Source organism: Hermetia illucens, chromosome 2 (assembly GCF_905115235.1).
Source record: "Hermetia illucens chromosome 2, iHerIll2.2.curated.20191125, whole genome shotgun sequence".
NCBI classification, from domain to species: domain Eukaryota; kingdom Metazoa; phylum Arthropoda; class Insecta; order Diptera; family Stratiomyidae; genus Hermetia; species Hermetia illucens.
This window is the reverse complement of record NC_051850.1, coordinates 69,796,515-69,849,102: the sequence shown is the minus strand read 5'-3', so window position 1 is coordinate 69,849,102 and position 52,588 is coordinate 69,796,515. Positions and strand designations below refer to the sequence as shown.

Sequence of the window (52,588 nt, the reverse complement as noted above, 5' to 3'; positions counted from 1 at the left end):
TGATGTCCAAAATCGAGCAACATGTGGATAGATCCAGTACGAACCAACGAAGAAGAAACAACAAGTTCTTATTATTTCAGATAATTAATCGTTGGAAACACCGCATAATTTCACTCAGGTATATTGAATACCGCTTGTTTAATGTACAGATATGTGTACCTATCTGAATTAGGCACTACCCCAAAGCTTCATTGACATATCCATATGTATAAATACATATCTGTCACGAGTAAACTAAAACGAAATGTTTCCCTGCGACCCCTATTCATATGAGCTCACTTTGTTGTGGTGTTGACAAATTGATATGTAATGATGACCTCACACACGTTTTAGAATGTATGAAGTTCACATAAAATATAAAAGTTTCACCTTCTATAACTTTGGAGCGCGATTCGAGCCCCAAGCGTAACACAGCCATTCTGACCGACAGCCAAGCGGCCATCAAGGCCTTGTGCTCAACGACGACATCTTCCCGGTTGGTGGGGCAGTGCAGAGACACGCTCAACCATCTGGGCGGCACGCTCAAGATCACTCTCCTCTGGGTTCCCGGGCATAGGAACATAGAGGGGAATGAGCGGGCTGACGGATTGGCCAGGCAAGGCTCTGCTCTTGGCAGTCCCTCGGCGAATACAGTCGGTGTTCCGCTGGCGGCTGTCGGGGACCGAGTCTACTCGCACTACCTAGCAGCCACGGGCCTGAGATGGCGAAGGCTTACAAGCTGTGCCAAATCAAGGAGAATTTGGCCCGCTTATAACATAGCCCGATCACGAGAGCTCCTGTGCCAGACGCGTGCAAATGCATTCAAGATTACGGCGGTCTGCACGGGGCACTGGCCCATAGGGGACCATGCCGCTAGGCTCGGCTTACCCTACAACTCGCATTGCCGAAGCTGCAGAGAAGGAAGGGAAACCCTCATGCACTTTCTCTGCGATTGCCCGGCTCTGGCTCGAGTCAGGCTGTGGACACTGGGTAAACCATTTTTTGGGGACCTTAGTGAGATTTCTAACTGCAGGGTCGGAGAGCTGCTTTCCGTCGTGAATGCTACGGGCTGGCTGTGAAGATTCGAGCCAGCCGGACTCTGTTTCCCTGTTCCTATAACAACAGTCACGGTCTTAGGAGTTTGTGGCATCAAAACGGCGCACCAAAGCGCTAATTGGGCTCCTCGGAGCGGCCACTGATACCTACCTACCTACCATAACTTTGGTAATAATAGTTGGATTTCCTTCAAACTTCCTTGGATTTCCTTCAAACCCAAAGTTATGCCTTATGTTATCCCCTATACCACTGCCAAATTTTGGACTTCTAGCATGAACTTAAGGGGGTTTCCGGCTAAATTTCTAAAATATGCTAATATACTATTTTTATTTATTTGTGCAGATATCGCAACGGGAGGTATTTGGAGGCCTAGATCTTAGATACACCACTGTGATTTTTGGATAGGTTCTGAAAACGAAACCTGTTACACTTTTTAAGGGTCATATTTTGAGCCCTCACTCCCCTACGTTTCACCCTGCGACTATCGCTTGCGAATCTGTGCAATCAAGTTTATTTTTCTTTCGTATTATTGATAAATTCACAAACGCCCCACATGCCTCATTCTGTGAAAAAAGTTTTGCACCCTCCTTTCGCATGTATGGAAAGCTCCCCTTAAACTTAACACAAAATGGGGTCACTTGTTGCATGTAAAGGGATCCACAGACCACAATCGGTTCAGCTATTTCCGAATAAATCGAGTGTGGCAGGCAGACAAACATCGATCCGATTCTAATAAGATTTTGTTTCACATAAAAACCTTAAAAAACGGCTCGATGAAACGCAATTATCCTAGACTGCGAACGGTAGAAATATGTTCTAAATAAGCCGTGAAAAATTCCAAGATTTTCGTTGAATAGGTTTTGAGCTATGGTAACACTCGATCTTCTCCAACATGCAGTTCCGAGAAAAACACATTTAATGATTAGAATGTAATTGTTAACCATAAAATCTTAACAGTCCATTAACCTCCTAGTCCATAAACCTTCGGTTTCGCTCCTTAAGCGAAGTCATTCGAACGTCATTTGGACTGGTAAATTTGCGTTTCAGCATGGCAATGGACATAAACCTGACGTACGACACTTTACCTGTTTAAGACTTCAATTTCTAAATGACTCCGAATATCGAAAAATCACTTTACCCAAATGTTGTAGAAACAATTGATGCCGAATAGTTAAATTCCGTCCAATGCCCGCAGCTCGCTCGCGCGGTATAAAGATTTTGTGTTCATCTTATGCAAGAAACTTCATCGCACATTTTTCTATCCCTATATAGATACAAATCCAACATATTCCTTCATATAGCCATAGATATTATCCTCACCCTAAACAAACAAACAAACAGCCTATATTCGAATACTGTACATATATATGCACGTATATAAATTGATCGTACCCATATTTCCGACTTACTATGTGCACAAAATAATAGATATGTGTATGTGTTTAATGTACAAATATATCTGTCTGAATTAGACACTACAAAAATATCTGTCTGAATTAGACACTACCCGTAAACTCCATAGCATCCATATGCTATATACCTACATACACACACGTCTGTTTGCAGTAATTGATATTCATATACAAATGACTAATAAACTAAAACAAAATAATTCATTCCGACCCCATTCATAAGAACTTATTTCGTTATGGTATTGATGAATTGAAATGTGGTGATGACGTCATACAGGTTGTAGAATGTACGAAATTCACAAAAAATGGCAAGGTTTCATCCCTATAACTTTGTTAGTAATAGTTGGATTTTCTTCAAACTGGACCAACTTGTGTATTATGTTCTTCGTTATACCTATGCCAAATTGTATACTTCTGGGATGAACTTAAGGGGGTTGCCGGGTAAATTTCTAAAATGTAAAAATATACTACTATTAATTTTATTTGTGCAGATATCGGAACCGGAAGTATTTTAAAGCCTACATTGAGTAGAGATGCACCACTGTGAATTTTTCAGATTTTTCGATTGGGTCAGTTCTGAAACGAGACCTGTTACACTTTTCGGGCGTTATATTTGGAGCCCTCACTCCCCGGTGTTTCACTCAATATCAAATATGGAACCCGTTTCGAAAAGTACTAATTGAACACCCCTTAAACTTAACACAAAATGGCGGCAGTTGCTGCACGTAAAGGGAACAACAGATCACATACTCTTACCAATTTTCGTGACAATCGGTCCTGCCGTTTCCGAATAAATTGGCTGTGACCGACAGACAGACGGACAGACAGACATCGACTCGATTCTAATAAGGTTTTGTTTCACACAAAACCTTAACAAGTTGGGAAACCGGAAGCTGGGCGCTTCAGGTATGAAAGGTTTTGTTTGCTTCTTCTGTAAGTATATTTGAGTGTAGAACTATCCCATTTGTACGTAGTCCGTTATGTATATGCATTTAGCATGTCAGAATTAGTACTTCGGGTTGTAAATTTACACGGTAAAGACAACTTTGAGCTACTGTAACTTTGCTACTAATAGTATGATTTTGATCGAACTTGAGGATAATATGCTTCATATTATATTTTATACTACTACCAAGTTCTACAACTCTGGGATAAACCTAAGGAGGGTTTTACTCAATTTTTCCAAAAATATGGTAATATACTATTAATAACTTAATTTGAACAGATATCGATATGGAGAGTATTTTGAGGCCTGGGCACCATATAGAGGCAGCTTCATGAATTTTTTCAGATATTTTGGTTCGGTAGTTTTTGAGAATGGGTCCGTTAAAGAAATCATCACTTTCCACCCCTCCCACTCCCGCTTTTCTAGCAAATTTCAAAACTAAGACCGGCTTCAAAAAGTACTAATCGAGACCTTTCATTTGATGACCACATGACTTCATTCGGTGAAAAAAAATTTTACACCCCCTTTTAACATGTATGGGGACCCTCCCCCCTAAATTCAACCTAGAAGGATATCACTCACTGCATGTCTGCGGGTCCACACTTCCCTCCTTCTCACCAAATTTCGTGTCAATCGGTATAACCGTTTCTGAGAAAAGTGCTTGTGACAGACAGACAGACAGACAGATATTGAACCAATTCTAATAAGGTTTTGTTTTGCAAATAAAACCTTAAAATGAAGAAAACGGCATACATCTCTTATCTCTGAATTTTCATCGTGGCCCCATCTAAGATTAATACTAACAAACGTTTAATCTCCGTGATCTCACGAAATCCAATTTATTCACCAAGCTAATCCTCATTTTAAGTGGGTTGAGTACATAATAATCATAGGCGGTGTGTGTATGAGATTGGTAACCATCTTTTTAAGGTTTTGTGTAAACACAAAACCTTATTAAAATCGGTTTACTGTCTGTCTGTCTGTCTGTCTGTCCGTCACACGCATTTTTCTCGGAGACGGTTATAGCGATTGACACCAAATTTGGTAAAAAGGTGGGAACTGTGAACGCTCACACATACAGTGAATTACATCCTTTTACGTCGAATTTAAGGGGGGGTCCCCATACATGCAAAAGGGGGGTGTAACATTTTTTTTCATCAAATATAGTCATGTGGAGTATCAAATTAAAGGTCTCGATTAGTACTTTTCAAAGCCGATCTTAGTTTTGACATTCGTTGGAAAGGTGGGGAGCGCGGGGGGTTGAAACTGATCACTTCTTTAAGGGGGCCATTCTCAGAAACTACCAAACCGAAAAATCTGAAAAAAATCAGGAGGCTGCCACTATATGGTGCCTGGGCTCCGAAATACCTTCCATGCCGATATCTGTTTAAATAAAGTTAATAATAGTATATTACTACAATTTTTTGTAATTGGTTAGAAACCCCCCTTAAGTTCATTCTAGTACCATGCAATTTTGCAGTGATATATGCTAAAATATAGAGCATGATCTTACCAAGTTTGGTGGAAATCGCACTATTACTAACAAAGTTATAATACCTCAAATTTGTTGCTTCTTTGAAAATTGAAGACTATGAATGTCAATATCACCCGAAAGTGGATACTCTCACATAATGTATGGATATATTACGTGCTACGTACCAGGAAATACACAAAACCTTTCGTACCTGAAGCGTCCAGCTTCCGGTTTCCCGACTTGTTCTTCTTCTTTAGCCTCTGCTATAATGTATTTCCGACTATTGGATCCAATGTGGTGCTGGTACTTCCTAATATTTTTGGGATGCAGTAAATTCAGACGAAGAAGACGAATTTGACGCCGTAACTTTGCTAATACTAGCAAAATTCATATCAAACTTGATGGTAGTATATGTTTTCTTATGAATTAATTTTACAATTGAGCGAAAAGCAAGAAAATGCAAATATAAATACCATATGGCCCGCTTCAAAATGTTGTAACCCGTAGTGCTTAACCCGACGGCACGTCTTACACACTAAGCCTTCGACGAAATACGTATTTACTAACTATTAAAATATATTGTAGTAGGAGAAATTTTATTTTTATTTAGAAGAACTACAAGCATCGGAACGATAACTATTTTACTAATTGAGAATTTTTATTTGTGTGGGGTACACGGGTATATTAGGCGAAAAGAATTTGAACGTCCCCCCTTTGCATGTATGGATAGCCCCCTTTAAACTCCAACTAAATTTATGTCACTCACCATATGCATGGAGAGTATGACAATTACATAGGTCTCGACGCGAGAAAAGCAAATTCATCGAAATCATAAAACTGCTTAAATCGTCGCTGATGGAAGATCAAGAGTGTGATATAAAACAGTATTTCGGCGTTCCTTTCAGCAGTGTTACAAAAATTATTTAAATCGCCGAGTCTTTCTAATCGCCACACATTATTTTCGGAAGAAGATAGCAGACATGGGCCACAAAAGAATTTGTTTTGAATATCGCAGCCACTACATCATACAATTTAGTAGAAAACCAGTTTCCTTTCTGTTTTAATATTTAAATATTAATATTGTTTTAATATTTAAGTATTAATACCGTCATTTAATAATATTTCATACCGACATTTATCACTAATTTCCTCCTTACTAGCGATCCAAAAGACTTCGATAACAAATCATCAATCAGACAAAAATGAATACCTTTACCATCCATTAATTCAATAAAGGGACCACTTTCAACTGAACAACCATTCAACATTATTTTTAACTTTAAATCACCTCCACTTGCATACTTACACCGTGCAAAAAATTATAATATTCAATTTTACTCTAAACAAATCGCATACAACTGAAAATCAAACTGGAAACTTAACATTTATTTATTGTCCATTTTGATCGCAATCAAATGGGAAAATCAAGTTAATTCGATCGGATCAATACAGCACACAATTCATCCGAAACCGATTGTGCTGCTTCGGAGGCAAATCTAAAACCACATCCGCTTGCCTCCATATAATTTATGAATTGGCGATGAACGCTCGACAACGAAATGAATTTTTCAATCGACCGTCATAATAGGTAGATGCTAAAATCCCTTTCAAGGAATGTGCATCTCGGCGAGGGCATTATCTGCTGGTGGTCTGCTTATCGAGTGTCAAATTGTTGTTAAGGAGCAACATTTGGAACTGTGTTATAATTTTACAGTAGCTTCATCTGTTATATTTCTGTCATTGTATTTTCTTTAATAATGTAATGGAAGCAATGCTTTTCTTGCTTCCAATGACGGCATGGCACTGGTTGAGAACCCGCATTTCTCGACTGGGCATGTGGTGTTTAGTTATAAGGCTTAGGCTTAATTATCGAAAATTTAGGAATATTACTCAGAGAAAATGTAGCCTTCGTATGGAGCAAATTCACTTAAATATGGTATATCTAGCGTTTTGGTTTCCATTGTTCGCATTTAAAGTGAACTGTGGCCTCGTTGGCCCCCGGGAAGTGTCCTGTTAGACTTTTGCGGCTAATCGCGTTTTCTATCACACTTCGCATTGTTACTTCAAAACATTAAGACGAAACGTCAAATCAAGTGAGAAACAAAGAGAATATTCCATTAAACCACATTGCATAAAGTATTTCCTGAATAACTATCTCCTTAAAATTCAATCTTGACAATGAAACGCTCACAAGTCTATACTCGTCGTTATGGGCTTTATGAGACTCGACAGCGTCATCTTCACGCGTAGGGCTGAATTAAAACATATCTCAACTCACTTTATTCTCTATTGTTTGAAATAAACTCCGAATTCGCTTTGTAGGGAAAATTTGTAGGCGAGAGTCACAAATGTCAGATGTAGTAGAGGTTATAAGTGGTACATAAGTGGAAGGGTACGTGATGTTGGTGAGCCGGCTAGGACCCTTAGTATTTAGAGCTCCTCGGACGTGTTTCCGACGGGTGCTAGATAGGAATAGTACTAAAGTAAAGTTTTATTCCACGGGAAACACCAAGCCAGCAGCTAGTATATTGAAGCTTGGAGCAATTGGTGTTGCTGTAGGAGCTGCTGTGGGCACAGCGTATTCACTTTACTCTGCAAGTGGAGGAAAAACAGATCATAAGAAACATGAGCGAAAATTGCCTGCCGTAATAGGCAAGCGGCCTGACATCAAAATTGCGAAACGGATCATCAGTCCAACTGACAAAAGCGGCCTTGACCTTGTCCTTTTCCAGTTCCAGACATGTCCATTCTGCTGCAAAGTTCGAGCTTTTCTTGATTACCATGGGTTATCCTACTCGATCGTCGAAGTGGACGCAGTCTTGCGTCAAGACCTAAGGTGGTCTGATTACAGGAAAGTGCCGATTTTGCTTGCAAAAAGGAAGGACGGCAAATATGTCCAGCTAACTGACTCCAGCGCTATCGTATCCGTTTTAGCAAGTTATTTACACGACCCCTCGCAAGACATCGGCGAGCTAGCTAATTTTTACCCAACTATATCGTTTTTCGATGACAGTGGAGCGAAAAAGGAAGAGGTTATGAACAAGTACTTCATAATGTACCAGGAAAAAGTTCCAGAAAATTTCACCGGCAAAACAACGAGGTAAGTTTACTTATAAACGTTGGGCATGCTGAGACAAGAACAGGTCCTTCATCAGTTTATTTATTCATAAAGCTTTGTTATTCTTCCGGATTTTCTGTTGGCTAGATCTAAAATAAGTACTTACTTCCCCTCACTGGGTTTGGAAGAAAATAGTACGGAACCAATGGAGACCACCAGGATAAATAATATATAATAACAACAATTTCTTTGATACAAATTTCTAATCACACACACACATCAATCAAGAAGAAGAATTGGATAAACGTTTCTTCTCTTACCTGGCATGAAGTGAGCAATGGTCAAATTCGCTTTGTACATCCAACAATTTCACAGCACTGTATCATGCAGCGAGCCTTTCTTTATTCAAGGATCTGTAAATTAACTAGTAGATGAAGGTACTCGAAAAAGTACAAAATAGAAAAAGAAAAATAGAGCCGTCTTGTAAACGACCTATACGATACGGTTAAGGAGAAGTTAAACATTACTATTTCACGTCAATGTTATTGAAAATTAATATATTTCTTAAGGAAAACAATCATGTAATTTGGAAATTCACAGTTCGAGTATAGTTTTGCTTAAGAGGGTCATCCCGTGTGTCGGATCCGAAGAATCAAATTTTTTTTATCATCAATTGTATCTAGATATAGTGTAGAATATATGAGCAAAGTGATTTTTTGATATTCGGAGTCATTCGGAAATTACAGTGTTAAACACGTGATAAGTCACACGCCAGATTTATTCGATCGCCGTAATAAAGCTCGTATTTACCCGTCCGAATGACTTCGCTAAAAGGACAAAAATTGAAGCCAAGGCCGTATATGTGTTTCTTGAAGAAACCTAAGGTTTATGGACTAGGTATAGCAGATTAATGGTCAGTTAAAGTTTTATGGCTAAAATCGCATTCTACTGTTTAAATGCGGTTTTCTCGAAACCGCATGTTGAAAATCGGCTGCCACCATAACCCAAAATCTATCCAACCAAATTTTTCAAAATTTTCACGATTTATTCAGAACATATTTCTACGGTCCGCAAACTAGGATAATTGCGATTCATTCAGTAGTTTTTTTTTATTCATTGAAGCTGAGCTGTAAAAAAACGCCAAAATTTAAAAAAAAAGTTTAACACGGCACCAAAAATTTTATTTTTAATATAGTTTAAAAGTTTGCGGACTGTAGTTAAGTCTGTATGTTAAAATGCCGTTTACTTTTTTCTCTAAGATGATCGCAGCACCCTCTAGCGTGGCAGCAGAAAACCACCTTTTTTGGAGATGGGTGTATAAATTGCTCTGTATTTCAATAACAAACTATGTGATCGGGCTGGAAATTACTATGCACATTCAAGATATTAATAAATCTATGGTGAAAAATTCGTATTTGCATCTTTCTCCAGTTCTTCACAAACAATTTCTAAACAAGTCGGAATTCCGGAAGCTCGCGCTTCGGAGATAAAGGTTTTGTGTTCATCTTATGTAAGAAATTTCAACGCACATTTTTCTATCCGTATATAGCTACAAATCCAACATAATCCTTTATATTTTTCCAAACTACGAGACATACGTACATACGTACGTACAGCCATAGATATTACGCTCACCCTAAACAAACAAACAGCCTATTTCCGAATACTGTACACATATATTGACGTATATAAATTAATCGTGCCCATATTTCCGATTTACTTCTTATATCTATTTGAATTAGGCACTACCCGCAAAGTTCATTAGCACGCATATATTGTATTATATACCTACATACACACATGTCTGGTTGACAAATGACTAAAAAGCTAAAACAAAATAATTCTCTGCGACCCCATTCATAAGGACTCACTTCGTTGGGGTATTGACGAATTGATATGATGATGAGGTCATGTAGGTTGTAGAGTGCACGAAATTCCCAAAAAATTGTAAAGTTTCACCCCCTATAACTTTGTTAATAATTGTTGGATTTCTTCTTCATTATATGCAAATTTTGTACTTCTGGGATGAACATAAGGGGAGTGCCGGATACATTTCTGAAATGTGGAAATATACTATTATTAACTTTATTTGTGCAGGTATCGGAGCCGGATATATTTTGAGGCCTAGATTTCGTAGAGATGCACCACTGTGAATTTTTTCAGATTTTTCGGTTGGATAGGTTCTGAGAACGAGACTTGTTACACTTTTTGGGGGTCATATTTTGAGCCCTCGCTCTCCTATGTTTCACACAATATCAAATATTGAACCAGTTTCGAAAAGTACTAATTGAGACCTTTCATTTGATACCCCACATGGCTACATTCTGTGGAAAAAAAATGTGCACCCTCCATTCACATGTATGGCGAGCCCCCCTTAAACTTAACACAAGATGGCGCCACTTACTGCATGTAAATGGAACATCAGATTACATACTCACCAATTTTCGTAACAATCGGTCTAGCCGTTTCCGAATAAATCGGGCGTGACAGACAGACAGACAGACACCGTCTCAATTCTAATAAGGTTTTGTTTCACACAAAACCTTAAAAAAGCCAAAAAAAACGGCCTTCACACGGGATGACCCCCTTAAGTGGCTATATCATAAAGAAGACCGAAAATGAGGTGTACTTTGGTTTGTATTTCTTCGTTTTCTTCAGCCTTTGTCCCGTTCACAAGCGGGGTCGGCTCGTCGTTATCGGTTTTGCCATTTGGTTCTATCACATGCCTGATCTGGATGCAATCGCAAGGCTTTCAAAACCCCATCCAACGTATCACCCACCGTTATTTCGGCCGGCCTTTTGGGCGCTTACCATCGACTTTGATGTTCAGACTAATCTTGGCAAGTGAATTCTCGTTAGCGCGAATTACGTGACCATACCATCGAAGACGCCTCACTCGCAGTTTTTCCACGATCGGTGCAAACCCATATCGATCGCTAATATCCTCATTTCGGATGTGATCAAAACGTGTCACGCCGCTAGTCCAACGCAACATCTTCCTTTCCATTATACCATTTTATAGTAGGCCAACATTCAAGCCCATAGAAAGCGACAGTACGGACGAAATCGCAGTAAATTTTAGATTTGAGATTTAGATTAGTCAATCATAAAGAACACCACACAAATTGCTCAAGATCATTTTTGCTACTACACACTGCATAGAGCAGTGTATAGGGCGCTGGACGTTGAATGTCCCGTGTGACGGTGTCCATAACAAGAACGAAGAGAAGTGGTGAGAAGGCGCTTCCTTAATGAACACCAACAAAGACACGAAGCGGTTTTGATACACCCGCCATACTTCGAACTTTTCGGACGTCTTGTTTCTTCTGGCACAAAATGTTGTCGTAGCGCATACCAGATGATTTTGTGTGGCACACGGTCAAACGCTTTCTCTAGATCAAGAAACGCAATGTAAAGAGAGCGATGTTTCTCACGGTGTTTCTCCATGAGTAACCGCCCAGCGTATATTGCGTCAGTAGCTCCGCAGTTTGTGACAAATTCGACTTGATTCACGGTTATTTCAACGATTGCATGAATACGGTTGTCAAGAATGCGTTCAAAAATCTTCATCGTATGGGAAAGTAACCGGATCGGACAATAATTTGAACATTCTGCTGGACTGCCTTTCTTTTTCCATATCGAAACTGTGGTTCTTTCTTGCCAGTCAGATGGTGTTCTACTTTCCTGAATAACCCGATTAAAGAATTCACTGAGCCACAGTGTTCCTCAGTGTGTCCCAGCTCTTCGCTTTCCAGAGCTCAGATGCGATGCTGTCAGATCCTGTGGATTTTCCCGATTTCATTCGTTTTATTGCTTTCTCGACTGGAGTTGCGTTAACAGTTACATCACTGTGCTTTACGTGGGTACCTGTCTCGTGGACTTAATCCCACGGTCTTCCGAAGACACGGATTGATTTTGTGACCACAATCAGAGCCCAGTCGCAGCAAGCTACTACGGTACCAGTCTACACCGAGTGCATGGCTCAGCATTCATACTGGTGCATGCAAGACCTACCTAAATCTTTACCGAACTAAGGAATACGGCACCTGTGTTGAAATGAAATACCACGCCGAGGCCCGAAAAGTCTCTGTTCGCTTGAACGTAACCAAAACCCTCATGAAGCTCCCACTAGGGGGTCAACTGCTACAACCGAGCTGAACGCACATACAACAGGAATTCTCCTGAAATATGTGAATTCAGGGGCTATCCCGGTTACCCCCAACGTTCATACCTGATGCGTCCAGCTTCCGGTCTCCCGTCTTGTTTCTATAAGTTAATGTAAAATATGTATGTAATGTAATATAAATATAAGAGGAAGATTTTGTGTAAATCAAAACCTTATTATTTTCTATCTGTCTGTCGGTTTCCCATACTGATGTGAAATTTGATGGGAAGATAGGGCTATGATCCCCTACCTATGCATGCAGTGAGTAACATCTTTCTACGTTGAGTATAAGAGCGGTCCCCATACAAGCAAAAGGCGGTTTAAAACTTGTTTTTTTTTATACATGCAAAATGGGGGAGTACGGTTGAAAAGTGATTATTTCCTTCACAGACCATTCTCAGAAGATACCCAACCAAAAAATCTGAAAAAAAATCCTATAGTTGCCACAATATCGTCTCTACCGTCCATATCGATATCTGGTCCAATAAAGTCAATAATAATTGTTTGTTACATAAGACCTGACCTGACCTTTGTTACATAAGACCTGATAAGATGTTAAATGAAACCTCGTTATCGTAAAACTGAACTGTGTACTTTATTTCATATCACATATTCTTATATACAATTCTACAACATTCTAGGTGAGCCCGGAACTTATAAGTGTAACGTAAACAAATCAATACGAAAATATTTCTGACCTGACAATGTACAAGTTAAACGTGCAATATGCAACCGTAATATTCCAAATTGGTTATGCAAACTTTTAACTAAAGCATCACGTAATCGTACAAACAAAGAATATGCAAATTAAGTTTACCAACAAAAATACGTTACACATTAAGCATTACTTAATCGTACAATAATATATAACTATATCCTATCGAAATTGAGTAGAAACCTCCTTAAGTTCACCCTAGGATCAAAAAATGTTACTTTAATATGGACCGCAATATTACCAAGTTTGATTTGGTTACTAACAATAATAGGTCAAAATTTATGCAAATTTGCAACATTGTAAGTTTCATATACAAGTGAACAGTTTGACATAATACAGTCAAACTTCTCTAAGTTGAAATTCCTCCAAGCTGAATTATTCTCTAACTCGAACTTTCCGGCCTTTCATTGGGGTTCTCCTCAATTTTCTATATAAACATTAATCTCTATATCGAATTACTCTAAATTCCTCTTAGACCAACAGTATTTTGTAACTTACAGTAAATATTGCATACATTACAATTTCTTTAAGGGGGTCAGCCCGTTTTTTTTCGCTGTTTTGGGCCTTTTTTGTGAGGAACTGGATGAAGATACAAATACAAATGTTTCACCATATATTTATTAATATCTTGAGCATGCGTAATCAGTTTTCCAGCCCGATATCGTATTTCATTATTGAAGTAGAACAACTTAAACACCCATCGCCAAAAAAGGTGTTTGTCTGCTGCTATGGGCGCTGTGCTCATCTTAATGAAAAAAATACGGCATTTTAACGTGCGGACTTAACCACAGTTCCCAAACTAGGATTATTAAAAAATATTGACCGGTAAATTTTTATAAATTTTGGTGTTTTTTTCGCGGTTTCCTTAATGCATAAAAATAATGGCCCAATGAATCGCAATTATCCTAGTTTGCGAACCGCAGAAATATGTTCTGAATAAGTCGTGAACATTTCAAAAGAATTGGGTTGGATAAATTTTGGGCTATGGTGGCAACCGATTTTCCACATGCAGTTTCGAGAAAAGCACATTTAAAAAGTAGAATGTGATTATTAAACATAAAATCTTAACTGATCATTAATCTCCTACACCTAGTCAAAAAACCTTCGGTTTCTTAAAAAACACATGTAAAATCTTGGCTTGGCGTCATTCGAACGTCGACCAGTAAATTCCCACTGCATTTCGGCAGTACTTGACCTGTTTAACGCTGTAATTTCCGAACGAATCCGAATATTGAAAAATCACTTTGCCTAAATATTCTACACTATATCTAGATACAATTGATGTCAAAAAAATCCATTCCTCCGATCCGAAACACGGGATGAACCCTTAAGGGTACTTTTGGCACTCAGAGCGCAATTAGTAGAGTGTTTTTAAAAATATGATTTCTCAAAAATCATCATCGCAAATCAATAACATATTGATTTGCGTTCTTTTTACTTTGAGGATAACGAATAAAATAAAAAAAAGTGTATCTGGTTGTTGTCATATACAGGTTTATGTTTGACGTTTGCGACCATTTGGAATGTAAAAATTTGTGAAGTTTAAATGCAGTTTTTTAAAGACAAGTTTAAAAAATAAGCAAATCTACTGTTAGATTTCAAAGTCTTCTAGTACTTCATTCCCACTTAGATCGATAAGGGCAGAAGAAATACCACATTTTCGAATGGTGTGAGTGATAAAAAACAATTTCCCTATTGGCGCACTAGTAATGAAGGAAAAGGTGCTATAATTCACAGAAAGCTTGAATTGTTGTTCAGAGCTCGCGATGGTTAGCTGCAGTGATCAGATCAAGAAGCGGTGGATGACTGGCTTGAAGGACTTTCTCCTTGACCTATAACTCGGGCGCCAAACGGGTTTTTCTACAAAATTTACTAAACGTCACTTTAGTGCTAAAGGAGATAAATATTTTGATATAAAGCATAGCCAAAAAAGTGTAGCTTTGCTGATTGGGGCCAACATGGCTAGATCAAACAAGTTGAAGTCTTCAATAGTAGAAGCCACAAATCTCATTGTTTCCGACGAACAGGTAACCGGTCAATTAAATGGCAAAAATTCAGTCGTGGATAATAGGGGATAATTTCCGTATATATGCAAAAGAGAGTGTACATTTTTTTCGCCGAAGATTGTCATGCATCATCATGGGTCATGTGTTTGGTATTGGTTGAAACACAGGGGAGTGAGGCTCAAAATGTGTGGCCCGAAAAGTGAAACAAATTTCGTCCTCAGAACCTATCCAGTCGACAAATCACAGGTTTGCATCTGTACATCTGCACAAATGAAGTGAATAATGGTATACCACCATATTTCAGAAATTTATCCGAAAAATCCCCCTTAAATTCATCCTAGAAGTACAAAATTTGGCATTAGTATAAGCAATAATAAAGGACACAATTCTGAAAAGTTTAAACGCGGTCTACCATTAACAAAGTTATAGAAGGTCAAAGTTTTGCATTTCGTGCAAACTTATTACACTCTAAGACGTCTATGACGCCATCATATCATCATATAAAGTGAACTTTTGTCATAAACGGGGTCAATGGGAACATTTTCGTTTGCTTGTTTAGATTATTTTACTTATATGTATATCAGTTAGTGGTGACCGACATGTGTATATACATTTATATGCTAATAGAGTATAGAATCCAATAACATGGCCATGTACGTTAGTATCAGTGGTATTTAATTTCATCATCAACGGCGCAACAACCGGCCGAGGTCCACCAATTCGATATCCCTAAAAGCTGTCTGGCGTCCTGGCCTACGCCATCTCTCCATCTTAGGCAAGGTCTGCCTCGTCTTCTTTTTCTACCATAGCTATTGCCCCTATAGACTTTCCGGGTGGGATAATCCTCATCCATACGGATTAAGTAACCCGCCCACCGTAACCTATTGAGCCGGATTTTACCCACAACCGGACGGTCATGGTATCGCTCACAGATTTCGTCATTGTGTAGGCTACGGAATCGTCCATCCTCATGTAGGGAGCCAAAAATTATTCGGAGGATTCTTATCTCGAACGCGGCCAAGAATGATTTTGAGAGTGATTCTGCTGCTTTTATCTGACCTCGCACATTGGTCAGGGTCAGCCTAGTCAGTCTTATCAATTTCGTCGGGATACCGAATTCTGTCATGGCCGTGTACAGTTTTACTCTGGCTATGCTATCATAGACGGCTTTAAAGTCAATGAATAGATGGTGCAACTGTTGTCCATATTCCAACAGTTTTTCCATCGCTTGCCGCAGAGGGAAAATCTGATGTGTTGCTAATTTGCCTGGAATGAAGCCTCTTTGGTATGGGCCAATGATGTTCTGGGCGTATGGGGCTATCCGGTCTAGCAAGATAGCGGAGAATATCTTATAGATGGCACTCAGCAACGTGATACCTCTATGCTCTATTGCTACACTGTGTGATATCTCCCTTTTTATGTATGAGACAGATAATGCCTCGTTGCCAATCGTAAGGCATTGATTCGCTGTCCCATACCTTGAGCACAAGTTGATGAACCACTTGGTGTAACTGGTCGCCTCCATATTTAACGAATTCGGCTGTATTCCATCGGCTCCGGGCGGCTTATGATTTTTTAGCCGATGAATTGCACGGACTGTTTCTCCTAAACTTGGTGGTGGCAGTATTTGTCCATCGTCTTCAGTTGGCGATACCTCCAACTCGCCAATGTTCTGGTTGTTCAGTAGCTCATAAAAGTACTCAACTCATCGCTCCAATATGCCCATTCTATCGGAAATCAGATTTCCCTCTTTGTCTCGGCAAGATGAGCATGGAGGTGTATAAGGCTTCATCCTGCTGATTTGTTGGTAAAACTTCCGCGCCTGGTGCGGTTGCTCCCTGTACTTTTCTAGTTCACAGACTTGTTGGTTCTCCCAAGCGTCCTGTTTCCGTCTGTGAAGTGGCTTCTCCGCTCAACAGAGTTCGTGCTCGCGTTCTTTGAGAATGCAACATTACTCGGTATGCGGCATTCTTCCGTTCCGTTGCTAGCTTATATTCATCGTCAAACCAGCCTTTCCGACTCCTTTTGCGGCCGGGGCCAAGTATGTTTGTGGCCGTATCCATGATAACGTTCTTCGGGTGATTGTGAAGATCATTTGTTGATGCTTCATCTCCAGGTCCTCTGTTGACTGCGGTTATTGCGGCATCCATTTCCCTCTTATAGGTGTCGCGGAGGGTTGTGTTGTGGATGGCGTCAGTATTCACTCTCACCTGAATGTTAGAGGGGATTCTAGGTGGTATTCTTATTCGAGCTCGGAGCACCATTCCAACGAGATAGTGATCCGAGTCTATATTGGCCTCCCTATATGTTCTGACATTCATCAAGGCTGAGAGATAGCCGCGTTCGATCAACACGTACTTAATTTACAAACATGTATGTATGCTTTTGTCAACAAAAGTGGACATAAAATATATGTATATGTACGCAATAGCATACGGTAATAGGCAATAGTTTTATGTTTAGGATTAGCACAATATTTATATATTTAATGTATATGTACATATATTTTGGAGTTTGGCGATATATGAAGAAATATTTTGCATTCTTAGCTATGTACGAATAGGAAAACGCCCATCGAGAAGTGCTTACAGTTTTTTGTTATTAATCAATGCATTGCTTGCTTTCATTTAACTATTCGAAGATGGATATCCCCACATTAAATTTTTTGTACATATTTCATTTTTGTATGACCCTTTTGTATTGAATATTTAGGCATATATATGGCTGAGAATTATAATTTCTTAAGTATAAATCTTAACAACTCGAACAGGCAAATGAGAAGTCGACTTAGAGAGGTGCTTATACAATACAAGCCAGGGACAAATGTCCACTTATTAACATAAAACATACACAAAATGTTTCATAGCTGAAGCGCCAAGCTTCTGGTTTCTCGACTTGTTTTTTATCTAGAAGAAGAAAACCAAAAAGTTTGAACGCGCTCTAACTATCATTAACAGAGTTATAGAAGGTCAAAGTTTTGCATTTCGCATAAATTTATTGTGCTCTAAGATGTGTATGATGCCATCATCATATAAAGTGAACTTATATGAAAAACGGGGACCAGGGGGACTTTTTTTTACTTGTTTAGATTTGTAGTTAGTTATTTGTTAGTTTGTTAGTTATTTGTATGTATATCAGTATCAATTACTGAGATAAGCAGACATGAGTGTGTATAGGAGTATGTATATGCAAATAAAGTTTTAAACTTTTTTCTTTACATTTTTGTTTATGTTTTTAAATGAATGCATAACATCTCGAGAATATTGTGCCAAAATTTCAAGTCGAATGGAGTAAAATTGACGACGTTATGAGTATTTAAACGTCAATTGCTCTAGGCCGGGTCTTTTAGTGTGCACAACTTTAAATCGCTTTTTTAAATTTGCTATTTTTGAAGTCCCTATACACCACAACTCAAAACCTACTGCACCAATCGTTTTGAAATTTTGCACAACGCTTCTTCTCGCAATTCTCCAGATATCCCTGGGAGCTTTTTGTTTACTAATTGTAAATTTGTTTACATAAGTCAATTTTTCAGCAAAAATCAAATTTTTGGCTTCCAAGTGCAACGAAAAATTGAAAAGTCGACCAAAACAACCACTCCACTCCACACATTCACTACCTCGAGAAACATTTCCTTTAACGAATGCATTTTGATTTTTGTGTTTCAGATGACTATCACGAGATACTGTGTACAACGCATAACTATTTCTCGAAGCGCCTCCGGAGATTTACTGCCACTCGTTCAATTTTAAATTTAAAATTAAATTCGAAACTCGCAATGGTTTTTTATGAAGGCAATTAGGAAATTTCACACAAGTGGAGCATCGCGGTGTATAAGGCTTCATCCTGCTGACTTGTTGATAAAAATCCCACGACAGGTGCGGTTACTCCCTGTACTTTTCGAGTTTACAGACCTGTTGGTTATCACAGGCTTTCTTTTTCCATCTGTGAAGTCGCTTCTCCGCTCGCCGGAGTTCGTGATAACTCTTCGCGGGTGCCCGCGTTCTTTGAGAATGTAACATTACTCGGTATGCAGCATTCGTTCGTTTCGTTGCTAACTTACATTCATCGTCAAAGCAGCCGTTCCGATTTTTTTGCGACTGGGGCCAAGTGTGTTTATAGCCGTGTAAATGATAGCGTTCTTCAGGTGATTGTGAAGATCACTCGTTGATGCTTCGTCTCCAGGACTTCTGTTGACTGCGGTTATTGCGGCATCCATTTCCCCCTTATAGGTAACGGAGGGCTGTGCTGTGGATGGGGTCAGTGTTAACTCTCACCTGATTGTCAAAGGGTATTGTCTAGGTATTGTTGTTATTCGAGACTGGAGCACTATGCCAACGAGATAGAGATCCGAGTCTATACAGAATAATAGTCGAACGGACTTGTTACATGCACTTTTATCGCGAATATTCTGCAGTTTCCCTTTAACTTGTTCTTTGAGCCTTTCCCTGATCAACCTGGTACCTCGCGCACGTGAAACGGCTAATTTTCGCGCTTCTTGTGTGCTTTCTCAGAATTAAAATTTTGTTCTGGCAACAATATTTTGCATCCAACTTTGTAATTACTGTTCCTCGGTCAATTGCCTTAAGGGGGTCATCCCGTGTGAAGGCCGTTTTTTTTGCCTTTTTTTGAAAAATTATTTTGAAGGACTGGATACAGACAGAAACGTGATTTTTTCACCGTATGTTTATTGATACCTCTAGTATATGTGATAAATTTTTCAGCTTAATTTCATAGCTAATTTTCGGAATAGGTGTTAATTTATGCACCCATCTCCAACAAAAGGTGCTTTTCTGCTGCCACGCTGGAGGGCGCTGTGTTCATCTGAGGAAAAAAAACTAAACGGCATTTTAATGTGGACAATATTCCACCGTCCGCAAACTAGGATAATTAGAAAATATTAAAAGGTAAATTTTTGGTGGGCTTTTAAACTTAATTTTTTGGATTTTGGTGTTTTTTTACGGCTTCTTTTATGAATAAAAAAAAAACTACCCGTCCGATTGCAATTATCCTAGTTTGCGGACCGTAGAAATATGTACTAAAGAAGCCGTGAAAATTTCAAAGAATTTGGTTGGGTGGATTTTGAGCTATGGTGGCAGCCGATTTTCAAGATGCAGTTTCGAGAAAAACGCATTTGAAAATTTAAATGTGATTATCAACAGTAAAATTTTAGCTCACCATTAATCTGCTATACTTGGTCCATAGAGAGCACCCTCCGTTTCTTCAAAAATGTCTTGTAAGGCCGATTGTTGCTCTCTGGTGTCAATTGTGGCTCTTTTAGTGAGGTCAGTCGATGGTCGTTCGAACCGCCAAATTCGCGCTTCATTACGGCGGTCGGCATAAACCTGACATATGTGACCAACTTGACATCCCATTGTCACTAGGATTTTGAGAATGCCATTGAATCCTTCATTGAAAATAATTACAGCCAGAAAAGTGACTATTTCTACGACCTTGGCCCCAGAATGAAGGTGTTTAGGAGCGAAAGTCCAGATTAATGCATTCAACGACTCATTGTTATTCTGGGTCTCTGCTCTTAAACATCTGTTCAAGAGATTATCTCGTGACAAATCTTCGTAGATTGGTTTGATGACTGTTTGAACTTCTTCAGTCAAAGGTGCCTTCTCGTGGTGAAAACTGTCCAGTTCTCCTTTAGCTTCCGCTTTGCGCCATTTCAACCAACTGTCCTCGCCTGCTGGACAATTTTGATGCTGAGGATTTTTGTCTGTAGAACATTTATGGAAGAAAGTTTCCCAAATTTCTTGCTTCATTCCTTCTATCGAATTTGCGTGTCGACGAATAGCTAGCCCAGAAAATGTAGTGAGGTCCTTATCAGTAAGTTTTCCAGCCCCTTTTCCACCAATGCATTTGTGATTCTTCTTTGCATTTCTAAGCCGCGTTCCCAATCTTTTCTTGACATGTCCTACGCATTCCTTTCTTACTACTACGTATATTTTATTATTTGCAGAAATACCGGAGAAAACTCCATCAAAATCCAATATACAATATACAAAACTTGTCGCAATTGGAACATCCATGTTCATGCTTGCTAAAAGTTTCTTTGCTGATGTTGATGCGAAGTTCTTTTCTTTCTCTGATAAGTATCGACTCCCATGAAATACTCGTTTTTTAGTGCGAGCATGACGTTGAACGTTAAAGTGATCTCCCTTCGTACGATCCATTTAAAAAAAATCACTGAACACACAAACAGCACAATACTTACAACAAAATATAACTGAGTATAGCTTGAAAGCCTTTCAGTGCTCACTCTAGACTGGATTATCCTTTTTATTCCGAACAGCAAATAAGTTTAGACAATTGATTGGTTTTCCATCTTTTTATATTTATACCTTTGTTCGAATTTATAAGGCTAAGGTAAAAAACTAACAGGTAAAAAAAGATTCGATGCTCTTTCTCATCGAGTACTCTAGCCGCGGCTGCAAACTCCTTACCTGTTTTACCCTGTAATTTCTGAAGGACTCGGAATATCGGAAAATCCCTTTTCCCACATATTCTCCACTATATATAGATACAATTTATGCAAAAAAAAAATCGATTTCTCCAACCCGACACACGGGATGACCCCCTTAAAGTGTAACAAGTGCAACGATTTGTAAACAAACCTGACCTTTTTTGCATATATTTAGGCGAACCTCGATACTAAATTCCTGTTTCCCTGTTGCCGAGTGAACAATAAGTGTTACGTGGTACTGTGGCAATAGTCTTGCCTATTGTGCTGACTTCGATTCCGCTCCGCGTCGTCTCCTACTTTTTTTCCGCTAATAACATATACTGTTGTCGAATCTATACTGAGAGCACGTAATTTCAATTAAACTTCATACTGCCAACGATAAACTATTGCGACTACACGGTATAACATTTTGCTGCATCATTAACTTCCGTGGCTGTGTGTTTAACTCCCTTTTTCAAATTTATTATGGCAACTTCCTCGCCGATTTATGGTATTCTGTGTGCTATTTGTAAGTGCGACCTTCCACGCCAAATGTTTGGTCATTCCCTCTGCGTTCATAGATATTGGCGCAAAATTTTCATCGAACCTTACCTATCGTTGTCCTCCACCTGAGGGACATATTCCCTACTCAGCATCGGCTGCGCTACGCACTTTTGGCGATTGTCCTATGGTCGCTCCGTTAGCACCACCACACGCTTCCTCCTGTGCATCATCGACGCCCGCCACCTCTGAACCGCAGGCCTTTCCGACCTCATGTCGCCCGAGTGGCCTCCAATGGAACATCGCCTCGCCGGCGAAACAGCTGTTCGTGTCAAGGCTAGCGTACTCCACCACGTCCGATGAAATTCTGGCCTATATCAGAAGCAAAACCAACTCAACTTTGTCACCTCGTTCATATGTGAAGCTGACGAAGCATGGCATATCCCCACGACTTCGATGCTATCGTCCAATCTTCCTTTAGGCCACAGGAGGTCTTCGTCAAGCCTTATCAGAGGACTAAGCTTCGTGAAAATTTCTGGCCCGCCCGCCTGCTTCGCCGAACTTAAATTATTCCTACAACTATACACTATTTTATCAAAATGAAAGAGGTCTAAGGACCAAGCTGTTGAATTTCAAACTGTCTGCTTTAGCGTTCCAACATCATGTCATCTGCATTTCTGAAACCTGGCTGGATGACAGAATTTTAGATTCTAAACTCCTCGAAGTTTATTCTGTCTTTCGTTGGGACATAGACTGCGCTGGGCTTGGCAAGGTAACTGGCGGAGGTGCCCTAATAGCTGTTAAGTCTCCTCTCCGTGCCGAATTCATCTTTTCTTCCTTCTGTTCCACCTACGATTTTGTCACCATATGAGTCATTCCGCCAAACGTATGCCCCTTTATCATATCGTGCGTATAGTTTCCCTGCCTAAGCCCGCCTTCTTTGTACGAGGATTTCTTCGACAGATTATCAGAGGTCCTAATCGTTTTGTTTCCCTCACACCCTCAGTTTAATCTTTCTAGAAACCACTTAGATCGCACTCTTGATCCTGCCCTCTCTAACCTTCCTGTGCGTTGCCTTTCCCAATCTCTTCATGCTCCGTCTTACGTTGCCCCTGACGCCCATCATCCTGCTCTTGAGTTCGATGCTCAAATATCCCGACTCCACTGTCCTCCTTGATGCCAATGTCGGACCTGGCTACGATGGTCTTCCAAACCTCTTTTCACTCAAAACTGGTAAGTCCATCTCTCTTCCCCTATCTGTTATTTTCAACAAAAGCTTGGAAGGGTATCATTTCCCCGGCTTGTGGAAACAGGCTCTCACCATCCTCATACACAAAAGTGGTGATCGTAGGCTTGCCGAGAATTACCGGCCCATCTCCCTCCTCTCTTTCTGTTCCAAAATCCTGGAAAGATATGTCAGTGACTGGTTGTCCGCCTACTTTGGCCACCCCATAGTGAAAGAGCAACACAGTTTCGTTAAGCATAGATCCACTGCCTCCAACCGGCTTGACTTTACCAACTTTGTCGCCAAATGTCTAAATTCACGGCAAGAAGTGCATTCCATTTACACTGATTTCGTAAAGCCTTCGACACTGTAAATTACAAGATACTTCTATCCAAACTTTCATCTCTAAACGTTCTCATACCACTTATTTTATGGCTCGCTTCTTACCTTTCCAACCAATCGTGCCGCGTATCTTTTGATGGCTGTACTTCCCGCTCTTTCTCCCCCTCCTCTGGCGTCCCACAGGGATCTATTCTGGTTCTTTTGTTATTTTTATTTTTTATTAACGACCTTCCCCTCCTTACTTGTCCCTGTTTGCTCTCTGCAGACGACCTTAAGCTGTTTTCCTCTATATCGTCGCCTATGGACTGTGTTTCCCTTCAATCTAACCTAGACACTCTGGTTCGTTGGTGCTCGACTAATGGTTTAGCGCTGAACGTCAAAAAGTTTCACTCTATTTGCTACTCCCTAAAATCCTCACCCACTTCTTTCTCCTACTCTCTTAACGGACATTCCTTATCCTGCTTAAATTCCACTCAAGACCTCGGAGTCAATTGCGACAATAAGCTCCGCTTTGACACCCATTGCCTCGAAGTCACCAATCGAGCAGCAAAATTGTCAGGCTTTATACTTCGCTCCTCCTCTGATTTTGACTCCATCCAGCCCTCCTTAGCTCTCTTCAATTCCCCCGTGAAGAATACCCTCGAGTACTGCTCCGTGATCTGGTCCCGTAACTGCGATTGTCTTGCCCTTGAAAATGTGCAACGTAAATTCACCCGTTTCCTCTTTTTTAAGAAAAGCTTCCCTCGTGTGGACTACCCCTCCCGCCTCCGCTTTCTGAACATTCCCTTCCTACAACAGCGTAGATCCTATCCGGATCAATGCACATATTTTAAACTTTCTTTGGGTCTGATGGTAATAGAGCTGTTGGTCCTGGCTCAGCAGGCCTCTTCTCGGTTTTATGCTCCATCGTGAGTACCAATCCACGTTTCGCCCTGGGACTTATACTACCCTTTGACTACATTGCGACCCAATGGCCGATTAAAACAGCGGTAGCTTGGTGGTGATGGTGGAACCATTCCATTCGGACCAAGCTCTCGACCCCGTTACCGAACGAAATAAAGAAATGTCTAAAAAATAACATCCGAAATAATCATCTCCCTCGTTAGTGAAGTACAGACCACTACTGTAAACTACACTTCCCTTTCTGTGAGAGCAGAGAATAGGGAGTGTATTCTCAAACTCAAAGTATTCCCTACTGTAGTGAAAAGTGACTACAGTTCGAAATTTTATTGCTACCGAAACATCAACGACGCCTCAAATAAGGGCTAACCTAACGCCGAAAATCTTTGGCTGTCGAAAGCGGCTAACGATTAGGCACTTCTCGACAACAGCATCGAGGTCACCCGGAATGACCATTTTCTCCAACTCTAATGATAATTCCAGCGATACTAGGTGGACATTCTCGGCCTAAATGAAGTGAAAATGGGGAACTCTGAACAGGAAAGGATTCCCTCTTGGGGCGCTACACTTTTGTATTTTAGAAAGTTTTAGCAGACACTCATTGTTACTAAGTGTCGACCTGTTATTGACCGCAAGGTACGCTTTCTCGACCTGGATCTTAACTGCAAGATTCCAATCCAGGTTAAGGATCTCACTACAAATGCACGATGCTATGGACCAGCGGAGACGGATGCTTCCTATGAGTAATTACACGCAGTTCAAGAGAGGCTTCCTTAAAGTGACATTGTGATCGCGATGGGTCATCTGAATGCCAAGATGGGGTTACGTTTCATCTAACAAGGGGAGTTACCTTTCAACTAATCGGCAATGAGATCTAATCAGATCCACCATATCACGATTAACTGTAGATTTAAAAGTTTAAGGGGAGTTACGTTTCATCTAATCGGCGATGAGTATCTAATTAGATCGATCATATCGCGATGAGCTGTAGATTTAAAAGCTTCTTCTGAATATGCATAACAAAGAGGTACTGGCAGAACGTCGAAAGGGACGTGATGGTTGTTTACCTTGTTTGCATGTCGCTCGCAAGGGGACGGAGTGTCGATCCCCAATTTCAATACGGGTCGTCTCCGCGATTCAACTTTTGGTTACAAAGGAAAAGGTGAATGAAGCAGAAGCTGCCGCAAATAGCAACGATTTCGGAACCGTATAACCACATCACGAAAGAACCTGCAGGTGATCGTGAGCTTTTCTGTGACCTTATAAAGAACGTTAACGGTAAGCTTCTCACGATGATGAGCAGCTGAGGAGATCGAGTAAGCACTTCTCTAAAATTCTGAATTGTATAACATCCGGTGAATTCCAACTCTTGTAGATGTCAAGTCATCGCAAAAAGCGGATACCGACTGCTCCTCCAGACAGAAGAACAGAACAGAAATCATCATAGCCATCTAATTTCTCAAACGAAGGTGTAGAACAATCAGAATGCAAGCTCCTCACAAAATCATGGAGGGAGTTGAAGCGCATTGCCGGGAATAAACAGTGATGGGGCGTAGATGTGCTTGATGCGCTATGCTTCATACAGGGGACTCTCTCTATATATACACACACGGCTGCCGCATCCACCGCGCAATGCGACTTGGGCGGTGGATGCGTCTGGCAACGCCGCAATCTGGGCGTCCGGAAGACAGGCCATTCAGGAAGTCCTGGACCCCCCGGGAGCCGGTTTTATAAGGGCGAAGGTCAACGGTGTCCATACTTACAGCTGTTACGCTCCTCCTAGTGCAACCTTAGCACAATATGAGGAGATGTTAGACAATCTGGTGTTGGACGCTAAAGACCGCAGCCCTAAAATCATTGCAGGCGATTTCAATGCGTGGGCCCTGGAGTGGGAATGTCGATCGACGAATACCAGAGGTCAAATTCTGCTGGAGTCTTTTGCGGAATTGGACATTGTGCTGGCCAACGTTGGATGCGTGCCCACCTTTCGAGGTAGGGGGTCGAGTTCGATCGATGACCTGACATTTGTTGCACTTCTCTGGTAAGGGAGATGGCTTGGCAAGTGAGTGAGCACTACACCCACAGTGACCACCAGGTCATCTTCCTCAGCATTAGAACCCGCGGAAGCAATCAAGGACGCTCTGGAGATAGAACGAGCTTTCGAGGAGGAGACATTCCTGGCGGCATTGGAGGGAGCCCATGATTCAGATGGAACAGAAGTGGAAAGGGTCACACAGCTGTCTCAGCGTGTAACCGAAACATGCGGCGCTACGACGACACGGCAAGAGGCCAAACTACTGGTGGAACAAGGAGATCGCTGCCTTGAGATCCTCTTGTCTCCGAGCGAGGAGACTTTCCCACATGACAAGGGGATCGCTAGCCCCAAAAACCACCCGGCGTGCCCTCTTCATATCGCTCTATTTGTCTCTTAAACACCATGGGGAAGATGTTGGAGAGGGTGATATAAAACAGGCTGCTCCCGTTCATCGAGCTTGCGGGAGGTTTTTCAGAGCGGCAATATGGGTTTCGGCGAACCCGTTCTAAAGTCGATGCAATAGCAAAGGTCGTGGGATTGGCTCGAAATGTAATGGCCATGGGCAAATGCTTTGTTCTGGTGACACTGAACGTCAAAAATGCTTTCAGCTCAGCCAACTGGGGCTTGATTAAAGGCGCTTTGGCCAAACTGGGTGTTCCTAGTTACTTGGCTCGACTAATCGAGAGTTACCTTTCGGACAGACTTCTCTGCTACGAGACGGACGACGGGCCGAAGGAGTACATTGTGACAGCAGGTGTGCCTCAAGGTTCTGTATTGAGACAACTGCTGTGGAACATAATGTACGACGGAGTGCTTGGCCTACGCGTGCCGGAGGAGGCAACGCTGATTGGTGTTACGGACGACCTCGCGGTAGTTGTAATTGCAAGTGTGTGTAGAGCTTTATGCAAATGAAGCCATTTATGCCATCAAGTGATGGTTACGAATGGCCAAGCTAGACCTGGCTGACGGAAAGACGGAGGCGATCCTCATTGCCAACCGCAGGAAGAACAACACGGTTAATATCTGGGTTGGTAATCGTGAGGTCTTCTCAAAATCAATTGTCAAATACCTGGGGGTGATGACCGATGCCAAACTGAGTTTCAAGGGACACTTGGATTATGCGCGGGAGAAGGCAACAAATGCTAGCTCAACCCTTGCAAGGATGATGCCTAACGCAGGAGAGCCGAAGTATAGTCGTAGGCTACTACTCGCGGGAGTGGTGAAGTCGATGCTGTTATACGCGGCCCCTGTCTGGGCGGGAGCGTTGAACCATGCTGTCAACCGGAGGAAGATAAGTTCAGCATATCGGCCAATTGGTCAAGGGTGTGGAGCGCATTTAGGACGGCATCGACGAAGGCAGTGTGTGTCATCGCAAGAATGATCCCTATAGATCTCCTAGCGAGCGAGGCACATTGGCTCTACGAAAACCGGAAGGCAAATTCAGCCGAGGTGAATGCGGATTTCCGAAAAGCCATCAGGATAGAATTGTGTGGCAAGTTGCAACAACGATGGGATAATTCCGACAAGGGGCGATGGATCCATACATTGATCCCGTGTATCGAGAAATGGATCGACGGAAAGCACGGAGAATTAAATTACCACCTGACGCAGTTCCTTACGGGACACGGTGGCTGTAGGAAGTACTTGCATCGCTTCGAGTTGGACGAGTCTCCCAACTGTCCTGAATGCGGTGCTACATTCGAGGACTCGGAGCACGTTATATTCCACTGTGCCCGATGTCTGCAGCAGAAAAGGAGGTTGAACAGCATCTTGGGGGCGAACATCGAGCCTTCCAACCTGGTGGAAGAAATGCTGAAGTCGGGGGAAAGCTGGATGGCGGTAAATTGGTAGTAGCCGTAGTGCAGACAAAACTCCTGGAGTTAGATCGAACTCGAAACGTGCTGGTGTAGCGAACCAGAGCCTCTCCCGAAAAGTCACACTTCACGGTGGTCCCGCGGGGAGGGGCAGAAACGTGGTTTTAGTGAGTGCGAATCCCACACATTGCTGCAACCTGATGCAGCAACGTCTTTGTAAGATTTCCACTTCCATCCATAAATATATATATTATATACTTTTCCCAGCGCCATTTCCTTCGGGTGACCTCCTTCTAAAGCCGCCAGGAAAGCTTCTTCCTCGAAAGGTCTAGTGTACCACCCAGCTATCCCTTTTTTCCACTTCTGTTGCCCAATCAACTGTCGTCTCCCTCGTTTCTGATGTCGAGGAAGATAGCCTCGTAGTTACTTTTGGTGTGTCCATTCATCCGCCACGCCATCTCTGGTAAGGTTCGCAGATTATCGTTCCGTCCACATTCGACTCTATCGCAGTGCTGAAATTGATTTGTATCAACATCAACTGGGTTTCCAAAGCCCTGCACCATAAAAAAACTACCTTTCTCGTCCTGCATATTTGGTTTGATTTTTGGGTATCCTTTCCATATCCAATTTGTATCCTCGGGTGGGCGTTTGCTTCCCACCTACCCGGCCTCTACATAAGCATACCCTCAAACGTACATCTCCTGATGCGTGCATGTACATGGCCATGACGCATCCACTGAGCGTTTCCTTATCGAAGGGACGCGCCTGATGGGAGATTTGGCAATTCCACACGAAAGTGAACCAGCAATATCAACGGCTAACAGAGGCATGCGCCTCTACCGCGATGGAAGTTCCACCAAGAAATCGCGCCGTTGAGACCATTCCCTCTGCGAGCGAGGCTGACCAAGGAGAAACTACAGCCAACTGGGGTTGAATTAAGGGTGTCCAAAGTTACTTACTTAGCTCGGATAATCGAAAGTTACCTCTCCGAGAGACTTTTTTGATACAAGACGGAGGACCAGCTGAATGAATATGTTGTGACAGCAGGTGTTTCCCAAGGCTCGATACTTGGGGTCCTACTGTGGAACATAATGTATGACGAAGTGCTTGGCCTTGGCATGCCAAAGGAAGCAACATTGATTGGTTTTGCAGACGACCTGACAGTGGGGGTATAATAGTTGCGAAGCAGCCCTAGGACGTGGAACTGTATGGAAGTGAAACCATTCATGCCATCAAAGTATGGCTCCAAATGGTGAAACTGGACTTGGCGGAAGATAAGACTTAGGCGGGCCTTAATAATAACAATCGCAAGAAAAGCAATACTGTCAAAATCCAGGTTAGGAATCACGAGGCTGATGATCGATGCCAAGTTGAGCTTCAAGGGGCACCTGGATTATGCGCCCGAAAAGGCAGCAACGGCTAGCTTGTCTCTGGGAAGGATGATGCCTAATATGGGAAGGCTAAAATCTAGTCGTCGGCTGCTTAACCCAAGGGTAGTGAAATCCATCCTGCTATACGCGGCTGCTTTCTGGGCGTGCGCACTAGATAACACAGTGAACCAGGGAAGGGTAAGTTCGGCATACCGGGCAATCAGATACTGTCGGTTAAGAGTCACTCAACAACATCAGAGCGGCTCTCCGCTCTTGGATGTTTGGCGGTTATGCCGTCAACCACCAGGGATGGAAGACGTAGGCGTCGTATGGTTTGGACGAACCAACTCAACGAATTTATCGTCCGCGTCTTTTACCGTGTCACGGCTTTGGAACCGAATCCATCAGGGTACAGACATCGACTACATGACGCATTCATAATCCGATTTCCGGAACTAAGTCATGCTCCGGAGCAGAAGGTTGTCAATCAATACCGCGAGATAGTGAAAAATAATCGAGTTGTCCTACTAACCAGGCAACAAATTTTCCGCGAAGTTTCACTTGAGCTCGGTCTGGAGACACCAACTTACCGGACTGAACAAAGGAGCAGCACGAATACTTCACCTATAAGGAACTTCATGAACCCAGAAATCAGGAGGAGCTTAGTGACTGGGGATGTCGACCCAAATTTTAATGAGGCTTTGACCGTACTCCAGGTTGTATTCACAGAATATGCTGAGATTCTCCCAGATGCTAGGCCAAAGATCCCAAAAGTAGAGTTTACTTCGGCAACTACTACTGCTGCCGTTGATAGAATTTTGGCTGATCCTTTGGCTAGCAAGATTTTTGTGACGAGGTCCACAGTCTGGTCTACGTTGCAGCTGCCACGGTTATTCGTCTCCATAATCAAAATCTTGGAGCGAAAAACAGAGGTATGCGCAGAAAAATTTTCCGTTCTGAGTGTTTCGACTCAACAAAAGAGTCGAAAAGTTGAGAAAGGAGATTGGTCGTATTACGCAAGCACTTTTTGAAAATCCACCACCAAGATTGCACAGATGCGTTGCCAACATCATTGGAAACTACCACCTGTCCAATGATATACCAATCGAAGAAATCCCCAAGGTGGTGAAGCAGAAACTTGCGGTATGCTCCAATCGCATCCATAGGTAGGCAAAGAGCTTTCAGCGAAGGACAGATAACGACTTGTTCTTTCAGAACCACAGCGGATTTTATAAAAATCACACAAACTTTGTGGGTGAGTTTGAAGCAACATGGCTCCCACACCTTATGCGTTCATGCCAAGCCATCCCCAAAATGACCATGCCTAATATAACTAATGTGGACGTAGAAGTAGCCCTCGGTACGGCAGGTAATTGGAAGGCGCCATGAGTTGACAAGATTCACAACTTCTGGCTAAAGTGGTTTAAGAGCACTCACCGGACTTTGGCAAATCGTTCTAATCAGATGATTGCGGATCCGAAATTATTTCCAGAATTTTTCACCAAAGGGATAACTTCTCTCATCCCCAAGGAACAGGGTACCTCTTGCCCTTCAAAATGTCGACCTATTACTTGTCTTCCTACCGTCTACAAAGTTATCACTTTAGTTCTGTGCGCGAACATCGAAAGGCGAAAGGATGCGCAAAAGGCTTCGGAGGCTGTAAAGAACAGCTTGTAATCGATACGGTAGCTGTAAAGCAAGCTGTCCGCCAGAAACGAAATATCTCGGCAGCCTACATCGATTATAACCCAGCTTCCGACTCCATTTCGCATTCGTGGTTTCTAAAAGTTTTACGCATGTACAAAATCAAAATCAAATGTGGCTCTTCTACTCACAAACGTCAGGATAAATACCATATTGTTTTGTTTTTACATGAAAGCTAATACGGGTTCCAAGTTAAACACGGCATATTATCGAAATGTACATTAAGCCATTTAATATATATTGACGACATGAAATTGTAGGAGGCAATGTGGTCAGCATTGCGCTCGCCCGAGATTATTACCCTGATTTAACTCAGGTACTCATTCACAGCTAAGTGGACTGGTATCCGACGTCAAATCACGATACAAATCCCACTGCCACCAGTGAGATTTGAACCGCGACCTTCCGTACGACAGCCTTGTGGCAATGCAATAATGAGATCTAGGTTGGTGGGGGAATTTGAACAGCGTCTGGATCTTGCCCTGAAAACAGAGCTGTTCGGGAAAAAGGAAATTATGCCAATTAACACCTTCGCCATTCCCGTCTTTCTATATACTTTTGTTGTGATACAGTGGAGTAATACGGATTAAGTATCTGTCAATAGACGGGCAAGGGTATTTCTTGCAATCAACAACATGCACAATAAAGCTCAGAGAGGAAGAGGGTTGCTTGATTTGATCAAGTGCATTCTCTTCGTGAGTTTTTCTATAAGAAACAATCCTCTAGCCAAATGCATCAGGCTATCATAATGGCAGATAATAAATTATTTCCTCTGAACTTGAAAAGCAGAGAATGGGATCTCATGTCGTAATATTCGTCTACCCAACAGAAGATCAACATAAAGAAAGAGAAACCTATTCACGGAGGTCATATCATAAATTTGTTGTTGCCAGGCATTGACATTGAAACCTGCAACAAATGGTTGACTAACGGTGTACTATTTTATAAGACTGAAGAATTCCTAACTTCAATTGAGGATGATTCGCTCCCAACAAAAAAATTACAAACGGTATGTCCTTCATGACTCCTCAATTACCAACGCCAGTTGTAAGCTATTCAACTGTGAAGAGGAGACCATCCAGCACACATTGAACAGTGCCGAGTACAACAGTCGTCATAACTCCGTCTGAAAGATTCTTTACTATTAGTATGCTCCGCAGAGAATCTTGGAACATGATCGGGCTAAACTATTGTGGGATCACACTATTGCCACTGAACACAGTGTTAATCACAATAGACCCGATTTAGTTCTGCTTTTCAAGGAAGAACGAGCGTGCTTCATAATCGATGTAGCCGTTCCGTTGGACCGAAACACTATTGACAAACAACAAGAAAAAATCCGGAACTACGACCCCTTGCCGGACGATAAGAAGCAGACTTGCAGACTACGAAAGATCCGAGTAGTCCCAGTCGTCCTTTCAGCGACGGGATTATTCCCGCAAAATTTAGATAAAGGATCGAAAACGCTCGATCTTAGGACTGGACTATACATGGAGATCCAAAAAGCGGTCATCCTTGCAATCTGTGCTATAGTTGGAAGAGTCCTCTCCGGTCACATTCTGGCCTAGTAGGCTCTGGTCTTGATTTGCAATGTCTTCGATTTAAAATCTTTGTGGCAAGGTACTGAACGCCCGCGAAGCGTCAGCTTCCACCGGTGACTCTCATTGGCGGGATCGAGCGGACGGCTGAAACTACGTGCTTTCAGAAGGGGGCAGAGTGATGTGGCGGCGCATCGGAAACGCGAACCTGGGCGCCATTATGGATTCGCCTGATATAGACTGAATGACAAAAGTCAGGGCTGATCTCTCTCGATTTGAGCGCCGGCGCGACCAGCTTATATGTTGTATAGTGAATAGTGATAATAGTGAATTCACGTCAAATAAAATACTATACATAATGAATTAATAGTTTTTGTATTATAATTAAAAATGACTATAAATAATAAATAATCTCCGTTCAATATATTTTCCGTCTTCACATAAAAGAAAATTTCCCAAAGTGGTGACCCCGTACGTTCAGACAGAACATTTTTTTCTAAAGAGAGTTGCATACGGGAAAAGGAAAGAACCGTACGATAAGCAACAATTTTAATGAAATTACGGTCGCTACACCAAAATGTCTTAAGATTCGAGAAGTTGGGCGTGCAATTTCCTTGGATTTTCTTTTTGTCGGTAATTTCCAATTGTAAAATATCGAATATTTATCGAAATATTGAATCCGGTGAAAGGTATTACAATGAAGTGAGGATAGAAAGCTGACATTACGGAGCCATAGCACGAACTCAATGTACTACTGTACTCAATCAACACGGTCACGCTCGTGGCTTTTTGATACGATAGTGAAACTAATAACGGCAACTATTCCGGTTCGTTGAAGGCGCCGGTCGAAACAATGTACTGCATCAGTCGGCATGTACTGCATCAGTCAACGTTAACTTCATACTTTAGATGAATTACTGGATCATTACTAAAGAACACCAATCTACACAAGTAAGCAAGATAGGCGGGCGTGCTTGAGAAGCCAAATTCACGTCGAATTTGGCAAGGGTGAAACTTCGTAGGCGCCTGAGTTGAGATAACTTCCCGAGACAGAGGCGCTCGTCCGTGAAGCATTGGAACACCCTAGTTTGTTATTTAATTTACCTCCGCGACAGCCCGCCGCGACCGTGTCAGCAGCGGGGACTTCCTCATTATCCTGTTCAACGCTATAAGTCCTGTTAGGAACGTCGGGAAGGTGATCTGCTGCCGAGGGCACTCTCACATTGTCGTGGAGCCGCGGAATTTATGCTGGATTAGTTCCGGAAGTTAGTCTTCAGGTTGTAGGCGGGTCGTGGCCGGGCAACATTGTTGATCGTTTAAAGTCCCGCGAGCGTCGTAGAATCTACAATGGCTGATCAACTTACATAAGGACAAATTGCTGTATTGTAAATGTACATTCTTCCTATTCAAGCAGCCGCGTAGATGGGAGGTAAACGATAATACATTTCCGTTAACAAACAATAGCATTTTAGTTCGTGCATCGACAAATATGGGGCGCTTGCGGATTCATAGTATTAAACATGCATTTGCCCCATTATTACATAGCGTGTAATATATGCAAATATTATGTGAGAGTATCCACTTCATTTATTCATAGTCTTGAATTTTCAAAGAAGCGACAATTTGAACTTTTATAACTTTGTTAGTCATAGTGCGATTTCCACCAAACTGGACAAGATCATGCTCTATATATTGTAGCCCACATTACTGCAATTTCGTGGTGCTATGATGAATTGAAGGGGGGTTTTCCAGCCAATAACTGAAAATTATAGTAACATACATGCATACTTCGATTTATCACGTTAATTGGTTATAAGTCGAAAATGTGATAATTCTTAGGGTAAACAAGAGTAGAATTTTTCGTTAATTGCCGCTTGTTGCTTATGAAGTACTATGTTAAAAGTAACATTTCGCGTATAGTACCTATTAAGAATCAATCCAAAATACATACAAAAATGTAAACGTGTTTAGTTTATATTATCCAAATAAAGAGGATTTATTAGAAAATATTATAAAAGTACACATATATATAAATATTTATGAGTCAGTCCTCATCATTTGATGAAATCACGAAGAATCCCTGCTGCGGTTTGCAATTAAGAAGCTTTTCCAGATGGTGACGGTTTGAAAAATTTAGTTAAAGTTGTTTGACTTGCTTTAAGCTTTTTCGATTTGTACAATTCCCGATAACATTCAATACTTTTACTTATTGAAAAGGACACCGTCCGCCTTCTTTCATTGTCTCGATCATCCTCCAAATACTTCAACGCCTTCTCAATGTGTTCCAAAAATTTGGAAATTTGTTTGGTTGGAAAGTCTTTTTCTCCCTCGTCTAAATTTTGTTGTACCAATTCTGTGTCATCGGTTACAATATTCAACAATTCTTCACTAGAAAGTGGCACTTTAGGAGTATTAATTACGTCAAATATAGTATATCCTCTTCATCGATTTCGGCAAAGCCTATCGTTTTCGCAATCTCAAGAATTTCTCTGTTGATTTCTGAATCGCTGTCGATATCAATGCCAGAAGGAGACTTAACCGCTTCTGGTCAGATTTTACGCCAGGCTTTGTTCATTGTGCCATTAGTTACCTCTTTCCAAGAAGCTTCGATATTTTCAACAGCCTTGAGAATATCAAATTATTATAATTGTCTATCTTTACCCAATGCAATGCTATCGTCGTTTCACCAACTGCCTGAAAGACGCAGACAGTATGCTTTAAAGGTAGCAATTACACCTTGGTCCATGCGTTGCAGCAGGGAAGTGGTATTTGGTGGCAGGAAGACCACTTTCACATTTCCATCGCTTTAGTTGAGAGTTGCAGGATGTCCAAAAGCATTATCGACTAATAGCAAAACCTTGTGCGATAAGTTGTTCTTCCTACTGTATTCTTTGGCTCCTGGATAAAATTCATTTCTAAACCATTCATTATTATGCCTAAAAATATCTGGCAAGCGTGGTTTTCGAAATATTTTTTAAGGCCCTTGGATTTTCCGAATGGTACACGAGCAGAGGCTTCAGTTTGAAATCGCCAGCGGCATTCTCGCCCAAAACAAGTATAAGCCTCTCTTTGGAGACTTTGAAGCCTCTTGTTGTAGCTTCTTCCTTGGAAATAAATGTACGAGATTGTAAACACTTCCAGTAAAGTCCTGTCTCATCGTCATTAAAAACTTATTTCGGACTGTAACCGTCTTAATTAATAATACTTTTAAGCATGTCGGGAAATTTTTTCGCTTCTTCATAATGAGCACTAGCCGCTTCTCCAGTCAACTTTAAATTATGCAGACCAAATCTTGATTTGAATTTGCCGAACCATCCTCGACTTGCATTAAATTCGAAGGCTTCGTTTCGGCTTCGCTTTTTCTTGGATGACTGCAGTTGCAATTGGTATGTTTCTCTGGTTCATGTAGAGAATCCAGGCATACAGCAATTTTTCTATCTTCTCTAATACAAAGGGTCGGGTGTTTTGTTATTATGGCACTTCCTGGTGAAGAAATATGCTCGCGAATTTTTTCCGCATTCCTTTTTATCTGTCTGATAGAATATGCCTTCAATTCTAAGGAAACAGCAATTCACGCGGCTTTCTCTCCTTCGTCCAAACGTTGTAATTATTTCTATTTTTGTTTTTAAATTAATAACTTGCATCTGTCTCTTCTTTTTAGACAAGCTGTATCCTTTATCCGTACTGCTATGTGGGTTTTTGATCCTGTTTCTGTTAAGACAATTTTGTCGCTTAGAATATGAAAGTCTGTTTAAGAAGAAAGTTTCTTTCCAAGTTTTAGTGGTTAATTTCTCACTCGAAATCAAACCAATATCGTATTAGGTGACCGTTAGTCTTGAGTTCTACTACTAAGATTGAATTAAAACTAACGAGGGCTTCTTTTATTTATGTGTCAAATAATTTTGTACATAGTTGGATGGATTTCAATATTTGCAACGTCCGACCCTTTCAGGCTTTATTTGAACAGATTGCTTATATGCAACTTATCCAGCGTTATCTGAAACTCGCTCTCAATGTTTATCTAAGTATAATCTTCTCATGTCCTTCCGTTTTCATGTAAACTTGCAAACCAACCATAATAAACCAAAATAACTTGTTCAGATGGTTCCTTTTATTCACAACCATCTGAGTTTGTTCACGTGCGCCAAGTTCTTCCCTTTCAACAAATATATTAATACGGAAACTAAGGATCCAGAAAACGAAAAATCAACAAAACACATTCACACCTTTCAAATACTTCTAATAATCGAAAACACCGACCACTTGTGTGAACATTCAGAGCTATATTCAATACATATGCCCAAATGGCGCCAGTGATTAGGAGAAATATTTTAACTTAAACATATTATACACATGGCCTTCAATCCACTTTTATCTAAGCGGACGCACTCCGGCAATGAAAGTGTGTAGAATTAAAAATATGTATGCGCATATTGCTAAAAATTGTGTGATAAGTCGAAGCAAACACGTGTTAATTCGAAGCATGCTCCTTAATTTTTCGAGTGTTATAAGTTAAAAATGATATAAGTCGAAGTGTGATAAGTCGAGGTATACCTGTACTATTATTAACTTTATTTGAAAGGATATCGATGTGGGGGTATTTCGGAGCTTAGGCACCATATAGTGGCAGACCCCTGATTTTTTCAGATTTTTCGGTTCGGTAGTTTCTGAGAACGGATCCGTTAAAAGATGATCACTTTCGACCGTCCGCACTTCCCACTTTCCAACAAATGTCAAATCTAAGACCGGCGGATCTGCGACGGTTCTTGGGCCTGTTAAATTTTTATCGTCGTTTCTTGCCCAGAGCGGCTCATCACCAAGCGATCCTGCACGCTAACTTGTCTGGGCCCAAAACTAGACTCCCGCGAGGTTGCATGGTCTGCTAAAGCCGTTCATGCGTTTGAGATAGTCAAACAGCAACTTGTTGATGCAGCACTGCTGACAATTCCTCAACCAGATGCACCCCTAGCTGTGTTCGTCGATGCCTCTGATACAGCGGTAGCCGCCACTTTTCGCCAACGGGCGAATCAAATCTGGCAACCATTGAGCTTCTTTTCGTAGCAGTTCAACGCAATTACAGCCCCTACGATCGTGAACTACTCGCCCGTTTCTCACTTGAGAACAGGCCGTCCACTGTGTTCACGGACCACAAACCCCTTACGTCACGCTTAGACAAAAGCCCGACAAAGCCTCCCCTCGCTAACTTCAGCACTTGAGTTATATCAGCAAGTTTACTTCTGATATCCAACGCGTGTCTGGAAAGACAACGTAGTTGCTGACGCTTTGTCTCGAATCTTGAAGGTCACAGTCCCCGCTGACATCATCGGCACTTTGCGAGACTCGCACGGATTCAAGTATTGCTTCACAATCATCGACAGGTTTACGCGGTGGTCTGAAGCAATACCTCTGACATTACGGCGCAATCATGTGCTGAGGCCCTCTGTCGAGAGTGGATTCGGCACTTTGGTGTTTCAGCCGTTATCATCACGGACCAGGGGATGCAATTTGAATCTGCTTTTTCCGCGGATTTAGGAAAGCTCCTTGGCTTCAAACGGCATAGGGCTACTGCATACCATCCGGCAGTCCAATGGTATGCTGGAACTTTGGCACCGGACGCCCGCGAAGCGTCAGATTCCCCCGGTGACTCTCATTTGCGGGATCGCGCGGACGGCTTGTTCCTTTGAAACTGCAGGGTTTCAGCTGGGGACGGAGTGATGTGGCGGCACATCGGAGACGCGAACCTGGGCGCATCCAGTGGTCGCCGGAAACCACTGACGGCCTGGCATAGATTGAAGGCCAATAGTTAGGACTGATCTCTCTCGATTTGAGCGCCGGCGCAACCTGGCTCATAACTTATAAAGTACATGAAAACTGTGTTTTGTATTTACGATAAATTAGTGAATAGTGATAATAGTGAATCTACATTAAATAAAACACAATAAAAAATGAATTAATAATTTTTGTATTATATTATAATGAAAAATTCCTAATGGAATAATTTCCGTTCAATATATTTTCCGTCTTCACATAAAAGAAAATTTTCCAAATCTATATGTCTCTGCAGCTTAAAACCATCGTGTCCACTGCTTGGAGTGTTTGCGACAATTGTGGTGCAGCAATACATTTTCGACAAGGTCACACACACTTTACGTTGGAACACATCATCGCTGTGATGCCAGTCTTTGGATATTGCCTTCAGAGCATCCTTAGGTTGGTTGCCCTTTAGTCCAGTTGGGCGGGAAGAGGATTTGTGGGCTTTTTTATCTATATATATATTTTTTGTTTGTACTCTGAGGTGGAAAATCTTAGAAAGACATGTCCGCTCCAGCTCCGCCGCACAAACGCGCACTTTAAACTTTCCTCCTCCTTCCTTCATTCACCAGCTCATATTGTATTTTTAAAGTTTTATCCAAAACAAAACCTTATTAAAATCGGTTTGATGTCTGTGTGTGTTTCTGTCTGTCTACCACACGCATTTTTCTGGAAACGGTTATAGCGATTGATACCAAATTGGTGGTGGAAAGGTGGGAACTGTGAACGTTTTCGCATGCAGTGAATCTCATCATTCTAGGTCGAATTTAAGGAGGGGTCCCCAGACATGCAAAAAAGGGGGGTATAATTTTTTTTCACCAAATGAAAGGTCTCGGTTAGTAATTTCCAAAGCCGGTCTTAGTTTTGACATTTGTGGAGAAGTGGGGAGTGTGGTGGGTCGAAAGTGATCATTTCTTTCATTCATTTCTTTCCATTCTCAGAAACTGCCCAAGATCTGAAAAAACGGAGGGACTGCCACTATATGGTTCCTAGGCTCCGAAATATCTCCCATATCGATATCCTTTCAAATAAATTTAATAATAGTACAGGTATACCTCGACTTTCACACTTCGACTTATATCATTGTTGACTTATAACACTCGAAAAATTAAAGAGCCTGCTTCGAATTAATATGTTCGATAGGGTTCCACGTGCCCCTCTATACATCTTGCATGGTATAGTACATTCATTTCATTCGCCAGAATGTCGCCCGGTACCACCAATGCTGCCCCATTTACTGTGTTTTCGAGAGCATTGCAAACTCTCAAGGCCATAAGCCAGTAAATCAAATTCACCTACTTTTCTCTTTGAGAGTTTGCGAGCGTCTCCGCCCACATAGGTAACGCATATAGTAGAGTGGATCACACCACTCAGGCTAAAAGTAATTTTCTGCAATGTTTCGGCCCACCGACATTCGGCAACATTCTTTTAAGTGCTGTGACTGCGCCAGCTGTCTTTTGACATGAATGCTCTAGGTGCTCCCTAAGCTCAGTTTGACGTCAATTCTCCACCCAGGTACTTGACAGCTGACTCTGGGAGGACCATATACCCACTGACTTCCACCTTCACGGTGTTTTTTTTCTACACTTTGTTGTTAAGACTGCTTCCGTTTTCTCATCCGCAAGGGTCAATCCAGCCTTTTCCAGTCAGATCTTTACCACTGTCAACGTCTCCGTCGCGTAAACCACCACATTCTCTGGTTGTTTTGCTATACCAACTACAGCCAGGTCATCGGCAAAGCTTACAATCGTAGCCTCCTCTGGAACAGGAAGCACAAGCACTCCATTATACATAGCATTCCACAGCAAGGAGCCAGTACCGAGCCCTATGGTACACCCGCTGTGACACAGTTGGCGGAATTGGATGCGTTTTTGACATCCTAGCGCCACCACGGCACAGCAACCTCCAGCATTCAGTGGGTATTTTGTCAAACTCACCACCATGCTTATTGCGTCCACCGTATTGTGGGCGCGTCGAAACAAGTACTGGACCTGCGACAGGCCATTATCGCCTTCCATGATGGGTAGGAGTCTATTATATGTGACTCTCTTCATCATCTTAACCATTGTATCCAACAGACAGATTGGAAGATAGGATGCTGGATCTCCATGTGGCTTACCGGGTTTGTGAAGCAACAGCAACTCTTGCTTCCTCAGGACAATGAATATTCCTTCTTTTAGGCACGCCTCGATGGTATTGACGAAATGGTCAGCCCTGGTCTCCACTGCAAACTTCAAAGCTCGATTAGGGATGCCATTCAGACCTAAAGCCTTATTTTCACCGACCCTATGACATATTTCCCGTAGCTCCTCTTCGGTAACTGGAGGTATCAGACACTCGTTGTCTTCGATTGTCTTGGCGGCGAGGAAACAGAGTGGTAACAATATGTTTCAGGAGGCGCGGACAGGTCACCTGGATGATTTCCGCAGCCTTTTCATTACTACCCTCTAAGGCCCGCACCAAGGGCTTATGTCGGCATCTTCGTACAACTGTTTGAAGCCATTCCTTTTGCTTTTGCGAATCGCTGCCCTTAGGCGGCCACGCAGTTGTCTATGCGTTCCCCCTCAACCTTCGTTACGGGATTTTCCTCTGAGCCTCGGGGTAGAGTCCGCGAAGTTATTGTGCTGCCTACTAGGAAACAATCACCTTCTGGGCATCGTGGCATCGTATGCTTTCGTCACCCATGGGTTGATCTAGGTGGCTTTTTTATGGCCGTACTAATCAGAGATATGCCAGACTTAAGTGCCGCAGAGAACACCCCCTCAAAAGCTTTCGCCATCTAACTCGGCAACCCACCCAGCATTTGTGGGAGCTCCTATACGAGCTGGATTCGCACTTGATCTCCATGTAGATTACTTAGTGGTCACTGTAAGTGTAGTCCCCACTAACTTGCCAAGCAACTCTTCTGACTAAAGCGGCGCTCACAAACGTCACGTCCCCTGAAAATGTATGAGGTCCCAGCATTCGCAGCACCACATCTAGCTCCGTGAATGCCTCGACCAGAACAAGTCCTCTCACATTCGCACGCATTAAAATCACCTGCTATTATGGTCGACCAACGTCCATCCAGAAACAAAGTGCTCAGCATTTGCTTATACTCGTCGAGCGCTATACGCTGTGGGGAAGATAGCAGCTGTATATGTGAGCTCCTTTCACATTTTGCTCTGATGGAGCCTTCCTCCGGGAGTTCCATTATTTCCTGGAAATCTTGTTCTCCGCAAGTCCATAACTCTGCTTTGCCCGTTTGATCCTTGACCCAGATGCCACCACTGTGATTTCGATATGGTTCATTTATGATGGCCACATCGATATTTCTCTCGCGAATGGTTTACGAGAGTAGATCCTACGCCGCCTCGCATTGGTTAAGGTTGATTTGTGTCAACCTCGTCTGCGGCTTATATTGAAGGCTTTCCTGTATGCCGGGCATCTGCTGCTGCCTGCAATGTGCCAATGGTCCACCCCTCCTTCCCTTTGCTCAGTAGGCAATTTGGGTCTGCTCCACAGTCTTTGCTAATGTGGCACTCCGCTCCGCATCTCTGGCATAGCTTCGATCTGTCATTGGCACTGGAACATGCCTTCACGATGTGACCGAAGCCAAGGCATATAAAGCACCGTTTCAGCGTCACCTGCTCTCTAAAGCGACACATAACCCAGCCTATTCTTACTTTCCCTGCTGCCAACAGTTTTTAGTGCTGCCTCCACTGGTAGACTGATGATGGGGGTTTATGTCCTATTGTAAGCTTTCCGTAGCCCCTTTACCGCTGACTCTTGAAGTCCAATATAGCCTAACTTCTTTTCCAGAGCCTCACGAACCTCATCTGTATATTTGCAGATTTTAGAGATCTCCGGTCTGCTAGTTCTGATTTCGGGTTCCTGTCCCAAGGACTGTTCAATTTAATTCAAGAACTTATCCGTCGTTATATTCTTGGACTTCTCGAGCTCCAGCAGAAGTATACTTTCTGAGACCGCCTAATCCGGCTAACATTCTCTTCCTCTTTTTGTCTTATGGGTTTGCTTGCCAGTTGACTTGTGCAACCCTTCGCGCAGCCACCTTCCCGGTTTATGCGCTTCAGATTTTTTTAATGGGCGTCATTTGTGTTATCTGACTTATTTTTTCGCCCGATGCCATCACACCCCTTCATCCTGGACCTTATGTCGCTCAAGTAGTTATCTGGCATAATTTCGTGCCCCGTACCCCACTACACTTCCCCCCTTGGGAGTAGTATTTTCATTCGAGGGAGCTTATGCCTGTAAGGGTGAGGATCTGCGTAGAATCGAGCTTCTATTGAACGGGTCCCTCAATGGAACCAGTTCTACTCCATCCATCGCGCTTGTAACATTCGTTGCAACGTAGCCAAGGTCGCCACTACTGCCTTACTGCGGTCGTTTAATATCGCTTGCCCAGCCTCAAAAACCGCCAGTACTGGGTTTCCGAAGCCCTGCACCATAAATTTCCCTCTATTCCTCTCCTCCATGTTTGGTTTTATTTCTAAGTATCCTTCTCATAGCCAATTTTTATCCACGTGTGGGCGTTTTTATTCCCACCTACCCGGCCAGCGAATAAGAATACTTGTACAGGCACATCTCCAGATGCGTGCTCATATCGCATCCGCCGAGTATTCCCTTATCCGCACGCAGGGATGGGAGATTTGGAAACTTCGCACAGGATATATATAAATAAAAAAAGCCCACTAACCCTCTTCCCGCCCAATCGGACCGAGCGACAATCAACCTAAGGATCGGCTGAAGACAACATCCAAAGACCCGCATCGCAGCGATGATGCGTTTCAACGCATGCCATGCACGGGTGGTTCTAATCTGCAGAGACATAGATTTTAAATGGAAGACAGTACCAATCAAGACTGAAGCACACTAGGCCAAACTGTTACCGGACAGGTCTCTTCGAATTATAGTGCAGGTTGCAAGGATGGCCACTTTTTCGTCATCAACGGCGCACTTTTCGTCATCATCACCCCGGTTTTGCGCCGAGGTTCACCAATTCGATATCCCCAAAAGCTGGCTGGCGTGCTGACCTACAACATCACTTCATCTCCTCCTTGTCTTGTCTTTCTACTATAAATATTGCCCTTTTATAAATTTTCTGGGTTGGATCATCCTCATCCATACGGATTAGGTGACCCGTCCACGGCAACCTGTTGAGCCGGATTTTATCCACTACCAGACTGGCATGGTATCGCTCATAGATTTCGTCGTTATGTAGGCTACGGAATCTTCGGAGGATTCTTTTCTCGAGCGCGGCAAAGAGTTCGCAATTTTTTTTTTGCTAAGAACCCAGATCTCCGCGGAATATATAAGGACTGGCAAGATCATAGTCTAGTACACTAAGAGCTTTGACCCCTTGGTGAGACGTTTCGAGCGAAACAGTTTTTGTAAGCTGAAATAGGCACTGTTGGCAGCCGACAACCGTGCACGGATTTCACAACTGTTATCGGTTGTGATTTTCGACCCTAAATAGGAGAAATTTTCAATGGTCTCAAAGTTGTAGTCTCCTATTTTTATTGTTTTCGTTTGAGCAGTTCGATTCGATGTTGTTCGCTCTTTGATTTTTGCCACTGACGTTGCCACCATGTACTTCATTTTGCCTTCATTAATATGGAGCCCGAGATCTCGCGACGTCCTCCTCGACCTGGATAAAGGTAGACTGTACATCTCGGGTTGTTCGTCCCATAATGTCAATATCGTCAGCTTAGGCCAGTAGTTGGATGGACTTGAAGTGGATGTTGGCTCTCGCATTCACGTCTGCATCGCAATCACTTTCTTCAGAGCCAGGATAAACAGGAACTATGATAGGGCATCCCCTTTTCTTAGACCATTGTTGGCCGCTTTTAGCATCTCCATGTATAGCCCGGCCCTTAGATCGAGCGTTTTCAGCGCTTTATGTAAATTTTGCGCGACTAATCCCAACGCCACTGGGACTACTTCGATCTTTTGCAGTCTCCAAGTCCTGCTTCATATCGTCCGCCAAGGATGCGTGTCAACAACAATTTGTTATATAACCTCCGTGAATGGGTTCCTCTTTCCTGCGTGGTTGCATGCAGCTCTGTGTTTGCAACTCAGGTCGGGATTAACCTGGTGTATCATGTATATATTCCTGGTTTGCATCCTCCTCGTTCCCCATATATGCAAAAAAAGGGTGCACATTTTTTTACCAACTATGGTCGTGTAGGGTATCAGATGAAAGGTGTCGATTAGTACTTTTCAAACCTGGTTTCAGTTTTGACATTTAATTAACAAGGAGAGAGCGTGGAAGCTGGAATCGGGGCCATTCTCAGAACCTACCCAACCGAAGAATCTGAAGATAATCATACCTGAAGCACCTAGCTTCTGGTTTAGCCATATAAACACGAAGTTATAACAGTCTTTGTTATTTTCAAATAAATTGTAAATATGTGATTTCTGAAGTCTAGAGACTACGACAGAATAAAGAAATGTGCACGAACGCATGCCTTCAAATGGAATTATTTTGCTAAGTATTTTTGTCTTTCCATTGTTTTTATGTCCTTATTTTCTTTATTTATATTCAACAGGAAATTCTAATTCTCGGCATTCCTTTCAGAGATGAACGAAAATGGCGTAGTTGGGCTGACGACGAGCTAGTTCATCTGATTTCACCTAATGTCTATCGGACAAGAAAGGAAGCTTTTGAAACCTTCGAGTGGTTCTCCGAAGCTGGAGAATGGAGTGTGCTTTTCCCACAATGGGAACGAAATATGATGGTTTACATAGGCGCCTACGCTATGTGGCTTATAAGCAAACGATTAAAAAAGAAATATGGTTTAACAGACGACGTTAGATCCCATATATACGATTCCTTGGGAAAATTAACATCCGAATTGAAAATGCGGGGTACCAAATATTTGGGAGGTGATCGACCAAACTTAGCAGATCTCTCAATATTTGGCATTTTATGTAGTATGGAAGGGTGTTCTGCATTCAAAGAATGTTTACAAAACACTGATATCGGTAAGATATTTATAGTTTCAAATCAAACCTCAATTAGATAATAGATCCAAGTACTCTTTTACAGGCCCATGGTTTAACGGCATTAAAGAATTAACGGTCAAAAGCAAGGGTCATGCAGTTATAAATGAAGCTCTTTTAAGAAATATGCAACATAATATTACGTGAATTATTTTCCAAATTCAGATAAGTGTTTGTATAAAATGTAACTAAAAGTATGAATAAATGATCTGATAGTAACAAATTTCCTTCATTAAAAATTCCCAGGAAATATCAAATGTTTCAACCTTACTGCTGTTGACGATCTAGCAGTTGAATTGTCTCGTTCACAACTGGGGTCGGGTCGTCGTGATCTTCTTTTTTTTTCTTTAGCCTTTGTCCCGCTCATAAGCGAGGTCGCCTCGTTGTGATCGGTTGCGCTACTTTTGCTCTATCAAAAGCCTGATCTGGATGCAAGCACGACCTTGAAATTCCCAACCAGCATATCAAGCCACCGTTGTTTCGGTCAGCCTTTTGGTCGCTTACCATCGACGTCGATGTTCAGACCAATGTTAGCGAAGACGCCTCTCTCGCAATTTTTCCACAATCGGTGTAACCCCATATCGATCGCGGATATACTCATTTCGGGTGTGATCAAAGCATGTTGCCCCACTAGTGCAACGCCACATCTTCGTCGTTCGTATCGCAAAACGCCGTTCATTGTATTATATTTTACAATCGGCCAATACCCAGAACAATACAGGCCGACATTGCGGTAAATTTTAGATTTGAAACGTTTGCTGATACGTCGCTCACAAAGAGCACCAGTTGTGGAACGCCACTTTACCCAGGTGGTTGAAGTAATTTCATAACGTAGTTCTCCGTGGGTCGATAGCATTGACCCGAGATATTTAAATCGCTCAGTTCGGGGCAGGCCACTGTCAGTGTCAATGCCTGTTTCATTGGGAACGGGCGTCAAAGATTCAGTTTTATTCAGATTCAATCTGAGGCTATGTTGCATGAGGCGATCATTCCATTTTGGACAAGTTTTTGTTATTAGACGCTAGGAAAACATCATCTACGCTGGACGTTGGATGTCCCGGATGACACTGACTATAAAAAGAACAAAGAGGTGAGAGTGCGCTTCCTGGATGAACACCAACAGAGATACGAAGCGGTTTGGATACCGTCGCCATGCTTCGAACTTTACTTTTCGGATTGTAGTAGAGCAATTGAACCCAGCGCACGAGCTTTTCTGGCACTAAGTGTTGTCCTCCAGCATACTAGATGAGTTCGTATGACACATGGTCAAACGCTTTCTCTAGTTTCAGAAATGCAATGTAGAGTGAGCGATGCTTCTCATGGTGTTTCTCTATGAGTAACCGCGCAGCGTGTATTACTTCAGCAATTCCGCAGTTTTTGACAAACCGGGCTTGCAGTCACGGTTATTCCAACGATTTCGCTGAAACGGTTATCAAGAATTTGTTCAGAAATCTTCGTGGACTAGCTTTTTTTTCCCATATATGAACTGTGGTACTTTCTTGCAAGTTAGATGATGTTCTCCCTTCCTCAATAACCTGATTGAATAAATCGCTGAGCCACAGTGTTGGGTCCCAGTTCTTCGCTTTCCAGAGCTGAGATACGATGTCGTCAGGTCCATTGGCTTTCCCCGATTTTTGATTTTATTACTTCATCGACTTCATTTGCACTGACAGGTGAAGTTGCTCGAAGTGTCGGCAATGATTGTGGAAGTGGAGGATGAACGAATTCTTCCGTTTAAATCTGCTCGAAATAATCTCGCCATCTAACCGTTGCGGCTCGACGGCCGCTAAGCAACATACCGTTCTGGCCATTAACGCAACAGAAGTGTTCAATATCCTGTGTGCATTGTCCAGTTTATCGTAGAGATCTTTGTAATGGAACGCTCGGGTGACAGCGGTCATTTTCTTTGCTTCCTGATTAGCATTCTTATAAATTTGCCAATTGGCCTGCTTTTCATCGTCGAGAAACTAGTTTTAGAAGCGTTTCTTTTCACGGTTCGCGTTCTGTGTCGCAGACACACATTTGTTTTGCTCGGACTAATTTACTTACATCCTGATGCCGCCCATGCATCAAGAACCCTTGCTAATATCTCAACAGGACGGGAACTCGTCCTGCCGCGCCGACTGAAGTGAAGGCCCTAGCATTTTTCCGATGCTTATGACTCCACGATCATTTTGTTTTTAATAACATTGCATGCATTTTCTTGGTCGGCCTGTCGCGGGACCTGTCACCAAGAGAGATCAGGATAGGATTCAGTATAATGGAATAACTCCAACTATATTTATCTCTTTCGCTGATCTCAGCTTTTTATTTTTATTTTACTGAAAATAGTACAAAGTACGTTTCCTCAAACGCTCCTCGGACATGCTATGTAAATAACTTCAAAATGAAGGCAATAGCCTAAATATGTATTTATATACAGTTCTGGTTTATTGTTGTTTATTGTCGTACTCAAAATTCTTTGGAACCTTAACGATCATCCCCTCTTTCCACTCTCTGGGAAAAGTCTTGGATTCCCAAGACTCCGTATGAGTGGAAATAGTAGATCTGCAATAACTGCAGCTGCGGTGATAAATATAAATATATAACTATGCAGGGAAAATGTAAAGCCCAGCGACTACTCTCCGTTTTAGTGCATTGATGGGAGGAACTTCATCCGTTATGATACGGTTAAGAACCATAGTGAAGTGTTCTTTCCACCCCTTCAGCTGCTCGTCATCGTGCATGAAGAGTCGGCCATTAAAGTTCCTCACAGGGCCATGCAAGTTATTCGGTGATGCGGCATACACTGCTAAAATCATGGCGAACTGCGGAAGCAACAGGTAGTCTAAGGTGGTGGTCTCTTTCAAGGCCAATATTAGCGCTTCTCTTATTACACACATCGAGAAGATAACTTCAAAATCTACTGCTGGTTAAGGGGGTTTTCCTACTGTTTCTGTTATATTATGTTATATATTTTGAAAGCAAAATATGCTGGGAGTATTCTACAGAAATTTTAAACCGAAACTCAAAATATATACCAAGTTACAGCAAATAGAACAGCATGCCCATGTTGACGTGAATACAAAAAGAAAATTTTCAACGCGTTTTTCTTGAAACAAAATCTGTGTGAAACAAAACCTTATTAAAATCGATGTCTGTCCGTCTGTCTGTGTTGTGTTAAGTTCAAAGGGGGGTGTAAACTTCTTTTCACAGAATATGGTCACTTGGGGTATCAAATGAAAGAACTCGAATAGTACTCTCCGAAAAGGATCTTATTTCTTATATCGGCTGAAGCATAGGAGAGATAGGGCTCAAAATGTTGGGTCCAAAAAGTGAAACAAGTTTTATGCTCAGAACCTATCCAACCGGAAATTCTGAAAAAAAATCACACTGATGCATCTATATGAAATCTCGGTCTCAAAATACATGCCATTCCCGTATCTGCACAAAAAAGGTCATAATAGTATATTACCATATTTTAGAAATTTACCTCAGGATTTACCCCCTATCCCAGACATACAAAATTTGGCATCGACGAAACGCAACGCGATGATATAGGACATGATTCTGAAAAGTCTGATGGCAATTCAACTATTAGTAACAAAGTTATAAAAGGTCACAGTTTCGCATTTCCGGTAAATTTATTGCACTTTAAGACTTTTATGACATCATCATTATATAAAGTGAACTTATGTAAAGGATGGGACCCCCGGGGACGTTTTAATCTTTCTTTTTTTGGCTTTTTTAGTTGTTTGTACATAAGTGTCATTTACTCGAGGCAGACATGTGTATGTATGTGTAATAAAGCTTGCGAATAGTAACCAAAGAATAGACATCTGTGTACCTGGTTACCAGCGGTTTTTAATTTAGGTACGTGCTTTTGTGCCCGGAGTAAAGTAGAAATGCCTGAAAATGCATTAGATCAATTTATCAATACGGCAATAGACAATGTTTGTTTATTCAGAATGAACACAATCTTTATGTCGTTGATATCTATATTGATACACATATATGTGTATCTTGGAGTTTGGCAAAATATGACGGAATATTTTGTATTCTTAGCTATGTACGAATGCAAGATCGTATATAGAGAGTTTCTCACATAAGATGAACACAAAACCTTTATACTCGAAGCCCCCAACTTCCGGTATCCCTACTGGTTTCAACTAGTGGGAAACACAACTATAATTCTGCTCAACCGATCGAGCTCAAATTCTGACACAATATTCTACGCTCGTTAATAATTTCTAATTTTCATTGTAGATTATTCTTGACAACTTCGCCATTTTATTAATATTCAGTAAGGTCGAATTAGAATGGTGATTCGGACAATAGACGACAAGTATACAGAATAAGAAAACTTTTGAATTCTTGGTTTCAGATGACTACAAATGGAGATGTGCTTCCCACTAGCAACACACATTTTTTTAAAAGAACCCACTTGGAAACAAATACAAAAGTTTAGCAAATTCGTCAATCGAAATTTTTGTACCATAATCCAAATATTTGAAATAGGAAGCGTCATATACAAAAACCCCTTAATATGAATGCTCGTACGGTATCGGTCAGTTGAAACGCAATTGACGTTATTACAAGCTATGCGCTCGAACTAGACCTGACGAGAGGGGGTGGAAAGGAGGGACTCCCTCCGGGCCCGGAGTCTTCTCGGGGGTCAGCTGCAAATAACCAATACATTACATACATAAATACAACAAGAAATTGATAAAGCGACTCATCTCACGAACAAATATAATTTTATAATATTTTAAAATCTCACTGCTACCAGTAAAATTCGAACCGCGACCTTCCGTACGACAGCCTTGTGCTCTAACCACGAAGCCATTCGGGCACAAACTACATAAAACTATCAAAAAAAGTAAGTAAAGTAAAAAGAACATTGAATAAAATACTTGGTTTCAGGAAATTTTTGCCTGATGCAAAAATGGGCCAATGATATTTAGTGGTTAAATGTATGTATTAGTGCATAAAATTATTAACTTTGGTTTCGTTTTTTAATGCTAATGAATTGTAGTTCAATAAAATTAAAAAAAAAAATATTTAATTAACCGAATAAACAATTTCTAATAGACTCCCCGCCTTAATGACTAATGACGGAAATCACGTCTACGGTGCAATCTAATAAAACCCTCAAAGACCGTTTTTGAAAAAAACTGTGTCTTTGAAATTATCAGTATTTGAAACTACAATCAAATTCAAACAGACTGAAAAGTCTACGCAATGTTGTGTGGCGTCACAACTCGAGCCAAGAAACTTCAATTGACCGGCAACTGGCAATTACTCATAAAAATATAGAATTGTCAAAATTAATTTCACGCGTGAAATGTCAAAGAGGAACGGTGAAATATTGCCTCCTTGCCTTGCTACACAAACAATTTCTTAAAAACCTCGCTGAATGGTTTTTTAGCTGTTCCAAAAAGAAACATTCGCAAGTGGTTCGCCATCGCCCAATTAAATTCAGTTTCTTTGGAGTCAAGTTTAAATGTCGTGGATCATTTCAATATGAGTGAACATTTTTTAAACTTGAACTCCAATCTTAATTGATAATATTCGTTAGATTTCTGTGTCATTATTATTTAGCTTAGACTATCGCCACCTATGGACTGGGTAATTCCAACATTACCAAACAATTCCTCCATTCGGCCGACAAGACCGTTACGGCCGCAGAAATGATTAGTGACGACTGCCCTGCCATAATCATCGACGACTACCATCGGGGATCGGTGAAGCAAATACCTGTGTCAATTACATCCAAGGATTCCAAGACGAGTTCAAACTTGCTTCAGGTAAGTTTGTCTTCAAACGAAAACAAAAGGATTCGGGCATCTCGGACCACGAGGCCCCAGCGTAACTAGGCTTTCCACCCCGTGATCACCAGCCAATGACACCAGTCTGAGCCTCTCCCGTGTGCCTCTTAACTCTGAGGCAGAGGCCAACTTAGTCACTAAACAAAATATCCTATCAACGGATTAGCTGGGAGAAACCCCGAAAAGGGGACGACCAATATTTTAATTGCCAACAATTTGGCCACGTATCCTCAAACTGCAGATACGACCCCAGATGTGTGAAGTGCGCGGGCCCACACGTCTCCAGGGACTGCCCACGTTCGAATATAGAAGACAACGCCGAAAAGGAGTCGGCAGCACTCCTCAAATGTGCAAACTGTGGCCAACTGGGTCACCCTGCCAATTTTTCTCAGTGCCCCAGTGGGCTGGAACCAATCCTGCGCAAAGAGAGAGCCAAAAGCAACCCGCACTCCCAATCTGCTTCGTTCTTCCCCAGCCTTGACAAACCCTCGTCTGTTCGTGTCTCTCAGCCTAGCACTCTGCCTCATGCCAACTGGGCCGCCCCTCCTTCACTGACTCCGTCTTTCGCACATTGGCCAAGAGTCAAGCAAGACCCGAAACCCTTAGCCCTTTATCGCCCCCACATTCTTCTATTCGCAGGGGCTTCTCCATGGAAGCCAGGTCGCTATTCAATATGTCATTCTCTTCTCTGTGGAACACATTCTCAGACTTCTGTCACAATTATCTCCGCCTCCCCGCTGAAGACAAACCCGAAGCGTATTTACAATTTCTCTTCAAATTGCTAGACAACCAAAATGAAGATACTCACATTCAACACTAATTCGATCATTTTTAACCACAAACATTTCGCTCTCTACAAGCTCCTCGAGGATTCCGATCCTAACCTAGCTCTCCTAAACGAAACCAGACTGGGGGAAGCCCCCAACGTAAAACGACCTGCTCTCGGTTACAGTACTTTCCGCAACAACGCGGTTAGAGGCACAGCCATACTAGCCAAAGCGAGACTTAGAGCAAATAGCATCCCATCGACTGCACTCTCATCAAACTGCCTGTTGGCAGTAGTCAGACATCCTGTTAAGGGTGGTGGCGTCCTCCGAGTCCTAATGGGCCGTCTCTACTTCCCGGGCGGTACAGGTCGTCACCTCACTCCCATTCTAGCTGAACTCAGGGAAATCGCGACCAGTTTTGATCCTCGGCGGTGACCTCAACGCGAGGCACGTATCTTGGTACGACTCAGTTAACAACGAAAACGGCAAAGTGCTCTTCGATTGGTTTCA

At 42.0% G+C, this 52,588-nt stretch overlaps 1 protein-coding gene across 2 annotated transcripts; it reads left to right on the top strand.

Moving 5' to 3' along the window:
* The first annotated feature begins 7,197 nt into the window (after nt 1–7,197).
* Nucleotides 7,198–45,723, top strand: LOC119648755 (prostaglandin E synthase 2). Of its 2 annotated transcripts, none has more exons than XM_038050580.1 (3): nt 7,198–7,967; nt 45,080–45,486; nt 45,551–45,723. In XM_038050580.1, the coding sequence occupies exons 1-3, from the start codon at nt 7,267–7,269 to the stop codon at nt 45,649–45,651; spliced, it is 1,209 nt and encodes a 402-aa protein (XP_037906508.1). In that variant the 5' UTR covers nt 7,198–7,266; the 3' UTR covers nt 45,652–45,723. The 2 variants fall into 2 exon arrangements, with proteins under 2 accessions (XP_037906508.1, XP_037906509.1); XM_038050581.1 differs by lacking the exon at nt 7,198–7,967 and adding an exon at nt 14,320–14,474.
* Nucleotides 45,724–52,588: the final 6,865 nt, after the last annotated feature.

Excerpts from the sequence above, each read along its gene's own strand:
- LOC119648755 (XM_038050580.1), top strand. The coding sequence starts at position 7,267 with ATGTTGGTGAGCCGGCTAGGACCCTTAGTATTTAGAGCTCCTCGGACG. Across the intron at positions 7,968-45,079 it reads TTCACCGGCAAAACAACGAG|AGATGAACGAAAATGGCGTA; the intron begins GTAAGTTTACTT and ends CATTCCTTTCAG. Across the intron at positions 45,487-45,550 it reads TTTACAAAACACTGATATCG|GCCCATGGTTTAACGGCATT; the intron begins GTAAGATATTTA and ends ACTCTTTTACAG.